Source organism: Hydra vulgaris, chromosome 02 (genome assembly GCF_038396675.1).
Source record: "Hydra vulgaris chromosome 02, alternate assembly HydraT2T_AEP".
NCBI classification, from domain to species: Eukaryota; Metazoa; Cnidaria; class Hydrozoa; order Anthoathecata; family Hydridae; genus Hydra; species Hydra vulgaris.
The window spans coordinates 3,098,643-3,170,731 of record NC_088921.1 but is presented as its reverse complement, the minus strand read 5'-3'; the positions used below and the strand labels follow the sequence as shown (position 1 = coordinate 3,170,731).

General features: G+C 28.2%; 2 protein-coding genes across 2 annotated transcripts in view; one reads left to right on the top strand and one right to left on the bottom strand.

Moving 5' to 3' along the window:
- Positions 1–14,552: 14,552 nt before the first annotated feature.
- LOC136076652 (uncharacterized) lies at positions 14,553–45,620 on the top strand. Its single transcript, XM_065789968.1, has 3 exons — positions 14,553–14,880; positions 33,447–33,508; positions 42,350–45,620. The coding sequence occupies exons 2-3, from the start codon at positions 33,469–33,471 to the stop codon at positions 45,559–45,561; spliced, it is 3,252 nt and encodes a 1,083-aa protein (XP_065646040.1). The 5' UTR covers positions 14,553–14,880; positions 33,447–33,468; the 3' UTR covers positions 45,562–45,620.
- Positions 45,621–62,030: 16,410 nt separating this feature from the next.
- LOC136071780 (homeodomain-interacting protein kinase 2-like) overlaps positions 62,031–72,089 on the bottom strand; it is a 36,117-nt gene continuing 26,058 nt past the window's right edge. Inside the window, exons 7-9 of the mRNA XM_065789967.1 lie at positions 69,842–70,040; positions 64,050–64,123; positions 62,031–63,895 (exon numbers count right to left, since the gene is read on the bottom strand). Coding sequence (XP_065646039.1) covers positions 62,791–63,895; positions 64,050–64,123; positions 69,842–70,040 — 1,378 coding nt within the window. The 3' untranslated portion in view covers positions 62,031–62,790. The remainder of the gene's footprint in view (positions 63,896–64,049; positions 64,124–69,841; positions 70,041–72,089) is intronic.

The window sequence follows — 72,089 nt, the reverse complement described above, 5'->3', positions numbered from 1 at the left end:
TGCATGTTATGAAACCTGTAGCAACAGCCATTTCAGAATAAAATCTCTAAAATCACGTGACAAAAATTCTAAATTTAAAACAAGGTAACTACAGGTATTGTTCTATTTCAGGCAATATTAACAATTTGAAATGTTAATTTTGTCTGGTTCGAAACGAGCTCTGGACATATTTTCGCGTCACGGTAAGGAAGGAGGCGTGAACTTCCTGGTTAAATGCACTTCCGCGGTGCTCTAAATAACAAAACCTAAATAACAAAAAAAAAATTTAAAAATGTCAAACTTATCCGATAAACTACTTAAAGGCAAGCGAATATAATTTCTCTAATAAAGAAATTGTTTTCGCTAATTATTCGCTTAGTTTAGGCTTGTTCAAAAAAATATAATCTTTTTAATGAAAATAAATACAGACCTGCCCAAAGTCAAACCCTCAGTTGATGCATGTTTTTAAACCTATATTAACAGCTATCACAGAATGACATCATTAAAATCACGTGACATAAATTTAAAAATTAACCAGGATAACCGCAATAACTATCTATTCTTAGACAAGACTTAAACTTTTAATATCCTTAAAGACTTGAACTTTTAATATCCTCACAAAATAACAAAAGGCGATGAGTATTTGGCTCAGATGGAAAAATTTAGAAGAAGACTAAGACTCAAAATGTTTTTTATCGTGAATAAAGAGATAAAAATCCCGATTGTTAACGATTCATATGGTCTAAATAATCAAAATGGTCACAATTGGAAACAAAATATGAAAAACTAATCGTATTCCTAAAAATCATAGACATAGAAACAAGAGAAATACTGAGCAAAAAGAAAACCCCACAAAACAATAACAAGTATAAACTAGGCAGAGAAGCCCTTAACACACTTGCAAATAAAAGTATGATCACTTTTAAACTAACAGATAAAGGAGGCAGCGGGTGCACTATGGACACCGAAGAGTATAAACTCAAAGTTACGAACATGCTTGAAGATCACACAACATACACACCAGTTCCGCATGACCCAACTGCACATAGTGTAAACGAAGTGAATGACTTAGTGGATTATATATATTATTTCCAACTTATATATAATATAATAACACATATTGCACAATAATAAATATAATAGCACGTAGTTGATGAGGAAACTGCTAACTTCTGAGACCACTATACCTTTACTGAAGTGTACTTTTTTACAGACTTCCTAAAATACATAAAGAAGGCGTACCACTCCGCCCTATTGTTTCAGGCTGTGGGGAACCCACAGACTATTTCTCTCAAAAACGAATATAGAGGGCTCTCGACAAAACTCTATAAAAAACCCACAAAAACTAACAGCTTTCTCCACTTCCAGTCTAACCATCCGGGACACAAGAAAGAGGAATCATTTACGGACAAGCACTCAGATTAAAGAGGCTTGTCAGCAGCAGTACCGATCTTGTGGGCAAACTAAAGAGCTTGGCCAAGAAACTATTTGTTAAAGGATAACCCTCTTAATACAATCAATTACAAAATAATCAAAGCACTTAAAAAAATACAAGTGGAATTAATGAGTAACATAAATTTATACTAATTGTCATGTCAAACGATACAACGGGAGTGGAGTTTATTGAAATGGTACTAAAACATTGGATAATTATCGAATATGATATAGAACTAAAAATGGTCTTCCAAAAATATCAAGAAAAGTGTTTAAAAACAAAAAATCTATGGAAGGCCAAATAATATCAACCAGATTTATATACGCTAACCCGCACACAATATGCGATGATGCAATCGGTGAACATATTTATAGAGCAAGCGAACGAACAAATATAGACGAACTCAGCTAATTTAAATATGCAAACGCACTTTTTGTTAAAATATTTTTAAGAACTTAATTTTAAAAAATTAATTTTTTTTTTTACTTGCACAATTATTTTGACATGTAATAATACATTAATAGTACAACCCAAAAGTGAACGGGTCCCATTGCGAGCAATAATAACCATACTAAATTGAAATCTATTAATTTTTTTTTTACACATTGAAACTAAATATAAAATAGTATTTCTAAAAACGAACGATCAAATTAAACTGATACGGTAATAATGCAGCTCTTGTTTGACACCACAATTGTAAAATACGATTTAATAATTGTAATTGTAACCATTATTATTTGTAATAAATTTAAAAACAACACCCACTCTAATGGTATAATTTTGGGGCTAAAAATGCATTTATGTAATAAATATCAAATAACTGGTATAATGAACCTTCATTACTTTTGTGTTTAAGCTTAAATGTAAAATCTACTCCTCGATGGCTCTATATCTTCTGCCCACATTTGCGTAAAGATCTCTCTAACTCTGATACGATAATGCATTAAATTACTTCCTTCTCTGAGGCTGAACGGGCTCAACTTGCACATCGGATAAAGAGGCTTTTTTTTTTTTTTTTTTCGTTTCGTGTATTTTCAATATAGACGTATTATATTGTTCGTGTTTATAAACAAAAAATAAAATATACACAAAACGTTAAAACATAACTTTTTTCAAATAATAAAAATGACTTTAATTTTTTGTATTCTAATACAAATATATTTGATACATGTTTAACAATATATATTAAGTGTTAATGGAAAAGTTTTTTCCATTTTTAAATCACCTTAAATCACTTTTTAAATCACCTTAAATCACTTTTTAAATCACCTTAAATCACCTTAAATCACCTTTAAAAAAGTATTTAAAGTCTATTGTATTAAATTCTAATTGAAGTTAAGATTATTTTAGAATCTGTTTTAAATTTTTCTAGTGAGTAGTATCCTTTACTGAACACTTTAATAAAATTTTTCCATAAAAAAGGTCCTCGGTATTGAATTCGATAAGAACTTATTTGTAAATTAACTCTCGGAATAATAAAGTTATTCTCTGAAAACTTTGTTGGATACTTATAAGATATACCACTAAAATAAAATAAATTTAAAAACAACACACACTCTAATGGTATAATTATGTAATAAATATTAAATAACTGGTATAATAAACCTACATTACTTTTATGTTTAAGCTTAAATGTAAAATCTACACCTAGGTGGCTTCTTCTGTCTACATTTGTGTAAAGATCTCTCTTACTCTGATACAATAATGCATTATATTTCTTCCTTCTCTGAGGCTGAACGGGCTCAACTTGCACATCGGATAAAGAGGCTTTGTCTGAACATCCTCATTACACATATATAGTATGACTACACACTCTGGGGGAGTAGATGCTTGGAGTCAACAACTTCTTTTTTATTATTATGACCACACATATATCTGTACTATTTATTTTTATTTTTTTAAACTTATTGTTATATTTTTTCTTTGCTTTGCTCTACTATCTTTAAATCACTTTACATATTGTATACATATAAAAAGACATTGACAACAATTTAACAACTCTAACGACTGACAACTTAGAGACAGCGCCTCTTAACATACAATGTAATATCTAACTTTAAAATAAAAAAGTTTTATTTTCAAGTTTTATTTTTATTTTTGCTGTAAGCTTATTTTTTATTAAAAAATAAATTAACAACAAAAATGAGCGAATAATTATAAAAATAGGAATCAGACAAAAAGGGATTAAAAACAGGGGGGGGGGGAGATTCGAAAAGATCCGAGAACAACGATGAGGTTAAAATTTACTTTTAACTTCTTTTACAAAAATCGCTTACATAAAAATCCCCACTAGAAAATTATGTTATAACATAAGATTTTTTTACTATTAAGAAAGTGGAAGCAGCGATGATTCCTTGCTGCAGCAAGAACATTCAAGAGGTTATAATATAAACTTTTTATTTTTACATTATCTTGTTTTGATTATCACACATTTTTTTTTCTCTTGAAAAGAGCAAAAGAATAACAGACGAAGTAAATAAAGCTATAAAAAAGGATATAGGTTCAGCTATAACATTAGATAAAATGTTGTTAGGGAAATGGCTTTTTTTTACGCTATTTATTACACACACACAATCGTAAACTAATACGCGCAAAGACATAATACTTTCTAAGTTACACAATAATAGCTAAAGACAAACTCACTCATTCTTTTTCATTCATTTTTGTTTTATTCATTCAAGTTTTCATTTCATTAATTAATAAAAGTTTCCATTTCATTCATTCAAATTCAGTTTAATTAAGACTTGAAGGACTAGACGTTTTATACCCAGCTACATCATTAACAGCTTATGAGTCTGATTCTGAAGTTAAACTTTCTGCTTCAAATGAGGAACTCAAAATTGTTTCTAATTCTTCTGATTCTCCATCTGAATCTTATTTTTTTTTCTCTTGAAAAGAGCAAAAGAATAACAGACGAAGTAAATAAAGCTATAAAAAAGGACATAGGTTCAGCATACTAGTTCGATGTGAGACGCTGTCGGTGACAATTCAAAAGAAAATGCTGTTGTATAAAAATGGAGGAACACGTGGTGACTCTTTACAAAGAGTGTATAATTTTTTAATAACTATTAAGCCAACGTAGTTAAAAATAATTAGAAAAAATTAGATACGCATATTATATCTCTAAAATCAACGAATTCTTTATAATTTAATAATTAAGTATGTATAAAACTAAAAGACTAAATAATTTCATTGTAATTTAATAAATATTTTTTCTAAACATATTTTAAATGTCTTTGTAATTTTATTAAAATTTTTCTTAAATATTATGTTAAAATCTTTTAAAAACAGGTATTTGAAAATCCCGGAATTAATTCCGGGATCCCTAGATTAGGTAAATGTAATTCCAAAACCCCGGGATTGAATTTATAGCTCGTGGTTACAAGACTAACAAGTTAGAAATGGCAAGGCAAGACTAACAAATTAGAAATGTCAAGTTTATCAGATATACTACTCAAAGACTTGCAAAAAATATGCAAATCTTATTTTAGTTGAGAAAAACAAAACCTATATATAAAAACGAATAGAAACCTACCCAAACCCTCAGTTGATGCGAGTTCTTAAACCTGTAGTAACAGCCATCACAGAATGACATCATCAAAACTACGTGACACTTATTTTAAAATTAAAACTAGGATAACCGCTGGAACTATCAATTATTTGACAATAACTACTTACTAGAAATGTCAAACTTATCGGAAAAACTACTCAAACCCAGCTAGCACACATACAATGATAAAACTTTACAACAATGTCGCGCGTTGCGTTGGTCCAATATAGTTGTTGACCTACTCCGCTAACGCTTTTTTAATATCATTTTGGTTACAAATGCGACGTCGCCAATAACCAAAAACAACGTGGCCCAAATTTGTATTTAAACTAGCTTTGCGTAATATTTTACGTTGATTGAACGTTGTGTTTTACGTGTGCACCACGTTATATTTTACGTTCGCACGACGTTGTATTTAACTTTTTTTGCAGCTAAAATTATTTATTTTATATTTTAATATAGATATAAACACATTAAATTTTATATATTTATACGCATATATAATTGTTAATATATACTTATTTATTATTTTTATTATTATTATTTTTTTTTGCCGACTAGAGAAACCTGCTGCTGAGACCAGGCTTATACAGGGCCCTAGAAGACGGTATTATTAGGAGCCGAAACACCGCGTATGGCCCATTAAAGACGAAGCCAAGCAGCGTCAACTTCATGGTTTATCTCCATTTAACGTACGGAGCGGACGGATTGCTTTGAGATTTCCGAACGTATAAGGACTCAACGAAAAGCGACAACGCCAAGAACCTCTATCGACTGTCACGTTTTCGATCTAATGCTGTTTCTGCTTTCCAACAACACCGTAACCAGTTGAGAGATGGTCCAGAGCCAAAACAGGAACAGATACTACACTAGATCTTAGAAAAGCGATATATATTTTATATTTATTATTTTATATTATTTGTATCATTATTTTATATTATTTATATTTATTATGTATACTTTATATTTAATATATATACTTAACTATACTTATTTCAACCATTTTGATGAATTAACATTACTTATGACGCTTGGACTTAAGATTAGGTGGCATCCATAAAATACGTACGCAGTAAAACTACTGATTTAGGACCCCCTCCTTCTCCCTCCATGTACAAACCTGTATGCTATCGAAGACCCTCTAACCCCTCCGCACAAGTACGCATTATTTTTTTTCAAAATAAAGCCCACCCTTCTTCCCTTTGCCCAATGCGTAAATATTTCAAAACATTGAAAACAAAAAAAAAACTTTAGTTTATTTGACATTTCTCTGTAATTTAAACTTAAAATGTTACGTAATGTACTTATTTAAATCTTAAAACGTTACAATATTTTTTAACATTTTAAGAGAAATGATAAAAAACAGTTTGCGTAGAGTAATTTTAAAAAAAGAATTCAAAAAAAGTTGGCTTTTATTTGACGTCTTTTTAGATCTTATCTCACTTCCAATCAAATTACGTTGCGAATAATAAACAATATTATTTGTCGCACGATTTCTTTTTTGTCTCATTATTTATAAAATATTTTTTGACTAAAAAATATTTTATAAATAAGTCAAAAAAAAAAGTACAATACTGATTTCTTACACACGTGAAATTCAATGTTATAATAATCATAAAAAGAAAAATCAAGTTTAGGAATGATAGTCAAACCGCGTACTGTCTTTAACACCCCTTGAACGTCACTGTCTTTAACACCGCAACCGTCACTGTCTTTAACACCCATTTTACACGTTCGTAAGCTTTTGGGTAACCCCCACTCCCTCATAACTTACGTACGTACATTGTGGATGGCCTTCAATGAACCCAATTAAAGATAAATTAATCATGTTTGTTTTGCTTGTGCCTTGATATTTCAGATTTTCAAAATCATCAAAACCAAAGTTCTTGATGATTTTAAAAACCTTTATTATGATTTGTTATTACAATTTTTAACTATTTTTATTCACAAAATAAATCAATGTATGGTAACTATCTTTATTTTATACAATATAAGATAAAAAAAACTTTATTAATAGTTTCATTATATCAGCATTATTTAAATTTCCAAATTTGACCAAGTGCTCTGTTTCTAATCAACAAACAATAGGAATCAGATCCCCTAAATATTATATAAATATAAATTTTATATAAACTTCTAAATTTTTTTTTCTGTAAGTATATCTGATAAATTACTTTTTAAGTTGTCATGTAAAAAATTATCTAACTTTGAATATTTATCAAAGCACTATTTTAACAAAGTATAGCATTTGGAATACTAGGATCATCATATTACTAGTATCATGTAAGTTAATACAACACGCCCAGTGTCCTGCTGCTTTGTAAGATCACATTTTCTGGGCTAAAACTAGGAGTAAGAAATGCATTATTACAACAAGAATACGATAAATTGCAAAAATTAAATAAAGACATACAGTAGGAAATATTAAAAATATTTTTTTTTTACTTAAAAATACAAAAATAGGTTTGTGTCTGTTAATTCAAATAAATACTGTCTAACTAAATTTTTAAAACAATTTATTAAAGTTATACTCTTCACATTTTTATTAAGAACGAGGTCCTCTATATGAAATTGAGTAATCAGATGTTTTAAGAGTTGACTTAGCTAAATAAAAATTATCGAGAGAGTACCTCGTTAAGTATTTATAAATAATTTTTAAAAATCGGTTATTAAAGGATTTTGGAAGCATTTCATTTTAATATTTAAACATGAATAATAAATTTTGGAACACCTTTAACTCATAGACATTAAGAGTAACCATGAGCGATACCGAGACGAGAAGTTAGTACTTCTCGTGAGACCGAGAACGAGACGAGAAATTTAACAATTTTTGAAAACGAATTTATTAAAGTCCAAGTAAAAAAAAAATAATGTAAACATGGTTTTGACAAATAGACACAAATGACATTTGTCAAATGTCAACAACTTTTTCAAATATTAATTCAGAATTTTTTTGCCAAACTTTTCGAACAAGGCAATGTTTTCTCTGATTAAGATTATTTGTTCTACTTTTTCTGGGTGTAAGTTGTGTCTGGATGATTGGACGACATTTCCATCTGAGCTAAAAACTCTCTCTGATTTAGTTGAACTTGCTGGAATAGCTAAAATTTGTCTAGCTAATGAAGAGAGTTCTGGCAATGTATTTGAATGCAATTTCCACCAATCAAGAATCGGAAAGTCTTTTTTGACATCAGGGAGATATTCATACTGGCACATTTCGCTCAAAATAGGATTCAGTTCAGATGTTGACTCTTATGTTTCAAGTCTGACGTTTAACTTGCGCTTCGGTTTTGAATTAGGGGACAAATCTGCTGAACAGACTCTGGCAACAGGTTGGCACTCAACATTATCCTTAACCTGTGAGGCTAACCATTCTTTTGTTGTTTGAAATTTTTTGAACAGCTTCAAGTAAAGTCCCCTTAAAGCAGGATTTAAGTAGTTTGCTGCAGCACTCAATAAACTTCCAGTGTGACAAAGAGGAAATCTTTTCTCAATGCAGCTTTTCAAGTTTTTTGCATACAAGACACCGTAGCCATTTTTTTCCATTCGTCTCAATAAATTGATCAATTTTGTCATGGATTAAATAAAGAGAATCGGCAACAGTGTTAATTTTTGGAATAGACTCAACCGACCACGTTTCTAGAGCTTCCTGAAGTGGTGCCAAAATTTCTACTGCTCTCTCGATTGAATTCCACTGTGATGCACTGATGGTCTTTGAAGAAAAAATATCTTCATTTGCACATAAGCTGATAATTGCACTCTTTAGATTTAGGACAAAAGCCATGCAATCGAGTTCACTATTCCATCTTGTGTCAACAGATTGGCGTAACTGTCTAAGGTTGATTCCTTGAGCACCTGATTCTGATTCAAGCAACTCAGCTGCAACTGTTGACTGGTGAGTAAAAGAAGCCAAATCTTTGCACGTTTGCTACGCATCATCCATTCCAGCAGTCATTCCAAATGAGTCTCGAACAGCACTTTGCAAAATATGATTGTTGCACAAGTATTGGTCAAGGCGCTTTGACAATTTGACTGCAAGTTTCATGTTTCTTGCCTGGTCGTTAACGCAGTACATTGGCAAATCAGCAGGCAAATTTAGTTCTTCTAAGAAAGAATCCAGCTTTCCTTCAATTAAGATACCTGTGTGTCTGCCTGGGAACTGTTGGACATGGGGTGTCCAGTGATGTAGTCTCCAATTTTCGTCAATAGCATGAAAAGTCCAAGAGATGTAGCTGTCCTGAGCTCTAGAAGTCCAAAGGTCAGAAGTAAATGCAGCACTTTTTAGATTTGGCGTAATTTCTGTTATTATGCTTTTCATTCGAGCTTGAACTTCTCTTGACCGAATTGAAAGCTTTCTTGAATATGTTGTTCTGTGATGAAGGCTCAGTTTAGGGTTTGCAAAGTCAAACAATTTCTTGAAACCTCTTCCTTCGACTGCTGAAAAGGATGCTAGATCAGTGCAAAAGATATCCAGCATTGCAGAGTCAAACTGTTTTTGAATGGAATTGTCTTTGTCATATTTGGACTTTGTTTCAAGCATTTCGACCATGCTTCGTTGTTTCTTCTTAGGAGGAGGAAGAAGAGAGTCGTCAGTTTTTTCAGAATACTCAACGTTATCTTGGCTGTGTTTTTTTTCGAGGTGACGATGAAGTCCGCTTGTGTTTCCATCTTTTGTTTTCAAAGACTTTTTGTACGCCTTGCATTCAGCACCGTCACTTGTTTTTTGAAAATAACTCCAGATTTTGTTTTTTCTTGGTGACATTTTTGATCGTTGAAATGAGGCAAGAATATTTCTTTTAAATATGAACAAAATGTGTCAAGTTGAATTCCACTGGTAAACGAATGAAATTAAGTCGAAAGTGCACCATTTTATACAAAAAAAAAATTTTTTCAAATCTAATTAAAAATATTTAAAATCAAATTAAAATTTTTTAATTAGATTTTTAAAAAAAATCTAATTAAAAAATCTAATTAAAAATCTAATTAAAATCACGGAGTCAAACTATTAATTAATTAAAAAAACAAATTATGAAGCATTTTGTAAATTATAATAATTTTTAATTTGGAAAATAATATAATACTTAAGTCTCGTTCTACTTCTCGCGAGAATTTTCTATTTCTCGTTTCTCACGAGAAGTCCCATTTTTCACGAGAAACGAGAACGAGATGAGATCTCGCTCATGGTTAATTAAGAGTTTTAATTTCCCGGAGTAACGGCTTGGAGTTGGCGTATTTATGCACATTACATATAGTTCTATTGCTTTGTTTTTGTTTAATATATATATTTTTCAATGCTGAATGGCAAGTACTTGCCAAAGCAATGTTACAATAGCGTATGTAGCTATTGATAAAAGAGTAATATAAATCTTTTGGACATTTCTTATTTAGTAGTTTTGTTTTATGCATAATGCCTATAATTTATGAAATTTTGTTTTCAACTTGCGTAATATGATTTTTCTAATTAAGGTCTTCATCAAATATTATTCCTAAGATTTTTAGTGCTGAAATCTTACTTTACTATATTGTTATTTATTATTAACGGAGGAAGTTGCAGAGGCAAGTCATCGGAGATTGGTGATGAAATAAAATGCACTTAGTTTTACTGATATTCAAAGAGAGTTTATTTGATTTAAACTAGCCATTAAGGTTTTCTAGCTCACGATTTACTGTAAGGAAAATTGTTTTTATATTATAATGGGTATAAAAAAAAGTTAGTTTCATCAAGGTTAGTTTCATTCAAAGAGAGTTTGATTGATTTAAACCAGCCATTAAGGTTTTCCAGCTCACGATTTACTGTAAAGAAAATTGTTTTTATATTAGAATGAATATAAAAAAAAGTTAGTTTCATCAACAAAAAGAACAAAATAAAGCATGTTTGAAGATAGGTAGATATCATTTACAGAAATAGTAAGGGTCCAAGAATTGAGCCTTGAGGAACTCTGCAACTTATCGTTTTTAACTTTGTATACGTTGAATCATAAGATACTCCTTGTTTTCTATTTTAAGGTAACTTTGCAGCCATTTTAAGTTGCTATTTATTACTCTATAAGTTTCTAGTTTGTACAAGAGAATTTTATGGTCAACAGTGTCAAAAGCTTTTGCCAAATCGATGAACAAGCCGAGAGTATAATTTTTTTTGGCAAACCCATCCAGAAATTGACTGGCTAAATCAGTTATGGTGTGTTAAATGCTCTTTTTGAAAACCAAACTGTTTGCTGAATAAGATATTGTGTTTTTTAAGATAAATATACAGCCTGTTATACATAATACGCTCAAACAACTTTGAAATACAAGAAAAGATAGATATAGGTCTGTTGTTTGATGTTATGGAATTGTCGCCATTTTGTATACAGGGACTACTTTTGCTATTTTTAATTGACAAGGAAAAATACTAGTTGTTATTGAAAGATTGAAGATAAACAAAAGAGGTAACTTAATAACATTAAAAACAGCTTTAACATTAATATCATCAATTACATACGCAACTCCGGGTAGTCAAGACAAAATAAAAAGAGACTAAACTAAGATATATTCTTGATTAATTCCTTTTGATGATATCCAATACAACAATCAATCTTACGCAATACCCCTCTATAAATGTTTTTTTGTTTATTAACTGTTTATTAACCAACAATCATGCTACACTCTCTCAATTTCTTCCTCTTCTGTATATATGTATATATAACTTATCTCATCGTCATCTAAATCTTTGTTTATTCTTTCCTGTCTATATATATTCTTTAAAATTGCTTTATGGTTCAGATATCCAAACGCTTCACTTTGTTAATACTGCAAATAATTATATGTGATAATTATATTAAACAATTATAACATAATATTATTGACACTCCTATATTAATTAAAAGTAACTCTCTCACTGAATCCTCTGCTTTACATTTTCTCAGATTATCATTCACTTCTGACCTCTATATATGATGCTATATAAACAATCCATTACAACGTTAGCACCTGCTGAAGTTTCTTCTCTTTATCATGTTCGCAGTTAATCTTCTACTAATTTCAATTTCTACCTCTACAAATCTTTTATTTGTCCCTGTTTGAAATATTGCTATCATTTTAAGGCCAATTTTTCTAATGACGCCCAAAATCCTAATGATGTCCTGAAACTCATAATAAATTTAATTGAACCTGCTTTACCTGCCAACCTTGACCCACTATCTCCATTTGGTAATATTGCATCCCTTTTTTTTATAGCAACTATGGTTGCTGCTTACATAAGCTATCATCTCTAATTCCATCAACTCTTGCTTGACTCCTCATTCAGCAAAGTAGCATTCTTTTACTGTATCTGTTTCTTCATGCTCTAACAAATTTTTATTTATTTAGTTTCTTTCTTCGCAAATCAATGCTTTGAAATTTTCTCCCATCTTAATGTTTTCCATTCTTGTACAAACGGCAACTTTTCAAGTCCTCTGTCAACCGTTTCATTGCGCTTAAACAATATTCTTTTTTTCTAGTAGCTTCCAAGCCTTTAAGTTGCAGAAAAAACCTGAAGCGAATAAGGAAGAGACCAACAATCTGTGTAGCAATCGTAACAAACAAAAATTTTAAAGACTTTGAAGCAGTGAATAGTTTGGGTGAAGAGTGTCTGTCATAACTAAGCTATAATGATTCTAATCCGTATTTGTTTCCTTTACTGAATTAGTAATAGATGCTAGAAAACAGTTAAGATGAGATACTAGTCAGCTTCATTTAAAACTCAAAAAATGGGATAGAAAAAGAAAACATAATTCAGAAATTGAAACACTGAGCGAGTTATTAGTAAAAAGGTATTAAATTTGCTGAAAATTCTGAAACATATTTGTTAGCAAGCTATTTACTATTTTATCAGCATAGATGATCATTTAGTATTTAACAAGTTACAAAGTTACATTGGTGAAGAGTCCATATTTTACAAGCATAGGTGAGCAATGTATGTTTCACTAGCATAGGTACGCAATACATATTTAATAAGTTGATTATTTTAGGATTTTTAGCATTATAACTTTTTTATCTTTTTTATCTTATCAATTTATTTTTAAACTTGGATTTTTTTAATGCATGTTATGCGTAATATTGATGTTATGATTATTTTTTTTTAACAAATAATGCAGCTTTAGCAGCTGTGGCGCAGTGGTAGCGCACTTGCCTCCGAAATAAAGGATCCGTAGTTCAAACCCCACCTTTGGGCAATTTTTGCGACATCGGTAAGGAACGAGGTGTGAACTTCCAATTAAATGTTTATCCGCGGTGGTCTGTAATAAGACTGTAAGGACTTCTTCGGGCAACTAAATAAAATTAAGGAAAAAACAAACAAAAAAAAAACAGATGTGATATGTAAATGTTTTAATAAATCAAAGTATTTTTAAATTTATATTTTTGTGTCAATATTTTTTGCTGCACTTTTTTTTATCAAGTATAAATTTTTTTTTGAGTTTATTAAAATTTTTCTTGTGTAGATTTTTTACAAACAATGTTATGATATTTTTGTAATTATGGTATTATTTCTAACCCAAATTAAATGGAATGACAAACTTGCGCTTAAAAAAACAACGGTTTAATCGTAAAATATAGCATACGAAAGCGTGTCTACACTTCTAAGTTTGAAACTCTTTGTTTGTATTGTATATGTTTTAATGTATTTTTTATTATTTATAGTGTGTCATGAAGAGCACTAAAGTGAATATAAATAAGTTGTTTCAAGACTAACTTATTGATATGAGTAGCGCGATTACAAGACCGGATATATAGATTTTCAATCAGAAATCTGAACATCTATTTGTACTCTTTACTAATAACGCATTTAAAAAAACTATACCTTTGTAATAATCTTTGTAACAAACATTTGTAACAATATTTGTAACAAACATAAAACGATAATTCAAGGAGCTTCTTTAATTAGGTATTTTAAGTATCCTCAAATAAGTTATTTTTCTGAGAGTGCAATTGAAGCCAGAAACAAGGGAAGCAAAACTGCACGAGTAAGTCATGCACGTCTAACTTTCTTGGCAGAAAATACAAGGGATACAGCATGTGCTTGTGTCATTTGAGATGTACCTCTATTGAGTGTTTTTTTGAATGTTATGCTATTGTTAAAAGTTTTGACTATTTTTGTTAGGCTATTTTTGTCTTTTTTATTTTAATTTTTTTTTGGTACAGAAATCTCAATATAGTTTATAATAACAATTCAAAGTATATTGTCGTTTATTTCTCTCCTCCGGCGTCTGCCTTGTCGAGATATTAATAATGAATACAGTGGTATTATTCAAATTAAAAAAAAATTCAATTATAACAATTCAAAGTATTGTTGTTTTTTGTTTTTAAAAAAAATTTAAAAAAATTTAATAAAATTTAACTAGTATTTAACTAATCTAGAAAGATCTGGTAACTGGTAACTATTCTAGAAAGATCAATGAACAAATCTGGTAACTAATCTAGAAAGATCAATGAACAAAAGATATGATGAACGAAAATGTTATACTCATTAGCTGCTCTGCCTTGAATTTAAATAAAAAAACGTCTTTTTTTGAAGCCACATCTAATTAAAAACATTTAATTTTTTTTTTGGTACATAAATCTCAATAAAGTTTATAATAACAATTCAAAGTATTGTTGTTTTTTGTTTTTAAAAAAAAAAATTTAAAAAATTTAATAAACTTTAACTAGTAATTAACTAATCTAGAAAGATCTGGTAACTAATCTAGAAAGATCTGGTAACTAATCTAGAAAGATCGATGAACAAAAGATATGATGAACAAGAATGTAATACTGATTAGCTGCTCTGTGTTGAATTTAAATAAAAAACGGCTTTTTTCGAAGCCACATGCAATTAAAAACATCTATTAGAGTGTTGAGAAACTTTGTTAGAAACTACAAAGTAAAGAATCAAACAATAGCAGATTTGTTTATAATATTAGTAAGTATATATTTAATGATATTGTTTATTGTTAAATCGTATTAATGATATAGTTTTTTAATTATAAAAACTAAAAAAAAAAAGGCAGGCTAGACAACTAGAGTAGGGAAAGTTGAGCAATTTTAAAAAAGTGAATATGCATGGAAAGAAACTTGTGTGAATAAAACTTTCACAAACATTAAGCTTGTGTTTGATTTATATAAGTTTTATTTTATACACTTCAATGACGTAAGTAAGAGAAGAGAAAAACTTAAATAATAAGAAAGTGTCATAAAATATAAAAATATTATATTATGCAACATCCCAGTGGGCACAGTACGTTTTTAAAACGTTCTTTGGACGTTTTTATTAGGTTTAAACCTTATAAAAACGTCTAAAAAACGTTTTAAAAACGTACCGTGCTCACTGGGATCTTTAACTTCAAAGCCCGATATAAAAATATTTTGTTACGCATTGTGTTAACATTCTAATTCCCTAACTTTCATCCATTAGTCGTTTTGTCGTGTTATGGATTGTTTTTAAGATTTATTAATTGCCCCTTTGCTCAACTTGCCCCGCTTTACCCTATATTCTATTTTTAAATCTTTAAACTTTTTTTTTTTAGAATAAAATAACAATATACAGAAACATAACAATAAATTTTTTTGCATGCATGTTAAATAAAGCGAATTCCTTTGCTTTATTGTTTATGTAATTTGTTTTGTTACATTTTGATTAAAATTAATACCGGTGAAACCAGAAAACCAAATCATCTGGATTTACTATTGGTTTTATTTACTATTATCTGATAAAAAAAACTTGAATTTACGTTCCCTAATGTCAATGTTATTTTAAGGATGTTTCTTGATGCTGCTTTTAAAAATTATGCCGGAGAAAGGTTTTTTTCATCTTTAATAAAAGCTTTAGATCTAATAGTAGACAGAAACACCTGTTCGTTCGAGCCGTTCTTTAGATTGAAAATGTTATTACTAAAACAAATCATCGTTGAAGATAAGACTGATTATTTTGCTACCTAATTCATCTACTCAATAATTTAATAATAAAACCTAAATGACAACAGTGAAAATCTAAGGGAAAACATATTTAGAGATGTCTATGTTTCAATTTACCCAACTAAATTGTGTTAAATATATGTAAAATATAAAAATCTGATTGTCCTTTGCTTATTCTTCGCATTAGTTTATTATAATCACATTTACTTGATAGTTTTTGGTCTAATGCAGTAACATTTACTAGGTAAGCTATATTTAAAAATTGTGTTCAAGTACGAATTTTTTTTCAGGGTAGCTCATGGTGATGGCGAGAGGGTGGGAGGTATGGGGAAGAGAGGCCACCATCTTTATTTTGTTGTGGAGCCAGAATAAGCTAAAGACGAGCCTGGCTCAGTATGTTGAATGCTTCTTTATTTATAAGGCTATTTTCTCATTTTGTTTTAGAGCGACGCGTGGTGTACCGGGTGAACCTTGGAAAGATTTAAAAAAATTGTTAAAAACATATTTACTGAAAAACTCCAGCTTTTATAAAGAATTATTATTATATCAATGAAAGAGTGCGCCGATCAGGTTCAATAAAAACAGGAAAAGAGCGAATAATTGTTTTAAAACTATTAAATTACAATGACAAACAAATTATACTCCTAGTCGAGGACAGAAAAACCGCTGAACAAGTGTTTACATCAACGTAGACTTTGCAAAGGAAATTATTTGAGTTCGAAAAAAATTATAGGAAGAAATAAGTTCAGAAAAGATGATAAGTATCCCGTTTTAATATTTGACAAAAACTTTTTGTTAAATATTAAATTTTTTTTTTCTGGAATTATTTTAATGCTATCTAATTTCAAACACAATTGCCAGTTATATTTCACTGGCAAAAATTTAAAAAAAGTGTTGACCTGTGGAGGTTATTCTTTAAAGTTTCTTTAAAAAGAAGCTAGAAGATTTTTTAAGTCGTTTTCTCTATAGTTTATTTTATTTACACTTTTTGACAAGTATATATACTGTTTTTAACTGCTTTTTTTTGGTTCTAGCACGTGAAAAAAGAATATTTAGCTTAATAAATAACAATACTTAATACTTGTTTTTATACTAATTTGTTTTTTATATCTGGACTTAACAATTAAAAAGAACATTATTATGTTTTTGATACTTTTCCTGACGCCATTATGGTATTCCGTTCAATCTACAAAGTTATTTACACTCATCTCAAAATAATTTGATTATAAGATCAGTGGTTATTTAGAATAAACTGATCTGGCTGCATCCTTTCTCAGGCCGATTTTCAATAAAAAATTTGGGGTTGTATTGATTGCTTAAAAGTAAAAATACAATATTTAGACTTTATAATTTATAAAAATGCAGTTTAAAGTACTTATTGACTCGTTAACTGCTTCAAGAATATTTTTTTTTAATTTGATAAATATTAAATTTTGTAAACTCGATGTTTGGTATTTTTAAAGTTTTCCTGATTACATCCTAACATTTTGCGTTTGTAAATCTTTTAAATTGCTATTAATATTATCATATAATACTGTTAAAACTGTGTATGCATATATGGTTATTCTGTATAACGTTCATTAGTTTTTGTTTCTTTTGTATATTTCTGAATACAATCTTATAACATACTTTCATTTCAGATATAGGATAATTCCATTATCCTATATTTGGCCATGATAAGTTTTAATTCTAACTATGCATTAAATGTATAGTTTTTAAAATTAATCACTTAAACACAGATATATATAAATTTATATATATATTTATATTTATATATATATAAATATAAATATATATATATATATATATATAGAGAGAGAGAGAGAGAGAGAGAGAGAGAGAGAGAAAGAGAGAGAGAGAGAAAGAGAGAGAGAGAGAAAGAGAATGACTAACTTAAATTACTTGATATATGTATATGATATAATCAGAGAAACAAAGACATTTATTTTTAGACAGTCATAACTATTTTATAATAAAATTTTCATGGTGTTTTTTGCACTTTTCTTTATGATGAAAAAAAAAAAATGAAACTAAAAAAATAGATAAATCAACGAAAATTGAAAAACAGAAGCACACGCAGAAAACACCCTCTATGGAATGATAAATCGAAGATATCAGCAATTAAGCTGTTAAAAATGGAGCAGCATGAAAAATTTTAACATTCTAAGATGTTTGTTACAAGTTTGACTTTCTGGTGTAACAGAAATGGGAGCCAAACCTGGACATCCAACTAGTTTAGATGAAGAAGAAGAAAAGAAGTTAATTGATTTTTCATATAATCGTGCAGCTTTAGGAATCAGATTTAGTCGATTGCAATTTCTAATATGTTGTTATATGCTGAAAATTTTGCTTTAAAACATAAAAAGCATTCAAGAATAGAACTCCCACAAAAAAATGGTAGCGTGGGATTTGCAAAAGGCACAAAGATTTTTCTGACATCAAACAGAAGGTACAGCAGCTATTAGTGTATTAGTGTATTAGTGTATTAGTGTATTACTATTACCATTAGTGTATGAATGTTTGTAAAGTGTCGAAATATTTTTCCATTCTTAAAAATGTTTTAATGAAAAACAACCTACTTCAGAAACCGTAAAACATTTGAAATGTGGATGAGACTGGGATGCAATTTGATTAACGTGAAAAATAGTTGCAAAAAAAGAGCGAAGTATCTACAATGTTGTCAATCAGATAACGGGGAAACAATCAGAGTAATAGCTTGTGTCAATGCAATTGGTAACTCTTTTCCACCACATTTTATATTTAAAGGAAAAGCTACTAAGTCTCTCTGGATTATTAATTTGAAAATGCCCCAGAAGAAAGTACATGGAGTGTTTCAGACAGTCGTTGGACAAAGCGAGGCATTGCATTTCTATGATTTACAAAGACATTTCTTTCTGGAAATTTTGGATTTTTATAAATGCGCTGGAATTTTTTTACTCTTACAACATTAAAAAGCTCCCCTTTTTTTAACTAAAGTTTATATTTTTGATTTTTACAGAAATTTTATTGTCTTTTACCCAATTGCCCCATTTTGGGCAATTGGGCAAACGAGCACTGAGATTCTGATATATTTTTTGGGTTTTTATAAATGATTATGAGCTTGTATACTCCGACAATATGAAAAAGCACTTGTTCTTTAATTAAAGTTAATTTTTATTATTTTACAGAGCCTTAATTGTTCCCGCCAATCGCCTCGATCGGGGAGTTAGTCCTGAATTTTTTACATATTTTTTTTACATTTATAAAATATAAATAAATTTGTTCACTCTGACAGTTTGAAAAATCTCTTTTTCTTTAACTATAATTAATTTTTATGGTTTTAACAGAGCTTTTTGTACTCTTGGCCCAATTCACCCCAAAATGGGAACACGTTATTGAGCCCAACATAAATTGTCATAACTTGGGAACCAGTTATCCAAATTCAAAAAACGAATTTATTCTGAAAACGTCTTTATTCTCCTTGTACTTTGGTATTAATTATAGCCAGAGATAAAAATAATAGTAAAATCGTGTGAAGTGTGTAGTAAATAAGTGATTTTCAATCATCACCTTCAATTTTTAAAAAACTAATTATTTTTCATCGGATGAAAACATAGAATCAGACATAAACTATAATGATTTATTTACTGATTACTTGTGTCATTTTCCAAGAAAATTAAAATAGTTTTTTTAAATATATATTTATATAAGAAAACTCATGACAAAAATTAAAATAATCGTGTTTTCGGAGGAAAAATAAAAGATTTAGAGGAGTTTTCAATTTGAACTGTTTCAACAACTTCAATATTAATAACTTCTATGACTCAATTTTTGAAGCAAGAGCTGTACCCTCAATCAATTGCCCTAATTTTCAGTAAACTCTGCAATTGCTAGATAAATTCATTACAACAGATATCTTTATTAATGATATTCAAAAAAGAATTCTTAGAAATCTATTTGGTTTTTAAAAAAATAACTCAACTGAGCATGCAATTACTCAATTTATGCGGAAAATCTCCAAATCTTTTGAAAATACTAAATTTACGTTACGTATTGTTATTATATATATATATATATATATATATATATATATATATATATATATATATATATATATATATATATATATATTTATTTTTTTATTCAACCATATTAATAAAGATTTACAAATGCTCATTGTAAATTAATAGAATTTGGTTAAGTGTCACATTGACTAGGTGTAACATATAGTTACAAACTAGTCAATGGCGTGACACCTAAAAAACATACAAAATATAAGTAAGAGTAAAAAAAAAGAGAAAAGATTGCTAAACAAACAGTAATCATATATGTAATAACTAGATTGTTAAACAAATAATAATGATATATGTAATAGTTAAAGTAATAATATAAAATAATAATAATAATAAAGTATCAATAATATGAAGAATATTTATAATAAAATATAAATTGTAAGTACATATCATAGAAAATAATTAAATATAATAATAACATAAAATGTAGCAATAATAACACAATAATAAATAAATATAATATAGACAAATAATAAATAAAGCAAAAATCAAAACTCTTATTCGTTAAAGAAGTTATATATCAAAGGCAACTTAGGTAAAGAGAAAAATTATAAAGAAATACACTCCAACAATATATTTTAAAATTGAATTCTGTTTAGCAGTAAATAATCCGTAACAAGGGGATATTTTTTTAAACTCTTATTAATGCAGGAATTCACTGGTTCCATTGGGAAATACGTTTTGTTTTATGGAAAAATTACCATATTTAATTGTGTTGAAAAATGAAAAGTATAGCTTACTATTTTCTGTATTCTTGTGATGATTGTGGACTTTATTTGTTTTAATAAAAAAATCTAAAAAAGAGTTCAGTAGTTTATTTTGGAGAAAGTCAAACACAAAAAGACAATTGTATAACTTTACTAGATCATAGAGTTTTAGGATTTTGAGTTCAAAAAATTTTTTTTGGGAAAACGTCATTATTCTACTAGATGTGCGTTGTAAACGAAAATAAATTTTTTTAAGATGATACAGTTAATTATACCTAGATAGTTCTTCATCAAGATATACTCCAACTTTATATATTTTGAGGGAAAAAGTTTTTTTTCATTAATTTTAAATTTAATAATATCAATAGTTTTTTGAAGGGAATGAAAAATAATGTATTCAATTTTATTGACATTCAATGAAATACGATTACTATTTAACCAGTTATGTAAGCGATGAAGATCTTGAATAACTTTTTTACAAAGAGTTGTAAGTGGTTTGTTGATATATAAAAGATTGGTATCATCAGCATAATGATGTACCTTAATATTTTTTTAATGAACAAGATAAATTTATATATATTATAAAAACAATAACTATCCAAGATCGGAACCTTGTTGAACGCCATATTTAATAACTTTGTGTGGATTCAAATCCATTAATTGAAACAAACTGAGTGCGATCCCTAATATATGAAGAAAAGCAATGATTAGCAATACCACGTTTTCCGTTGTAGTTTAATTTTTTATTAGAATATTGTGATCAACCGTATCAAAAGCTTTTTGAATATCTATGAATACACCACAAGAAAAGAAACCACTGTCAATTGCACCACGAATCATTTCAGTAATGATAATAACAGCATAAGAAGTGGAGTGATTTGAGCGAAACCCAAACTTTTGAATATGAAAACAAGCAGAACTATTCAAAAAGTTGTAAATACAAGAATACATAAGTTTTTCTAAAGGTTTGCTGACATTTGATAATAATAAAATTGGTTTGTAGTTATTAAATTCAAGTTTTAAAGCTTTTTTTTTGAATTCGGATTACAGAAGCAGTTTTTAAGATATCAGGGAATACACCAGTGATGAATGACAGATTACATAGTTCAGAAAGTACCGGAGAGATATCATTTGCAAGAGCTTGAAAAATAGATATTGGAATGCTGTTAGGTCCCAAAGCCTTGCTTTCATTAAGAGAATGAATAATAGATAACTTCTTTTTTGTCTGTAGGTTTTATGAATATTGATTTAAGATTAGGACTTTTAAGATATTTATTAAAGTCAGTATTGGACGAGTGAATCTTTTTCTGTAATTATTCCGGAACTGAAACAAAGAACGAGTTAAAAGACTCCGAAATTTTAATGGGTTCATATATCATGGAGTTGTTAGAAGATAAGCAGAAAGGATGTGAGTTAACTCTCGAACTAATCTTTAAAAGATTCCTAATACCATCCCATGATTCCTAATACCATCCCATGATTTTAAATTTTTGGCATTATAAGAGTAGAACTTATAGCAATAGTTTTTTTTTACTACGACGAGTGAGAGTAATAAGTAAGTTTCTTTACGTTTTATAAGATTTTTCTAGATCGAGTTTGTTATTAGGATTCTTTGTTTTAAGAAATTTGTTAAATATTTTATTTCGTATTTTAATTGAAGTCAAGATTCCTCGTGTTATCCAAGGTTTGAGACCCCTTGAAAAGCAGCGACTGCTGACTTTTTTTAATGATGCATGTTTATCCAAAAGAGAATTGAAACTTGTGAAAAACTCTTAGAATGACTTAGTAGTATTACCTTCGTCGGCATTGATTACATTAGTCCAGCTAATTTTTGAGAAATCACTAAATAATTTATTTATTTTTTAAATTCCGACGAAAAATGTAGCTTTTACGAGGATTAATTTTGGTTCTATAAAATGGATGTGTCAAAAATCGGGGTAAATGATCTGATACCGTAGAAGTAATATTACCTGCAAAAATATTTGCAGAAGTTGCATTTGAAAATGTGTTATCGATTAGTCTTGGAGTGATTCGTGATTCTTGTTTGCATGAAATAAAGGGATGATAGAAATAGAATTATCTGAGTTTGCCGATAAAAGATCGGCATTAAAATCGCTATTAAAAAAGTAGTTTTGTTTTTTTTCCATAAATAGATTTTCAAAAAGAAGAATTAAATATGATTTAACAAATTCTAAAATATCCATATTAGGATGGCGATAAATGTAGCCGATAATGATGTTTAATTTTTTAGGAAAGGTGATTTCCACAAACACAGATTCTTAAAGCTTTGGTTAAAGCATACTAAGATTGTTTCGAAGTTTGTAAATTAATGTATTAGATATATAAAGTAAAGCTCCTCCAAAATAAGATTTTGGAGTGTGCTCATAAACATAACGGGTAAGATTTAATGGGATAGTTGGTAGGATGTCATTTTTTAGTTTAGTTTCAGTTATGCCAATAATACTGAGTTCCGAATTGATTTATTTTTAGTTACTAGTATAATAGGGACCACCATATGAAACTGAGAATTGGATAAGTTTTGTTTTTTTTGAATGGTTTAATAATCTTTCCTGTTTCTCTTGTGTTATATTTATTAACGTTATTTGTAAAAAAGTTATATAAAGTGATATTGTACTTGACCTAATTTAAATTTTAGCATAAACAATATATTTTAATAAATGTTAATTTGATAAATATTAAACACATTCATTTCTTTAAATTCAGCGTGAGTAAATTTTTCTTTATGGTAAATTATTAGACTTAAAGCATGTTTCTGACGTCGATATAAAACTTTCAATTTGGTTATACGCGTACTCGCCCAAGCTCGCGTATTCGCTCATATGAGGAAGCTAAGTATAAAAGGAAATGTATAATTTTTAAATTACTATGTTTTTTGATATTTTAGTGTTTAAAGCATTTATGTGATCTTTCCAAGATAAGTTTTCATCAATTATAACTCCTAAAAATTTACTTTCATGAGTTCTTTAAAGAGGATAGAATATTTGGTGGTGTGTTATTTTGTTGACTTAAATAAAGTTAAGGGTTTTTTTTTTTTTCTGTTTTTAATGATAGGTTTATTGTTTTAAAGCATATATTTAATTTTTGGAGTCTATGCTAACATTTTCATTCAGATCCTTGATTTTTGTCGAAGAGTAAAATTAATATATATCGTCTGCAAACATAATAAATTCAAGTTTGCTTGAAACATTTGGAAGATCGTTTAAATAGATTAGGAAAAAGGATAGAACATTAGGGAATACCGCATGTTAATTTTAATTTAATGTGGTAATTATTATATCAAGTAACACACTGTTGTCTGTTATACAGGTAACTTTTGAAACACTGCGATGTTTATTTTTTAGTCCTTAATTTCCATTTTTTAGGTAGAATTTCATGATCTATTCTTAGGAACGCTTTTGACAAATCTACAAGTTAAAGATCTTGTTCTTATGTATCCATATGATCTTGGTGAAGACAAGTTTTTTCATGAATTCCGTCACATTTCGTCTGTTCGACGCCATCTACAAACAAATGATTTCTTCTAATTTGACTCTTGAATTTTATGACCGAACTCTTTCTCCCAATCCAACTAATCCGGTTAACCTAACTGATTAACCCATTGTTACACATTCAAACCACTCCAGCTTTTTTTACCATAGTCATATCTTAACTAAACTCTTCTGCTAGTTATGCTCTAGACAACATTTCTGTTTTGGTCTTTTAAAAGTGTTTTCCAGAAACTTCTTTAATTTTCTCTAAACTATTTAATATGCACTTGACTGAGTCTTGTTTTCCTGCCTGCTTGAAACTGGAATTTGTGATTCCAATTTTTAAAAATCCTGTATACGTTCTGACCCCTCAAACTATTTTCCGATCAGTTTTCTATTTTTTGATTAGCAAGGTCTTTGAGTCTTTGATCAAAAAATTTCGTTTAACCTTGAGTGAAATAACTTACTGTCAGACAATCAAAATGGTTTTCAATTTTTCACACTACAGCTGATTTGATAACTGTTGTCACTGAAAGATTTTATAGTGCATCAGATTGAGATAGAAAAGCTAGGACTATTGTTTTTGATATATCTAAAACTTTTAATTAAGTTTAGCATACTGGTCTTCTTATTAAACTTGCTTTGTATGGAGTATTTATATTCCTATCTCGATTAAAGAGGTTCTTAAATCTGATTTACTTTCTGTAACAGATTGAGGCTCGCAGTGGCTTGTAAATTTTAACTCCAACAAAATTTAGCTAATTACTGCAACCAACTATTGCAATACTGTAGACATTTCTACATTGAGGAATGCCTACCCTTTCACCAAGTCTTTACGTCTTCCTCAATTGTTGTTCACTGCTAACCTTATATGGAAATTATAAATACAATCAATTTCTAAATTAGCTAAGGTTTGCTAAATAGCTAAGTTTGCTAAATTTTTTAATGTTAGTTCTTTTTATCATACTCGCCATTATCATACTTTTTAAAACATTCTCTACTTCAACAAATCTCTTATTTGCCTCTGTATGGAACATCGTTTTCATGTTTGGGTCGATTTTTCTAAAAAAACTTTATATTGTCTGGACAATTTCCAAAAACGTATTTGACCTAAACATAGTTGGACCTGCTACATCTGCCAAGGTTTAGCTTCTTTATAATCATCGTAAAGTTGCATCTCTTTCTCTTTTCTACAAACACAATCATGGTCGCTTCTCAAAGGAGCTATCATCTCTAGTTTTATCAGCCAAAACTTATTCTCACTAAACTCGTTTTAGTAAAGTCTCTATTTTTACTGTGTCTATCACTTTTCAAGTCTTCTGTCGTTTTCTTGCTCTTAAACTTTTTTTTTTTTAAGAAATAGTGGCTGCTTGCATGTTTTGCTGGGAGTAAAACTGAATAAAAAAAATAATATGTTTTAAATTCTTTAACAAATGAATATTGATATAAACACTTGAAAACTTATTTTTGTAATCAAAAAACTTTCTACTCTGTGTCCTAATGGCTTTTGGATTTGACTTTACTTGCCAAAGGGTAATAGAAGTTAACTCTGAATTAAAACACCCTTTTGCAGGTATTACTTCATATGGGTACTGCCTTGTAGAAGACCGCCTTACAAAGACTTTAGAAGTGGGTAGAATATCTCTGTTGACCTGCCTCAAACACCTTCATGATCTATTAGGCTAGCGTAGATGTAATCTTGTGTTACATTCATTCTTGTCTAGGATAAATGTTGATTCTACTTATCAGTATTTACTAGTACTTTTTTGTTTGAGGTCGTGCAACGTTTCTAATTTCTGATGAAAATATGCAACTCTTCCCGTTATCCTATCTTCTAATAAGTTTATTGCTCTAAAACCTAGTTTTATCATTCTAAGGCTCTTGAAAAAAATTAAAGGTTCTTATCTTTTGCAAAACTCACCAGACCTACTTTCTTTTTGTGAGACTAATCTAACACAGCAAAAAGGGGTAATTAAACAGTTAATAATTACAAAAAGTAATCCTGCTAGCAATACATTGAATTGAAAATTTGCTTAAATGCATTAGATATTAAAGCTAGTTTTTAATTATAACGTGTAAAATCAACAAAAACACATTTATTTACTTCAAAGACGCTAACTACCAACACCATAATTGCTTACTGCAATAACACTCTAAAATTATTTAATGGAGCTTATTGAATTGTTTCACCAATAATTTAGTTTGTGGAAAAAATAATGCTTAAAACATTTTTATCATAAATGTTTTGAGTATTATTTTTTGTATTAGGCTATAAAAATTTCATTGTAACTATACTTGCATTTTTGTTTCTCATAATTGAGAATGGTAGTTTGACTTTTTTTTAGTATATATAAAAAGTAATTTTACATACATAAACAAAAAAAAAATTATAAATAAATTTCATATATATATATATATATATATATATATATATATATATATATATATATATATATATATATATATGTATATGTGCAAGATCAGAGGACCTGGCTAACCAATGAAGACTGCCCCCCAAAGAGATCACATGCCCAGGAAAGGCTTCGTTTAAGAAAACCATGGATGCTCTTGTGTTCCATGGTTTTCTTCGTTTAAGAAAACCATGGAACACAAGCGTGTTATCAGGCAATTCGAGAAGGGCCCTACACGCGACCTCATGAGCATCGAAGTCCCAAGGAATCACTTCCTGGGCAACAACAATCTTGTAGGGATGGAACTTCAATTCCTCATGAAGGATCTGTCTAACAGAACGAGCTGATAATCCAAGAGCTGGTGCGGGCAGATCGTTGGGGAGACCTCAAGATGGATTGCCGCACCGCTTTGATGTTCTGCGGAAATCTTGCAGCCCTTTGGAGACCAGGCTTCTTCTTCTTCACATCTCCAGATTCCATAAAGTTCTTCACCCACAAAACGATTGACTGTTGTTCTCGAACACGGCCACGAGGTGCAACATGGAAGTTCCAACGAAATGCACGCTGTGTTGCGATGATTGATTTACCACAGGAAAAATATGAATCAACCGCAAAAGCACGTTCCACGTTCGTCCATTCCATGACTACTACAAAGAAAATAGAAAATAAATTCATGCGGCTCATCATATAAACAAAACTTTACAGTTTGCGCTCTTGATTAAGCCCCTCCTTAAAGTTATTATAGCAAATTACACTTTAGGAAGGCTAATTCAAATAAGCTAGTTCCTCTGCCCCACCCTGTATATATATATTATATAATAATATATATATATATATATATATATATATATTATTTTATATATATATATATATATATATATATATATATATATATATATATATATATATATATATATATATATATATATATATACATATATATATATATATATATATATATATATATATATATATATATATATATATATATATATATATATATATATTATTATATATATATATATGTGAACTAAATGTTTAAAAAAAAAACTGTTTCTTGGATTTTAGCGCTCAAAGACTCTCAAGTTTTGAAACAAACTTTATATAACTATATGTATATATATATATATATATATATATATATATATATATATATATATATATATATATATATATATATATATATATATATATATATATTTAAACAACTTTAAAATGTATTTTACAGAATAGAGTGCTCAATGTTCTTAAAAGAACAGAGCAATTATATATCAGTAGAAAATCACTTAACAAAAATTGTATTTATGTAAAATCTTAGTAAGAGCTGTAATAGAAAAAAGATTCTTTACAGTCGTATAAGCTCGTAGATTCGTAAAGAAACTTGAAAATACATAATCTAGGCCATAGTCATAAATACAATCTGTCATTATGACTAATAAATACTCCATATTTAAACAATTGTCGTTCAAGCGATCATTGAACGTTTACTAAACATTTGCAAAACGTACTTTTGCCCACTGGCTTAGTTTGGTTAATGACCGAATTCGGTCACTAAACGAACATTAGTTTGGTTACTGACAGAATTTTAATTTGGTTTCTGAACCAAGCTAACATTCTTAACAAATTTAAACTTGATTTAGGTTTATTTTTTTTCAATTAAAGTTATTTGTAAAACAGTTTGGTACTTTTTATTTTATTTTATCTAAAGATTAAATTCTCAAATTTCAATGTTTTTTTTTAAGTAATTGTAAAGAGTGTACGCTTACGTTTTTATTTTGAAAGTAATATAAAAAAAACTACACCAATCTTAAGTTTTTATTTGTATTTTCTTAATGAAAATACAAATAAAAAATGCGTTATTTCGATAATACAATAGAAAAACAATTTCATGCTGTGACTACTTAAAAAGTATTTCGTTGTTACTAACGGAACGTTAGTTTAGTAACTAACCCAGCGTTAGTTTGGTTACTAACAAAACATTAGTTTGAATTCTCAACCAAACGAAAATTCCTATTAAACTTAAAATCAAATCAAAAATATTTTTTTATACATAAAATCATTCGTAAAACGTGTACTTTGGATTTTAATATATCTAAATAGTAAATTCTCAAGTTTCAATAGTATTCTTTTAGAGTAAATAAAAAATGTACCCTTGTGTATTTTGAGAAATTTGTGCATATAATGTGTAAAAATTCATGTTATTTCAAAACATCGTTGTTCATAAAATATTATGTAATGTAAATCTATCCCCAAAAATGCCTTTTACTAGATACTATTTAAGAGCTTCTGAAATAAAACTGAAACGCCGAAACACCCTTTTGCTGCAATCTATGTAAAAATGGAATACCCAAGTAAACTCAAGGTTTGTCACTTATAGAAAATACAATAAATTGAAAAGTTAGAATTTGCTAAATTTGCTTTTACTTACCGTCCGTTCTCCTCCTTTTGATTCTATTAACGTTCATTCTCTGAGTCTCTACCTCTACAAATTTTTTATTCTTCTCTTTATAAAATACTGGTGTATATTTTTTGAAATTCCTTCATTTGAAGCAATTTCAATAAACTACGTTTAACAAATCTTTAATGTCCATTATATTTTTAAAATCCAAAGAGTTAAGTTTTTTTTTTCGCTTTTTTTAGTTTTAATTGAGAGCAAAACCTATTTTCTGCTTTTTTTTGTATGTTTTTAAAATATTCCATTGTTGTTAAACATTTTTTATTACCATGTTTTCAGCTAAACCCAATATTTTTTTAATAAAAGGGATATGTTAAGGATTCCAAGCTTATATCCATTGTTCAGAGCTATAATCTATTATCCAGAGTTCTGGTATTTTGAAAATCTCTGGCTCCCCTAACAATAAATATTATTATTATTTTTTTTTAATATTGCATTTTTCCATCTCTATATTTTTTATTTTGTTTTATTTTTCAAATTTTGAATTTTAGTTTTAGTGCCCCAAGAAGACCTAACGGTCTTGCCACAGAACACGGAGGAGCATTTAACTAGAGCTCTTTGGATTTTAAAAATATAACGGACATTAAAGATTTGTTAAACGCAACATGTAGTTTATTGAAATTCCTTCTAATGAAGAAATTTCAAAAACTGTACACCAGTATTTTATAAAGAGAATAAAAAATTTGTTGAGGTAGAGACTGGAATTAGAGAATGAACGTTAATAGAATCAAAAGGTGGAGAACGGACGGTAAGTAAAAGCAAATTTAGCAAATTCTAACTTTTCAATTTATTGTATTAATGGTTTTTATGAGAGGTCAGTAGCAAATAATAATCTAAGAAGAGTTTTGTTTGAGTAACAATTCACAAGGCACTACAAGTCCCAATCTGGTACAGAAGTGAGATTAGATTCGAGAATGGCTGCTTATTCTAATGGGTTGAAAAAAGTAGACTTTTTGTAAAGACAGGATTATAAAATTAAGTTTTCAGGAAAGAGAGCCACTTTACATTTAAGATTTTTATAAAAAACATTTATGGCCTGTAAAAAACGCTATTTACCCCAAAATTTGCACACAAAAATTTATCGATGAAACTGAAATTAAAAATTATTTTGTTACAAAATTTTTAGGAGTGGTTCTCGACAAGAACATTACATGGAAACCACATTTTGATTATATTCAAAATGTGGTTCAAATGATATGCTCAAAAACATCTAAAGTTAATGGAGTGATTAATAATTCCAGATTATATCTAAACAAAAAAATTTTAACCTAAATTTATCACTCATTTATTCACAGCCATATAAATTATGCAAATATAGCATGGTGAAGCACTGAAAAAACTAAAGTACTAAATGCCTCTACTGTCGTTAAAAGCATGCGATTCGCTTGATTTATTTTGCAGATCGTTTTACTCTTTCCAAACCATTATTAATGGAGACGAAAATACTTAGTATTTACGAGCTCAATATTTATAACGTTTTATGCTTTATATACGTGTTTAAAAACAAGTTAACTTTACCAATCTTTGAAGATCTTTTTTCTCTAAACCCAGTTAATAAACATACACTTTGAAATAACTGTTTTTTTTTATGAAAAGTTTGCAGATCAAAGTTCAACAGATTTTGCATCATATTTTATGCACCACATCTCAGAAATAAAATTGTTAAATCTAATTTTGATATATCTAATACTTTTTTGACATTTTAATTGTAAATCTTTTATTGCATTTTTTTCATCCTTATTATAAATAGATGTCTGTATTAACGGTATTAACTTTCAGGGCTGTCTCGAGGAGGGGGCGTAGGGGGGTGTCTATCCCCCCCTACAATGTGGACACTGGAGGCGGCAAAATTGTCCGTCAACAAAAATGTCGGCCAACGAGGAGCTTTTTTTTTTTCAAATAAGTTAGTCGAAAATTTTTTTTTTGGCTTTAGTCGGCAAAAAACAGATACGTAACTTCCCCAACCCCACCCCCTAAAACCCATCCCTCTCTTCGGATGGCCCTGTTTACTGTATTTAATTTGTGTATGTATTTATATATTTAATTTATATGATATTTGCGCGTTTATAGGTTCTAACAATAAGATCCTATTTTTTAATTACATATAACATTTGGTATCCTCTTAAGATTTATATTTTTAATTCGAAAAATGATTTATTGCAATTTTTATTCTTGTTTGTGTTCTCATGTAAAAAAGTTTTAAACTGGTAAAGATTCTGATGATAAGACCATTTTGATCTTAGTTCAGAAGCCTTGTTTATTTGTTTTTGTAAATGATGACAAATGTAAACAAGCCAAAAGATAAAAAAAACTCATTTATTCTTAAAGCATCGTAAAGCTCAACTTTCTATGGTTAGGACTAAGAGATTGATAATTTATGAAATAAAAATTTACTAAATTTTGCTTACTAATCTTATGTTATAAAAAATTTACCTTGGTTAAAAAAATGGCGAAGACCGGTGCTGTGTTCAATATATTTGATGAACAATAGGTGTTAGATCCAAAAAATTGCCAACACCTGGAATTTACCTTACGTATATAAAACTTTATTAAAAATTTTCTCTAATTAATCATAAATACGAAACAAGACATTCAATAAAGAATTACTACATTCCATTTTGAATTGAATATGTATACGTATAAATCGATTTGTAAATTGTAGATATCGATTTGTAATCTTTTATATCGATTTGTAATCTTTTATATTTACGTTATACATTACGTCATTTTTGCATTTAATTTTTATTACGGTACGTATAAATAACGATTTTTAATTTTTAAACTTTAAACGATTTAATTTATTAACTTTACAACTTTTTTTTCAAACTTTTTAACTTTTAAGTTTCTTTATTTCTTTTTAAAGTTTTTAGATTCACTCTTTTGTATAATATTAAAACTTGTCAAATTATATATTTCTCTATTTCACGAAGGACCTTGATGATTATATCATAAATAATGTAACTTAAAGCTTCTAGCAATTTCTATGATTACTTCGACGTTAAACGATAAAATATTTACCATATCGTCACCGTCATCTGCCATAACCTAAGACACCGTTTTGTAATCAAGCAAACTTCTCACGCTGTTTCAACTTTGCTTGCCTTTTAAATGCCATCTCATCAGCTTTCTATGCCATTTCAACAGCGTTATCTGCTGTTTTAATATCAATTTGCGATGATGTTAAATACTATTTATTTCATAAACAGTTTCGCGGTATTAAACCTTTTTTAATTTAAGTTTTTTTTTACCTTAGTTTTCACAAATTTGGTCATGATATATATATATATATATATATATATATATATATATATATATATATATATATATATATATATATATATATATATATATATATATATATATATATATATATATTTATATGTAACGTTTTTGTAAAAGATGGTTTAAGTAGTGAGCGATAATAAAACTAAATTTGCACTTTTCTTGCTCTAACGATTGATTTTGTTATATGAAAAAAAAGTATTTATACTCTAAACATATATTTTATAACCATAAATATTTTCCTTAAATACTTACTCTATGAATAAAGATGTTTTTTATCAACAAAAAAAGAATAAAAACATCATAAAATTAACAAGTATTTCACTTACTAAAAAAACGTTTAAAATTTTATCAAAGAATTAAAGTAAAGTTATTTAAAGTGGAAAGCGTACTAACTAATAACAATAAAGTCCCTAGCCCAGTTTTATATTAAATCACAAACGCAGCAGCCAGTTAGGTTTTTTTTGTTCAAGACGTTTATTTAGTGTATTATTAAACCACAAAGGATTTTGCAGAAGTTTTTTCTCACTCTCTTATTCTTTATTTTTGACTTCACGTGATTCAAAGCATATATTGTAATTAGGTAGTTGGGTAATTAAAAAAAAAAAATATGTATAGACAATTTGTATTATATTCTTTTAGATTAAGTCAATAAGAAATTCAAAGCCCCAATATAGTAAACTTTTTTCACATGAGTAGGTGAAATGACTTACATAACTTTTTATTGAAGTGTCATATTTCATATGATGAGTTTTTCACCTTTAATAGTAAAAATGTTCATTATTATTTAATGAAAAATCAAACATACTTTGTATTTTCGACAAATAAAAACATCTAAATAAACAAAGGTTTGTTTTCAGGAATTAAATACTTCATATAGTTTCGTTTTTCAAAGTTGAAAACGTTTATTTCAAATAAATTCGAATGTTGAAAATTGTATGTATATATATATAGAAATTATATGTACATAATATGTATAATATATATTATATAAAGATATAAAGTTTTTTTTCACTCATTTTTGTTTGTGAAGATTAAAAACGGAGGATCTTTCATTTTGTTTAATACTATGTAATATTCAGATTTGATATATATATATTTAATTTTAATTATTTATAAGTTTTTGTTTTTTTATTCTAATTTTAAAATACTCATTAATTCTTTATAATAACCTTTTAGAATAACGACTGTACAAATTTAAATGGAACCAAATCAAGGAGATAAAATTAGCTTTTTTAAAGGTAATTTTTATATAAATGTCCATTTTTTAATTCTTTCTTTCAATGATACTTAGTGATAGTAGTAGTAGTAGTAGTAGTAGTAGTAGTAGTAGTAGTAGTAGTAGTAGTAGTAGTAGCAATAGTAGCAGTTAGTAGTAGTAGTAGTAGTAGTAGTAGTAGTAGTAGTAGTAGTAGTAGCAGTAGTAATAGTAATAGTAGAAGTAGTAGTAGTAGTAGTAGTAGTAGTAGTAGTAGTAGTAGTAGTAGTAGTAGTAGTAATAGTAGTAGTAGTACTAGTAGTTAAAGTAGCAGTAGTAGTAGTAGTAGTAGTAGTAGTAGTAGTAGTAGTAGTAGTAGTAGTAGTAGTAGTAGTAGTAGTAGTAGTAGTAGTAGTAGTAGTAGTAGTAGTAGTAGTAGTAGTAGTAGTAGTAGTAGTAGTAGTAGTAGTAGTAGTAGTAGTAGTAGTAGTAGTAGTAGTAGTAGTAGTAGTAGTAGTAGTAGTAGTAGTAGTAGTAGTAGTAGTAGTAGTAGTAGTAGTAGTAGTAGTAGTAGTAGTAGTAGTAAACAACCTGCAGAAGAATCTTCGGTATATTCGAGTAGATCTGACATTTATAAAACTTTACAAAACACTTACAAAAAGTTAGTAGTAATATTAATACAAAGATTTATGTGGATACATCAGTAAATGAAGCATTATTTTGGAGCTTTGAAATTCATTTTTAATCAAATTTAGATTTTAAAAAACTCTAAAAAGCGTACTACTGTCTACCTACTTTATTTTTGGGATCAATTTTATTTTACATGGAAGATATTAATTATATTAACTTTTATAGATATAAATTCTTAACATTATTAAAACCAAATGGATCTATATCCATTCGGTCTCTTAAATACGCTATTTACCCCAAAATTCAGCCAAATTTTTTATTGATGAAATTGAAATAAAAAGAGATATTGTAGCGAACCATTTAGAAGTGGTTTCTCGACAAGAACAATTAATGGAAACCACACATTGACAATATTTGCTCAAAAAAGTTTAATTGTAACGGAGTCTTATACAAATCCATATCATATCTTAATAAAAATCCTTAACTCAACTATATTTCTTATTTATTAGCAGTTATATAAACTATCAAAGTATATTTTTGGAAAACACTGAAAAAAGTAACAAAAACTTAACGTAAATTTACTTTTACCGCCGTCAGAAACATGCAAACCGCTTGATTAATTTTACAGATTGATTTACTCCAAACTATTATTTATGGAGATAGTATATAAACATAAGAAAAACAATAAAATGCTTTTATAAACATTTATTAAGTTTAAAAATAATAAATTTTTATTGTAAAAAACTTTATGGCTGTATTTACGTAATTTGAGGTTAAGAAGATAAAATAGCTGGGTTTAGTTCAAAAAATAAATCTGATCCAAGCCCCAGGTATGATTTACTTTTTAATCACAAACAAGCACAGATAAGCACAATTGCTTATCTGTGTTTGATCGTGGACATCCTTATCATTGTAAACAAGGAAATCGTCATTTAAACCTCAGAGAACTTGTATTGGCAGACCCAATAGTTGCAGAGCAGATTTCGTCAACTGTGGTTTCAGGCAAAGATGCATCACCAAGAGAAACATTTCGGATCAAAATTTAAATAAAATAATTTTAACTTATTATGTATTTTTTAGGGTTATCAGCTTCCCAGTAACTATTTTTTGGTCCTTTGAGTGTTCAAAATATGATTTCAATCCAAGAGAACATGGGGCTTTCAAATACCGGAATGAGGAAACTTGGATTTGCTCTCAACCAGATCAGCCTAGTAAGGCTAGTTGAAACCAACTTTCAGCAAAAGCCATTAAGAGACTACTTCACCATAAGAACTTGCTGCCAGCTCAGAAGATAGCCAGTTTGTGTGGAAAAATCTTACTTTTTCCACATCAATTGCTCTCTCAGCGCCTTGGTTATTGCTATCTAAGCTCGTTGTTTTTCCTTCTCTTTCATTTGTTTATGTTTTGAAAATCAAAGGTTTTAAATCCAGTTTTCTGAAGCTTCAAATAAAAAAAATTAGCCTGGGACTGTATAGTAAAAAGCCACAAAAGCTTTAAATTCTTGTTTCAAAAGTAATTGGGAAAGATACAAAAGAGATGCTTCTCATCCCAATTACTCTCATCAGTTCCAAAAATGTGTTGTTGAAATTAAATAAATTGCCAATTTATCTTACGATAAATTGCCAATTTATCTTACGATACTTGCCAAATTATCTTACTATCATTTGATAATTCGGGATTAGGATGCAAAAAAAAAGCAATAAGTTTTAAAATATTTGTTATTAATTAAAGCATTATTATGCATATTTAATTTAAACTGTTTTTAAAAATGGAGGTAAATTTCATATTTCAATCTTCAAATGAAAATGACATCATCGATGATAACTGCACTGATTTAAATTATTTTAGTCACAAAATGCTAGAAAGCCAATACTATTCAGTTTCTGATTCATCACAATATCTAAGAAAAACTAAAAACACTTTTTCAATTTAAAATATCAATATTCGAAGTTTAAATAAAAACTTTGAAAATTTAAAAATATTATTGGATACAATTAAACACGATTTTAAAATTATTTGTCTGACAGAAAACTTGGTGTAAATGCGTTGAAACAAATTATGAATTTGAACTAGTTAATTACACATCAATTCATCAAGCACGTGAAGTAAATGCAGGTGGGGGCGTTTGTATTTATATCCACAATTCAATAAATTTTGTCTTACGTAACGATCTCTGCATCAATGAAACAGGTAGTGAGTTTTTGTGCATTGAATTAGTAAATTCAATGCACAAAGACTCACTGTTTCAAAGCAGAAAGAAACACAATTATAAATACTACTTATAGACCGCCATCTGGTAACTTAAAAAAATTTAAAACTCATCTTAAAACATTTCTAAACAAAATTATAAATAAAAAAAAAAACATATTTATATGGTCGGAGATTTTAACATCAACCTGATTTACTATGCCTCAAATAATAATGCTAAGAATTTTAGAACACTCTTCTACAAAATAACCTTATCCCAACAATAAACAAATCTACAAGAATAACAAATAGGTCTTCTACTCTTCTTGATAACATCATAACTAACAACTTTCAAAACAACCCTCTTTCCACAGGTATAATACAGACCGATATTTCGGATCATTTTCCTACATTTTTAGCTTCAAATAACCTTTTAATAAACAATATTTCCACAAAATCCACCTTAATTTGGCAACAGATGAAAACTTCTTAAAAAAATTTAAAAACTGTTTACAAAATTGCGTAGATTGGGATCTAGTACTGCAATCAAATGATGCTAATAATGCACATGAATTGTTTCTTAATCAATTTTGCAAACAATATGAAATAGCGTTTCCAGAAATAAAAAAAAATGTTTAAATAATGAGTCGCTCCAAACTCCCTGGATGTCTAAAAGTTTACTAAAATCCTCATAAAAAAATTATAAAAATATATTTGAAAAAACCAAAAAATATGTGGAATGTAATTAAGGGTTTAATTGGAAAAAATAATTACAACAAAAGCACGCTGCCAAAAAATCTTTTAATTAATGGAAAGTTAGTTTATAAAAAATCAATTATAGCTGAAGAACTAAACAACTACTTCGCTAATATCGGCCCAAGTTTGGCCTCTAAAACTCTTAATAATTCCATTTCATTCGATACATACTTAAAAACTTATGATAAATTTACTGATGAAACTGATTTAAAACTGAGTGAGTTGAGAACTGCTTTTAGCAGTCTAAAAAGTAAAAAAAGTGAAGGTTTTGATAAAATTAGTGTCGGTATTGTAAAATCAGTATTTGACGTCATTGAACCTTCTTTATTTCACATTTTCAATCTCACATTAAAGTCAGGTATTGTTCCTGATAAGTTAAAAATTGCCCGTATTACACCAATTTTTAAATTTGGAGATAAGTCAAATATTTTAAATTACAGTCCTATATCAATATTACCATGTTTCTCAAAATTGCTAGAGAATAATGTATCACAGACTTTATAATCATCTAACTGAGAATGATATGTTGTATTGCAAACAATTTGGCTTAAAAAATAAACGTTCTACTGAACACGCAGTAGTTGAAATTTCCAATCAAATATCTAACGCCTTAGATAATGACTGTTTTACATTAGGAGTTTTCATTGATTTGTCCAAAGCTTTTGATACCGAAAATCACTATATTCTAATAATAAAACTCGAAAACTACGGAGTGAAAAATAAAAACTTACTTTGGTTCAAAGATTATCTGACAAACAGAAAGCAATTTTTATACTATGATCAAACAAATACTATTCCATACTCCATAACTTGCGGGGTTCCTCAGGGATCTATCTTAGGACCCCTTTTATTCCTGTTGTACATAAACGACTTATACTTATCAACAAATCTTTTAGACCTAATTTCGTTTGCATATGATCCTAATCTTTTTTTTTTCTCGCAGAGATGTTAAATTACTTTTTAAAATAGTTAACGAACAGCTATGAAAAGTTAGTAAGCGGTTTGAACGTAATAAACTTTCACTAAATGCGAATAAAACAAAATATATACTTTTTCATAAAGTAAGTAAATCTGAAAATATTCCTCTTAAATTACCAGATCTAAAAATTAATAACACTTTTATTAAAAGAGAATCATTCATAAATTTTTTAGGAGTAAAATTGGATGAAAATTTACAGTGGTATTTACATATAAATAGTATTGAAAAAAACATCTCAAAAAATATTGCAACGATGTTAAGGGCTAAACCTTTTCTAAATATATCATCCTGAAAAAATTATATTATGCCTTTATCTATAGTTATTTGTCTTATTGTAATATTGTGTGGGGTAGTACTAACCATACAAAGCTAAAGAAACTCTACAACAAACAAAAACATGCGTGCAGAATAGTATTTGGAGCCGATAGAAGTGTTCCTTGCGAACCACTTCTACGTGTGCTCAGTGTTTTAAATGTGTATAAACTTAATTTACACCAAGTTTTATTATTTATGTTTATAACAAAAAATGGATTATCTTCAAAAATATTTCAATCTTATTTTAATAAAATTAACCATAAATACTCAACAAAGTTTTCAGATAACAATTTTATTGCTCCACAATATAAATTAAAATTAACTTCCTATTCAATTAAATACCGCGGACCTTATCTGTGGAAAAAGTTTCCAGATATTGTTAACAATAAACAGACTACATTAGAGCAAATTAAGGACGAATCAAAACGATTATTTTTATTCATGGATATATCCAACTTTAAATGTTTATTTTAAACTAAAAACAATCATATAAAAAATAGTTTTAATTGTATCAGTGATTAATATAAATTAATACAAAATATTTAAAATAAAAAAAATATATATATAAAATACCACTGATGATGTTAATAATTTATCTAGTGATTATATTAATTATGAAATTTCATTTCTTGTTGTCTCTTATCCTCAAGTAATTTTATTTTTTTGACTTTTTTATTTTTTTTTAATATATTTGTTAAACATTTTAGCAATTGTTTTCAACACTTTTTAAAAAAATATATATATATATTTTTTATTTCTAATTATATTAGTTATTTTCGGTTTTCATTTCTATTTGTTATTTTATATATATTTTTACGTTACGGTAATGTAGAAATTATTGCTATTAATTTTTTTAAATGGGGCTCGGCGATAAGGCTGAATACGCCTTCTTCTCGCTCCAGCCAATAGTTTATATAAATGTATTTGCAATGTAAACATTTTTAAAGGGCAAAATAAATAATTTCAAAAAAAAAAAAAAAAAAAAAAAAGTGTCTAAAAATAGCAAATGATAAAACTTAAATAGACAAATTATAACAATCAAAATATAAACTTTGCTCTAACTAGCATAAATAAGTACCCACAAAAAAATGCAAGTAAACATTTTACAACTGATTTATTTTACAACTGATGAAACTTACAGTGTGATATTGCATGCCACGTGTCTAAAATTAATATCTAAATCTAGCTCTATGTAAACTTAGCTGCAACTAACCTAAATAATGATAACCATCAAAAGATATGTTAATATTTTTAATTTTACAACTGGTTTAAACTTATATCGTAAACTACAACATGTCACGTTTAAAATAGAAGAATATACAAGAATATATACAAGTCATATAGACTATATTATAGAAACAATTGTTCAACTAACCCCTTAGTTATCATATAAAGCAAATGGATAAACACAGTTTAAGTTACACTCCGTTATTTGTAATTTTGAAGGTTGTTAAACTTATTTTAAATTTTCTATATAAAGTTTATATAAAAAATTTGCTATATAAAGTTTATATAAAAAATTTTCTATATAAAAAATTTAAAATATAAAGTTTATATAAAAAATTTAAAATATAAAGTTTATATAAAAAATTTAAAATAAGTTTAACAACCTTCGAAATTACAAATAACGGAGTGTAATTTAAACTGTGATTATTTAATTGCTTTCTCTACTAAAATTTAGTAAAAAAAACCAAGTGGATAAATGCAAATTTAAATTACGCTTTATTTAAATAGCTTCACATATAGTCGAAATGTGAAGCTATTTAAAAAATGGCAAATTAAACTAACTTCAACAAACGTTTTATATACGACTTAAAATGTGGTTTGAAAAAACGCCTTTAAAAACTATATCATTTATAAATAAAGAACTATAATATATTGACAAATCTAAAACAAACAAACAAGGTTTAAAAATATAATCTACAGAAGCAGCACTTTATAATTTTTTATGGTAACCCTTTTTAATAAAAAGTTTAGTTGCTTTTTAACGGGTTTGAATATTTAATCTGATGAATTAACGAAATTTTGAAGAATCCGTTAATAGTTAATTTTACCCCGTTGGTTTTGTGATTTTTGGTTACGAATTACTTCGTTAATTTAACAGAAAAAAGCAATCCGTTGTTCCAAATTGTTTTTAGAGTGTAAAACTAGTGATAAAATTAACAAGAGTATTTTTTTATCAAAGTTTTCAAATTACTTGGTACCCCGGCCCCAAGCAATTTACTCGAGCTACAGTGATTATGTGGTTTAAATAAATGAGCTTCTTCAAATTCAACAAAAAGTAAAGCGCAAAGAATTTGCTGGGGAGCTAATTGAATTGATAAACATGTTACGGAATGAACAGAGACAGAATGAGGAGAGGAGGCAACATTTTGAGGATTAGTTTTATATCACATTTTTGATTCTGTGATTGGTGGACTCACTGCTCGTAGCCATTCAAGAAGTTTTTGCTAAATTCTTTTTTTTGTGTGGGAATAATAAAAACTGTTTGAACCAGAAATCAAGAGTGCCTGCTCCCATTTTTTTGCAGAAATATTCATATGAGGAGACTGAAAATGAACTGACTTAAGAATTGCTTCATATTAAACAAATTCATTCGGCAAACTTTGGAGAGAAACCTCTTGTCTCATTCGGCTTTTTAAACGAAATTTCTGAAATAAGGCTGGGGGAACTTTTCGAAAAATGTAGTGATTGCACTGCGTTTCTTTAATTCAATAAATTAAAGCTCTTCAAGAACTTTTTGCGCAACAACGAACCAATGATCTTGCTATTTTAAGTAATAGGTTTCAATTAGTTCAAAATATTGACTTCATGATGTGATTAAAGAGTTTGTTAAAAATAAGCAAGAAAAATAACAATGTAAGACACAAAAGTTGGGCTACTTAATTATGGTTATATACCAGCAGTATAATCAAAAAATTTGAGCAGGCTTTTTTTTTTTTTTTGGAAAGAATGGGACCAAATTGAAGGATACTCGGGGCCCCTAAACCCTGTGCACGGCCCTGGGTTGAAATCAGGTTAATAAATCAACATCTGAGGTTTGACGTGAAAAATACGTAGAACTTTAAAAAAAATGGCTTTAAAATATTGACCTAATTTTAATATTGAAAAAACGGAAAATGCTTGTTGGGTATGTGATCACTTATGACTATAAGAAATAGGTTCATCAAAAAAAAATTTTCAAGATATGTTGGATATATAATTCAACTTTGATTTGCAAAGTTCTTTATTTAGAGTCTCAAAGTAGAAACTAATAGATATCATTCTAATGCATCAGCTATCTGTACTTCATTTTCCAAATGATTATAAACAATGATCAGAAAGTAAATCGAGAAACCTTTTTTGAGTATTCTAGCTGCAGTTTTATAGAAATATTGACTATAGCTTTTAGGTTATTTATCATAACCTGCGCAAGCAATCTCTCAACCTGATAATTAAATCTAGCACTACTTTGGTTAGTTTTCCTTAATTTAATTCAAAAATATTTATTACATTTATTAATTAACTAATTTGTACAAAATTTTAGAATTCGAAAATGAAATAAACAAGCAAACATAAAATAGAAATTGAAATTTTATGAAAGTCCAAACATTTGCATTACGGTTTGGTAGAGCACAATCTTTAAAAAATGTGTTTTTTTTTTATGAATTTTAAACTCCAAAACTCAGTTAAAATTTAAATTTAGTAAAATTTGAATTAAAAAAAAAACATCGTTCTTTTGGTTGAATTCTCTAGAGTAATTACTTGATGTTTTTCAAATTGTTAAGTTTACTTAGTATAATAAGTTTTGTTCACAAAAACGTTCTCTTAATATATAAAAATATCGTAACATGAGATTCAAATTCATAGTATAATTTTATAATTTGTTTATATTAAAACTTTTTAAAACTGGACTTAATACGCTAATAAATAACGCGTCACGTTTGAAAAAATTGGAAAAAATTAAAATAAATGATATTAAACTTATTTTAATTGAGAGAATAAGTTTTTATAAACTAACCATGCGTTCATTTTTAGAAGTTCAACCGTTTTCAGAAAATTTATTTTCACGCGAAAAACTACTTCGTGAAATTCGACATTTTTTACATGGAGCAAACAAGTCAACTTTAATATTATATGGAATGTCCGGTGTTGGGAAGACACAAATTGCAAGAAAGTATTGCGAAATTTATTATAACTTCTACAAAAACTTTGTTTGGATAGACGCAGCATTTGGAAAGTTACAAACCTCAATGAGAAACCAATGCCAAATATTAGGATTCGAAATTCATGACTCGAGAGGTGATTATTTGAATATAGAAGTAATTGTTGAAAAAATTCACAACCATTATAAAAATGAAAAAACATTGTATATTTTTGACAATGTCGACGATGAAAGTGTTAAAAACCTGAATATGTATATTTCAAGAAAACCGGATTCATTTACGTTGATAACCTCCCAATGGAGAGCGTGGTCAAACAACGTAAACAAAATGCTAGTTGATGTTTTTACTTCAGAAGAAGCATTCGCTTATGTAAAAAATAATATTAAAGAAAACGCCGATGAAAATATAAGAAACCTAACTAAAGAACTTGGTTATCATCCGTTCGCTATTACTCAGGCAATAAAATATATAAATATTCATAGAATTTCGATAGAAAAATACGTAGATCGATATAGATCGAAACCAGAAATATTAGACAATAACTTTCCAACCGAAGAAGAACCAAAGTCTGCAATAAAAGCAATTAACTTAGTTTTAATAAAATTAGAAAAAAGTAAACCTTTTCCATTTAAAATATTAAACTGTTTATCTCATTGCGACTATCAAAACATAAGTAAACAGTTTATAATCCAAATTTCAAAACAAATGGAAATAAACGAAGAATATGTAATAGATGAAGCCGTTGGGTTACTATTGAGTTATTCTTTACTAAACTTTGATGATAAAAAATATTCAATGCACGAACTGACACAGCTGACGTGTAGATGTTTTCAAAATAGAAATTCAACTACAAATACGTATCTCGGTTTAATTGAAAATTTATTTATATTTGAATTGAATGAAGTAAAAGATCACGTGGATTACGGAAACTATTTTGTTTTCCATTTTATCTGTATGTTTCGCACTAACGGAATAAAAATTTCAAAAACATTCCATAATATGACGGCATCTATTAAAAAATTATTAGTATCAAAAGGTTTATTTGAAGAAGCAATCGAAATATTAAAAAGTATTCAAAGTTTTAATACAGAAACTTATGGTGAAAATAATAAATTTACGCTTGATACAAAACATAATATCGCATTCTGTTTGGACGCTATGGGAAAATATAACGAAGCTTTAGAAATTTATTATTCTGTTGATAAAATACAAACTGAAATTTTAGGTATCAACCATCCAGATACAATGTCAACAAAAAATAATATCGCAGGCTGTTTGAACGCTATGGGAAAATATAACGAAGCTTTAGAAATTTTTTATTCTGTTGATAAAATACAAACTGAAATTTTAGGTATCAACCATCCAGATACAATGTCAACAAAAAATAATATCGCAAACTGTTTGAACGCTATGGGAAAATATAACGAAGCTTTAGAAATTTATTATTCTGTTGATAAAATACAAACTGAAATTTTAGGTATCAACCATCCAGTTACAATGTTAACAAAAAATAATATCGCAAGCTGTTTGGGCGATATGGGAAAATATAACGAAGCTTTAGAAATTTATTATTCTGTTGATAAAATACGAACTGAAATTTTAGGTATCAACCATCCAGATACAATGTCAACAAAAAATAATATCGCAAACTGTTTGTACGCTATGGGAAAATATAACGAAGCTTTAGAAATTTTTTATTCTGTTGATAAAATACGAACTGAAATTTTAGGTATCAACCATCCAGTTACAATGTTAACAAAAAATAATATCGCAAGCTGTTTGGGCGATATGGGAAAATATAACGAAGCTTTAGAAATTTATTATTCTGTTGATAAAATACAAACTGAAATTTTAGGTATCAACCATCCAGATACAATGTCAACAAAAAATAATATCGCAAGCTGTTTGAAAGCTATGGGAAAATATAACGAAGCTTTAGAAATTTATTATTCTGTTGATAAAATACGAACTGAAATTTTAGGTATCAACCATCCAGATACAATGTCAACAAAAAATAATATCGCAAACTGTTTGTACGCTATGGGAAAATATAACGAAGCTTTAGAAATTTTTTATTCTGTTGATAAAATACAAACTGAAATTTTAGGTATCAACCATCCAGATACAATGTCAACAAAAAATAATATCGCAAGCTGTTTGGGCGATATGGGAAAATATAACGAAGCTTTAGAAATTAATTATTCTGTTGATAAAATACAAACTGAAATTTTAGGTATCAACCATCCAGATACAATGTCAACAAAAAATAATATCGCAAGCTGTTTGAAAGCTATGGGAAAATATAACGAAGCTTTAGAAATTTATTATTCTGTTGATAAAATACGAACTGAAATTTTAGGTATCAACCATCCAGATACAATGTCAACAAAAAATAATATCGCAAACTGTTTGTACGCTATGGGAAAATATAACGAAGCTTTAGAAATTTTTTATTCTGTTGATAAAATACAAACTGAAATTTTAGGTATCAACCATCCAGATACAATGTCAACAAAAAATAATATCGCAAGCTGTTTGGGCGATATGGGAAAATATAACGAAGCTTTAGAAATTTATTATTCTGTTGATAAAATACAAACTGAAATTTTAGGTATCAACCATCCAGTTACAATGTCAACAAAAAATAATATCGCAATCTGTTTGTACGCTATGGGAAAATATAACGAAGCTTTAGAAATTTATTATTCTGTTGATAAAATACAAACTGAAATTTTAGGTATCAACCATCCAGTTACAATGTCAACAAAAAATAATATCGCAAACTGTTTGAACGCTATGGGAAAATATAACGAAGCTTTAGAAATTTATTATTCTGTTGATAAAATACGAACTGAAATTTTAGGTATCAACCATCCAGATACAATGTCAACAAAAAATAATATCGCAAACTGTTTGAACGCTATGGGAAAATATAACGAAGCTTTAGAAGTTTATTATTCTGTTGATAAAATACGAACTGAAATTTTAGGTGTCAACCATCCAAATACCATGAGAACAAAAAATAATATTGCAATCTGTTTGAAAAATAACGAAAAACAGCAAACAAGTTGTTTAATTATTTGATTATTATTTTAGTTTTAATATATGTAAAGAATTATACTTAACTTATAATTGACAAACATTTTTCTATAAAAGTTGTAGAACTCCGTTCTTAATTCTTATAAAAATTTTCTTAATTTTTGTTATTATTCGTCTAACGCATTTTTTTAAAATAAAACGAAAGCTCATTTACTTTATCATTTATTTACATGTTATAAATTGTATTTATTATTGATTATAAATTTAAAAATTAAACTAATTTAAGGTTTTTACTAATTTTAGTTATTTACTTAAATAATTAAAGTATTTAAATTAGTTTAGTTAATTTATAAAAGTATGAAGTGTTTTAAAAGCAAATATTTTGTTATTGCGATATATATATGTATATATATATATATATATATATATATATATATATATATATATATATATATATATATATATATATATATATATTTGTTAAAAGTATATTTAATAGGTGAACCAAAGAGTTTGATTTCCATAGGAATTATAGTATGGAATGTTTAAAACAGTATATGATACATTTGTAAACTCTCACGATAATAATTTTCTTTAGGTAAGTGATGATGATTTAATTCTTCTATTCTTATTAGTTTAAATTAGATAGATGTTAAATAAAATTTATCATCGTTTAAAAAATTAATAACAATAAAAATATTGTGATCTTAATAGATTGGTTACACGAATAAGATAGTCCCTACAAAGCGGGAAGAGTCTTTATTAAACATGCCGTGTTTTGAGATTTCGTTTAAAAAATATCATTATTTTATGGACAAAATTTGCTGACATTTATATTTATTCTGAATAAGTGTTGCAGTATGTTAATTTCGTATATGTATATATATATATATATATATATATATATATATATATATATATATATATATATATATATATATATATATATATATATAAATATATATATATATGGGTAATTCCATTTTTAACTTAGGGTAAAATAAGGCAATATGAGCACCTTTGTAATATGAGCATACTTAAAGATTTTCTTATATGTAAGCGGTGAAATTAAAGCTGCTTTGTATCTTTTGAGTCAACTTTATGTGGTGATAACAGGAATCAGTACACTTAGCGAAAATGCAGTAATTAGCGGCCTGTGGCATCCCGAAGAGAAAGGATAATTAGGAAATTAATGTCTATAAACAATAAAATAGCTTTAGACATCAAAACTTCTCCACTTTATCCTGTTACATTAGCTAACATATGTAACATGAATTGGGTAGTTATAATTTTCACATTAAATGCTATAGGGGAGACCGGGGCACGTTGGCCCACGGGGTAAGTTGACCCATTCGAGTTTATTCAAAGGCTAGACGCTTTAACTAGCTGGGAATCTAAGTAAAGGTTGTTAGTAATTCAATCCTTTTTTCAAAAAAAAATCATATTTATCGGACTATATTTGAGTGTGTAATGCCGTTTTAATAATTTTTCATACATCAAAGTAAATTTTGAAAAACTTGTTCAACGTGTTTATACTCGCTGACGTTTGACAGTACAGCATTATTCAAATGCCATATTTAAAGGTTATAGTGTAAGGATTATTTTAGTATATAATGTTCCACAAAATTAGTTGACAGTTTAAGGCGAAATTTGTTCATACTCTAAACATGTCAATGGGGCAGATTTGCCCGATGCAACCAGGGCGGGTTGGCCAACTTGCCCCGTAGATTTTTAATTCGGTAAGTAATTCGGGTAAATTTGTGACGGAAAAACTATTTTTGTTATAAAAGTATTAAAACTTGTAAAACATATTAGATCAGAAATTAGCCTCATAAACAAATTGGCATTTGTTTTTATACGTTTTTTTGGGTTTTATACGTCGATTATAAGAAAATATCACTGGAATACATAAGATTTAAATTTAAATAAATTATCTTATTATAAAATGTAATTTTATCTTAGATTTACATATGCCTAAACTTAAATATTGTATATATTTATATACTTTTATTATATATATATTATTTAACATATAATATAACTTATATATCTAAATTTAATTGATATTTAAACTTTTACATACTAGTTATACTTACATATATAAATTTAATACTTTATACATAATACACTTAACTTTTCATGCTTAACACTTAAATTTGAAGTTTTGCTTGAAGAATACCTAACGAAAGCAAGTGATATTTACTTTGGTCTTTCTCCTTAAGAAGTTCGACGGTTTGCTTATACATATGCTTTTGCTTGTAGCAGGAAAATTCCTCACTCATGGATAGAACTTCAATCTGCTGGTAGTGATTGGTTCTCCGAATTCTTAAAAAGGCATCCAAAGCTTTCTATTCGCTCTCCTCAAGCAATAAGTTTAGCTCGGTGCACAAGTTTTAATAAGCATAATGTAAATTTATTTTTTGACAACTTAAGCAATGTTTTGAATATGTTAAAATTAAGTGCTTCAGACATTTGGAACATTGATGAGACTGGAATCACAACAGTGCAGCGGCCTGATTGTGTTGTTGCACGTAGAGGCTTTCGCCAGATAGGTCGTGTAACATCAGCAGAAAGAGGAGCATTAGTGACTATGGCTTTGGCGGTTAGTGCGATTGGCAATAGCATACCTCCATATTTTATCTTTCCCAGAGTTAATTTTAAATTTCACTTTATTCGTGATGGACCAATAGGATGTGATGGATCAGCACATTCTTCAGGATGGATGACAGAGACAAATTTTCTTAAATATATCAAACATTTTTCTATCCATGCACGTTGTTCCAATGATCGCCCTTGTCTGGTATTGATTGACAACCACAGCTCTCATCTTGATGCAGCAGTACTTAATTTTTGTAAAGAAAATGGTATCACACTTTTATCTTTTCCAGCACACTGTAGTCATAAATTACAACCATTAGATAGAAGTGTTTATGGTCCTTTTAAAAAGTTTGTGAAATCAGCATGTGATGCATGGATTACTGTAAACAAACGACCTATGACTATCTATGACATACCTGGTATAGTAAAAACAGCACTTCCTAATGCTATAACTCCAAGGAACATAATTAGTGGTTTCCAAACAACAGGTATTTATCCATTTAACAGAGATATTTTTCCAGAAAGTGATTTTTTGCCATCATATTTAAAAGATAGACCAGACCTTAGCACTAAAATGTCATCTGTGGATTTTAGCATCACTAAACAAACACCTAGAAACAAAGTTTCAGCTGGGGATTGTAAACAAACACCTAGCAACGAAGTTTCATCTGTGGATTGTAAACAAAAATTCAAAAAATTTAATTCAAGTGAATCAAAATCTAAGAAAGGAAATTTTCCAGATTTAGACAGCACATCAGGTGATACTCAAAACTCTTCACTTATACCATCTCCTGAAGAAGTGAGGCCTTTTGAAAAAGCTCAGCCTAGAAAAAACAATTTAAATAAGCTCAGAAATCGGAAACGAATTTCTGCTATATTAACTGATACGCCAGTTAAAAAAAGCACAGAAAGCAGCAAAAGAAAAAAAACAGAAGGGCTCAAAAAATAAAAAACTATTTTCTATCAAAGAAGCCGGTCCCAGTAACTCTAAAACGAGGAGGGTTTTTGCCAGTCAACCTGTAAAAGAAAAACGCAACAAGAAAAATAAAGATGGTAATGAGGAAGATGTCTTGTGTCTTAGTTTCTTCAAACCGTTCTCAAACAGCCTTCCAGGTGCTGTGTGGATACAGTGTTCAAAATATCATCCAAAAGTTCAGATTTCGTTGTGGGTTTTCAAATTTTTCAAATTCGAATAAATTTTTGCATTTTAGTATTGTGAAGGGCTATTAGTAAATATTAGTAAACTTTTAGATTTATGTTAACATTTTCTTATAAAGTTGTAAATTTTTAAGAAATGGAATCAAAATGAGAACTAAAAACGGAGCGTTATGCAGAATACCAAGCTAATTATGTTTCTCGGAATGCTGATAAAAAAAAAGAAATGTCCAGAGTTAGATCTAAGAGATATCGAGAAAAATTGAATACCGATCCTAATAAAAAAGCAGCTTATGCTGCTAAAGCAAAATTAAGAGTTTTAAAAAGTCGCGCTTTAAAAAGAAAATTTTTAAATCAATATCAAAGACCAAGCTCATCTTTTAAAAACGTTCAACAAAGAGGAAAAGCATTGAAACTAGTTTTAAAAGCACTACCAACTTCAAAGGAGAAACAATCTGAAATTCTTTCTATTCTTTCAAATAGCTCTGCTTGTAAAGATAATTCGGGTCTGCCTCCAGCATGTTCAAAGCTGTATGGTCTTTCTGAAAGCGATGTTTTAGCATTTGTAAACTTTTATAATGAAGATGAAGTTTCCCAAATATCACCAAACAAAAAAGATGTCACTCGAATTCAATTATCTGACGGAAAAGCAAACAATATTCAGATACGTCATTTATATTATACGCTAAAAGAAGCTTTCGAGTTATTCAAGGAAAAGCATCTGCACATAAAAATTGGACTCAGCAAATTTTGCGACCTTCGTCCACGCAATGTAAAATCAGTTACGAAATTTCCGCATAATGTTTGTGTTTGTAGTTTGCATGAAAATATACGATTTGCCTTAAATGCATTAACAAAATCAATTCAAGCGCCTTCAATCAAAGTTGGATTTGAAATGATAAATAACTTTGTTTGTGAACCGTACACATACGATTGCGCCTATGACAAATGCGTTGCATGCAAAGGTATGAAACAGTTCGATAAACACTTGCAAACTGTTAATACATTTGGTTTCGAAGTATCCTGGGACGAGTGGAGAAAGCCTGAAACTAAAACATATGCAAACATTGAAAAAATTTCAAAAAAGTCTACTGTAACAGAACTCATCCAACACATATCAGCGATGCGTGATAAGTTCGTTAAACACGCATTTGTAAAGAAAAACCAATCAACAATTTTTAATAAACTGAAGAAGGTTTCGATGAGTGTTAATTCTGAAATTGCGGTAATTCAAGTTGACTGGGCTGAAAACGCTAGGTGCACAGTGGTCCGTCTGGGCTGTTTTGCGGACAAATTTATATAACTATTTGAAGGCAGGTCAAAATTGCCTCAGATTTATATTATAAAGTTGCGGCCTATGTGTTAACATCAGGGTAGCAATCGTGCAAAAAATGGGGTGCTGATCCGCCCAGGGCGTCACTTTTTTATGGGTGTTAAAAAAAAAAAAAAAAAATTCTTCTTTCTAGTTTTTAAATTTCCTAACAGCACTACCTCCTTCCTTTACTTGCTTGTATTTTTCATAAAGGAGCGGCGAAAACCATTTTCCAACCCCTGCGATTACTGTGTATGCAGCCTAAATTTTTACGCCGAATCAAACTTTTTAATTATGTAATTTTGTAAACCATAAATAATGATTTGTATTTACAAAATAAAAATATTGTATAGTATTTTATTTATGTTGCGTAGTTATAACTACAATTATTCATGCAAGCTATAGCTTGCATTAAACACAGGAATTAGGTAATGACATTCATCACTGAATTAAAACTTCCTATTTACGAATTCTAGCAATAGTTTATATTGAATTAAAACCCTCAAAAATTAACATTAAAAGCCATATATAACAATTAACAATAAAAACTGTTTAACCACATAATCGTCGCCAAATGGGTTAAAGTTTTTTAAAATAAAATTATTCAATTCAGAATAAGAACAAACATTAAACACTGAACACGATAAAAACAATTTAGTAAAAGTATATTACTTTGTTTCTGGTAATTTCTCCGTTCAATATGGTTCTCTATACAGAACAAGAAGTTTTCAAAATAATATTAGATAACAATGTTAATTCAGCACAAGCATTAATTACAGTGTTTAAAATGTTAGAGAATATTAACGACATTGACGAACATTCAGAGTTAGTTTTAACAAATACATTTAGGCAGTTCAGCAACCTAAAAAAATCAATGTTTATTGAAAAACGTATCAAGATTGACAAAGAAGCTATAGTAAAGCTGGGAAAAGTGCAGGTAATTAAAACCTTCAAATATATATGTAAATTAAACAAAAAATGACATAATTATTATAGAATATTTTTTAATTAGTGCAGGTATTACTGCATTTATAAACAAAACTTAATTTTGACAAAAATCATTATTAATACTTTTGTGATTATAAATCATAAAGTTTGGTATTACTAATAATAATAATTAGAATTTTTAGTGTTACATATATAGTATTACTACAATTTTATATATATATATATATATATATATATATATATATATATATATATATATATATATATATATTACATATATTTCATATATAGGTTTTGCTGTCATTTAATGAAGATATGATAAACCAAGAAGATGACTACAATTCAGAAGAAGATACGCAAAGAAATAGAAAAAAATGGGATAGTATTTCTCGAAAGTCAAAAATTCGAAGAACAGAAGAACTCTGGAAAAATGTAAACAAACTTGCTGAAATCGAGAATATTGATCTGAAAGAGGTTTGTGATTTCCTATTATCTAGATGTTCATCCTCTAGCTGTGTCAAAACTTCTCAAATAACAACTGTGACAGCTGTTGCAATCTGCTGTGATTCACTGCTGGGTTGATCAGCATACAGAAAACTGAGGAAAATGCTAAGAGCTAACAGTATCGATGTTTACCCAAGCTGGAAAAAGGTTCAAGACTTCAAAAATTCTATTACTCCTCTGAAAACCGTTCCCCTACCTGAACCATATATTGGAGTTTACTCTAACTTTACAGAATCTGTCAAAATCACAGTAGCCCAAATTCTTAAGCTTGAAAATGTCCATAAAACAAATGAACTAACAAATTTAGTTCTTGAAATTAAATTTGGATATGATGGCAGTGGAGGACATAAAATGTATAATCAGCTACACAATGTAAATACCAATAATATAATCATGGCAATGTTTTGCCCTCTGAAACTTTTAAACTCTAATGCAGATGGAAACAACTTAATATGGGAACAAATATCTCCAAACTCAGATTTTTCACAGAGGCCTCTTATGCTTCAAATGGGAAAAGAATCACGTGAGAATGCACAATCTTTAACCGTTTTTAATGCGGATATAAAAACAATGAAGGAGGAAGGTTTCATTATTATCTTCAACGGACAATATTTGAATATTAAAGTAAACATTGTTGCAGACAGTTTTGACAGAAAAGCATCAAATATATTTCAGGGCCTTGGAGGTGCTTACTGTGATCTTTGTGATTTATCTAAGGAACAATGTGAAGATATATGTACAATTGAACAGGGATTCGTTATAAATAGAGACATCGAAACCATGGAGCAGATATTTTTGGATTTAGTTCAAGAAAACGGCTCTTTAACTAAAAAGTCAAAGGATTATGATGTTTGATTAATATTAGCACTTACAACTTTTTCTCTTATAATTTCTCTTATAATAGTACTTACAACTTTTTCTCTTATAATTTCATAACTGCTTACACTGCCTGTAATGATGTAAGATATTGCCCTAAAAAAGCAATTACCATCGTTATGGTATTATGGTATTGTGTAGTTGTTTTGGACATGAAAGTAGACTAAAATCTGCAGTTAATATATTTTTGGTAATACCAATTCCAAATTTTTCAGAAATAAAAGTTCTCATTTCAATAGTTGCATATATTCCAATCATATCAATAGAAATATGCATATATATTTCATTGAATGTGATTTCTTGTTCACCATTAGTTATTTTTTCATTATATAAACATAACTTTGTCAAGTTGTACTTTGTTTTTAAAATTTGACCCTTTATATTTTTCAAGTTACAGTTATTTGTGCTTGGTCCAGCCCAAGGCTTTACAAGTTTCCCGCCTTTTCTATCATCGCGTCAACTATTTCTTAGCAACACTTTTTTATTTATGCTAGTTTCATAATTTTGAGCAATTCTCCTGTCATAATCAAGTTTTTGCCTTTTTAGAAATTTTTCTATATTTTGATAAACTTCATCAAAAAGTTTTTTCTTCATTTTATTCATTGCACGAAAGGTTTCTGAAATATTTTTGTTGGAGGAATCATCATTGCTAAGAGCATTATTATCATTAAAATCAATTAAATTGCAATCTAAATCAATAGGGAGAACTGTTTCCCTTTGGTAAAGCAATGAAAATGGTCAAAACCCAGTAGACTTGTGTTTTCTAACTCTCAATGAAAACAAAATACTATCAATAATGTATGGCCATTCCAGAGCATCCTCATCCAGCACCATTACTAATGTACGTTTAATTGTTTGATTCTGTCGCTCTACTAATCCATTTGCTTGAGGATGATATGCACTTGTGATTCTTTGAATTGTTTTGTTTTTGAGTACAGTTCTTCAGAAATTTATTTACAAACTCAAGACCCTGGTCATTTATTTTAATTTTAAAACAACCATGTCGGCATATCGGCTAAAAAAGCCACAGTTCTAGCAGTTTTATCAGTAAGTGCTACTGCTTCAACCTATTTACTGAAGTAGTCGACAAATACAACAAGATATTTGTAACCAATAACGTCTGGCAGTTGTGTTAAATCAATTCCTACTTGCTTCATTTTACCTTTTGGAATTAGAATATTTTGTAGCAATGGTTTTGACTGAAGTTTCCTGTTTTTAGACTTTTGACATTGGTCAAATTCGGAAACATAAGTTATAATTTCTTTTGTCATTGCATACCAAAAAAATCTACTTTGAATGTGATGGGTAGTGTTATTAATACCTGTATGACCATATAAAGCTTTAGACTCAACAGAGACATCATTTCCTTAATGAACAAGCTTTATTATGCTTTGTTGTTCATCTCTGCTCCAAATAACTTTTCTCTAAAAAAAGCTATAAGCCATAAATATAATGAGAATAAAAACTACAAAGTTTTTCAGTGTTTATCTAGTTGTAAATTTTCGTGTTTATCTGGTAACTAGGTTCTAGTTGTAACAGGATAAAAATGACAAAATTATTTAAAACATTTTGAAATAATATAACACCTTTGCAGCTTTATTTAAATGATATAACTCATTATTATAAACTATAAATGGCTTTGTTAGTCTTCTAAAATTGTATCCAAAAGAAGTTTTAAATAAAGACTTTATTACCTTTATTTAAAACTTCTTTTGGGTACGTTTTATATTTTAAATAAATAAATCTGTCGTGCATGTCTTGTTTATTTGTAATTTCGCTAAATATAACTTGAGAGTAAAAATCTCATACACGTTTTTTACTCCGCGGTTAAAATTTCATACCAGATTTTTACTAGGGAGTAAAAAAAAGTAGGAGTAAAAATCTCATACTACACCGGAGTTACACATCTAGTCATTTATTATACGTCATTGGCTAAAGATCGTAAACCATGTCAGACACCATAAGTAGGGCGAATTTTAAAACGGCGCACCCCAAACTCGGGAAACAACGGAAGTTTTCGTTGCGAAAATTATTGACAAATATACTATATATATGAGTATTTTGAGTATAATATGAGTATTAAATGAGTATTTTACAGAATGAATAAACCGCGACGACATAACCGACGCGCACAACAGTTGGAATGGGCCAACGTATTGCCGATTATATGCCAACACAACACCAACCTAAACATTTTGTTAGGCCAACATCGCCCCTACAAACTTACACCAACGGTGCACCAATCTAATGTCAACGTAGTTTAAAATGCATTATGCCTATATGTTGCCAACTGTAGCAGTTTGTTTAAGCCAACGTTGCGTCAACAATTTAAAACCAAGAGTAGACCGACGTTTTGCCAACAACGCTGAAAATATACGCTGCCAACGTACGGACGATGGATAGCCGATCATATGCCTATACAATGTCAACCTACGGCCAACCAAAGCACTTCGGTGGGCCAACAATCACAAATACGTTGGGCTAACGTTGGGCTTTCTAAGTTGTGCTGCTCGAGATATACATATATTTATATATTTCAGATGGAGAAAAACTAGATATAATGTTGAAGAAGCTTTCCATTGTATATTATCTTTTTGCTCTGATTCTGAGCTATCTGATTTGGAGAATGATGACAACGAAAAACCTGATTTTTCACTCGAAAGGATGAATGACGATAAAGTAGCAAATATTGATAGTGATTGAGATAATAAGGTTGAAAGTGATAAGAAAGTGAAACTGATAATTGTATGCAGCTGAAACATATCTTTCGATGGAGAAAAAAAGAACTTCATCTATCAAATTTTGAGTTTTCTGGGGCTGTTTTTAGTCAAACACCCAAATTTTTTGATGAAATGACTCCATTAACTTTTTTTCATGTTATTCTGGAATAATTCTGTAAGTAATGCACTTGTAGAACAAACAAACCTTTATAGTGTTCAGAAAAATGTAAAACTTATGAACACAAGTTAAGATAAAATAGAAAAGTTTCTTGGTATGCACCTGATGATATCAGTTATACTATTACTAGCTTGCCACATGTATCGGGTAATAGAAACAAGATATGCCCCTAATAGTCTATGCTATGTCAAGAAATCGATATAAACAACTACGCCACTTTTTCCATGCCAATGACAATACAAAGAAAGATGATGTTGCTTGTAATAACAATAAACTGTTTTAGGAGCAACCAGTTCTGATGATGTGAGGAAAAATTGGATTTCTATTAAACATGGAAAGGAAAAACAGAGTAAACAGGAACAAACAATTCCTGCTAAAACCAAATTTAGTGTTATACGTCAGTACATTGCAAACGAGTCAGTAAAAACGCAGTACGAAAATTTTGTTGGCGCATCTGGTATCATGTATGATTTTTTTTTGTATTCTGAAGCCAATTGAAATATGAAATAAAGTTTGGAATATGTTGTAAGAAAGCTTTGCAAAATACTTCCAAAAAAGATAAACCAAAAACTATTTTTTGACAAATGGTTTACATTTTTGGATCTGTGCTTCAAGCTAAAAGCTGATGGAATTTTAATCACAGCAACAATTAGATCTAACATCGTTAAAAAAATGTCCACTCTCAACAAAGAAAGAACTAAAAGAAAGGGCATGGGAGCAGTTGCTATTTCACAGTTACCAATTCAGGATTGGTTTTGGTAAGATGGTTTGACACCAACTTGAAAAAATGTGTTCAACTTGTTTCTACATTCTCAACTCTTGTTTCATTATCAAGTGTTAAAAAATGGAATCGAAAAAATAAATCACATGTTAATGTTTCCTGTCCTGAAGTTATAAAGGAGTATAACAAGTTTATGGGAGGAGTTGACTTGCTAATATGCTGACTTGTTGGTATCTCTTTATCTCACCCCAATAAAAACAGAGATTCAAAAAGCAGGTGTCGATTCTGCAAGACTGGATATATCGCAGTCTAGTCGGGCATGTAGTACAAAACGCAAAGTAGCTCTTTGCCTGACTCAGAACAAAAATTGTTTCCATGGGTTTCACAAAATAACTCCTTCAGGTATTTAGAGTGGTACAACTTCATCACGTATTAATTAGGAATGAAATAATGTATTTAACCAGCAATAACTTTGCTATTTTTGTGTTTATCTACTACGTTAATGCAATATGTTTTAATCTGGTTAAAATAAATTTAATAATTTTTACTTACTTTTTTTTATAAATTATTTAGGTACTGCCTAACCATGGTCAAACCTATTGTGTTATAAAATTAGAAAAAAAATAAATTTATATTTCTATTATTTTAACCCTAAACTGTTGTGAAAGTATTATTACATATTTTTTTCAAGTGAATTTTATAATTCGGCCCATAAAGGGATCCCATATTGTTTTATATCAGTAGGGTTATGAAACTACTAATTTAAAAATCTGTTATTAGAAATTAAAAAAATGGATTTATATCACACCCAAATTAAGACTAGGAAAGAATTCAAAAATGGAGGGTAAGCTTAGGCAACATTACTAATAACTTGAGCAATTTGACATTACTAATAACTTGAACATTTTGAGCAAAAAAACAATCGACTTAGAAAGTAGATATAGACGAAGTAACCTCCGAATAGATGGAGTAGAAGAAAAAACCGAATGAAACCTGGACTGATTGTGAAGATACAGTAAAAGATATTTTTAAAAACCAACTTAAAATAAACAGCGAAGTAGTTGTAGAAAGAGCACATAGAGTAGGAAAAACAAGAGATAGCAAAATACCCAGAACAATAGTTCTGAAACTCTTAAACTATCAGGACGAGAACAGAATTCTAAACGCCGTTAAAAACTTGAAAGGTACTGGTGTGTTTATCAACGAAGATTTCGCGAAGGAAACGATCGCGAAGGAAACGATCGAGAGTCGCAAAAAATTATGAGAAGAGCTCAAACGATTGCGCGGTGAAGGTAAGTATGCTATTATTAAATATGATAGAATTTTATGCAGAGAATTTAGAAACCCTATCCCTTACACTAAATTTTAAAAAGAAACTTTTCTAAAATGAATAATCTGATAAATTAAAAAGAATAATAAAAAATGGCTGGAATAAGTGATTTTGAATTTATAAGGTTTAACTTTACTGAACTGAATTCTGATGAAAATATAAACCCTATTATAAAAAATTGCTCGGATTGCTTAAATCACTAACCATGCAAATTAGAAGAGTTTCTTTTTAAAAATGTTTATGACAAAAGTTTAAATAAAATTAGAATTCTACACGTAGATATTTGAAGTCTTAATAACATCTTTGAAAAACTTCTTAACTTGTTAGATGAAACAAAAAATCCTTTTAATATAGTTTGTTTAACTGAAACGTGGATTTCGAATGACTTAGTAATTCTAATTTTAATATTCCACATTTTAAATTAATTTCGCTCAAAAGACAAGTAAATAAACGGCGGCGGAGGAGTCCTCAATTATGTGAATGAAAATATTTTTTATTACCTTAGGAATGATTTAAGTGCTTCTGATGGCGATAAAGAAATTTTAACTATAGAAATAATAAACAAGGAATCACAAAACATCTTATTAGGCTGTTGTTATCGACCACCTGACGGCGTGAGCGAGAACTTGAGCATTTTTTTTGAACAAAGTATTTTTAGAAAAGGTATTAAAGAAAAAAAAAGAGCTTCATTATTGGGGACCTAAATATGAATTGTCTTCTGTATAATGAAGATAACAAAATTAAAAACTTTTATGACTCCTTTTTTGAAACGGGTGCAATTCCCTTAATAAATAGCCCGACCAGAGTTACAAAAAACTCGGCATCTTTGATTGATAATATCATTACAACAGATATATTCAACAATGATATTCATACGGGTATCCTAAAATCTGATATTACTGACCATTTTCCAATATTTTTTACACTTAACTCAAAATATGAAAATAAAAATAAATAAATCAAAATTAAAACACGCATTTTTAACCATACAAATATAAACCAGTTTAAAAAAAACTAGCAAATAAAATTCCTTTTACCAAAGCAAAATTTAACGATTTTCTAGTACAGATGGATAATTGCTATGGTTCCAACGAATTATATTCAAAACTATCTTTTCAAGAATTTGAAAGAGCATTCAAATCACTTAAAAAAAACAAAGCAAGCGGAGCAGATGACATAAACGGTAATATAGTTATAGAATGTTTTGAACAATTAAAAGATATTCTTTTTAAAGTATATGGAGCGTCTATCCATCAAGGAGTATTTCCTAACCGATTAAAAATTGCAAAAGTTACCCCTATTTTAAAAGAGGGAGATCAAAAAAATATCAGCAATTATCGTCCTATTTCCGTCCTCTGGACATTTTCAAAAATACTAGAACGCATTATGTACAATAGACTATACAATTATTTTCTTTCTAATAATTTGTTATACGTCAACCAATTTGGTTTTAAAATAAACAATTCTACGAAACATGCAATTATCCAATTTGTACGTGAAATTTCAAATTCTTTTGAAAAATCTAAATATACTTTAGGTGTTTTCATCGACCTATCGAAAGCATTCGATACTGTCGATCATCAAATTTTGATACAAAAACTGAAATACTATGGAGTAAATTACAAAGTCATAAAATGGTTCAGAAGTTATTTATCAAACAGTTTGTTTTTAGTAATAATAATTATTCTAATGAGTTTCTAAATAGTTTGTTTTTAGTAATAATAATTAAACAGTTTGTTTTTAGTAAACAGTTTGTTTTTAGTAATAATAATTATTCTAATGAGTTTCTAAATATTCCATGTGGCGTTCCCCAAGGCTCCATTTTGGAACCACTGTTGTTCTTGATTTATATAAACGACCAAAGTAAAGCCTCAAATTTAATGAGTATCATGTTTACTGATGATACCAACTTATTTCTTTCCAATAATGATATTTACAAACTCTTCTCTAGCGTGAACGAGCAACTTTAAAATATATCCAAGTGGTTCAAATGCAATAAACTAACTCTAAACAGTAACAAAACAATATGGATTCTGTTCCATCCTGTCTCAAAAAAAGCTTATTTACCCCCAAACTTTCCTAAAATTATTATTGATGATACTGAGATAAAAAGACACTATGTCACAAAGTTTTTGGGTGTTTTTCTTGATAAAAACATCACATGAAAAGCACATATTGACTATATTAGCACAAAAATTTCCAAAAGTATTGAAATTTTATATAAATCCAGAACGTATTTAAGTAAAAAAAGTTTAACCCAACTCTACTACTCATTTATACATAATTATTTAAGTTATGCAAATATTGTATGGGGAAGCACAGAAAAAGTAAGTTACAATGTCTTTACCGCTGTCAGAAGCATGCGATCCGTTTAATTAATTTTGCGGATCGATACACTCATTCCAAACCTTTTTTTATTGAAATGAAAATTCTCAGTATATATAAACTTAATGTGTTTAATGTCTTATGCTTTATGTATTTGTGGAAAAATGACTTGTCCTTATTTGTCTTTAAAGATCTCTTTTGTGAAAAACCAATAAATAAATATACACTAAGAAATAATTTTCTCATATATGAACCTTTTTGTTGAATCAAGTTTAATAAGTTTTGTATTGCTTATCGCGCATCGTATCTTTGGAATAAGATTGTTTTGTCAAGTTTTGATAGATTTCACACTTGTACCACTTTCAAATATAAACTGAAAAATTTTATTTTATCTATTGATGACGTAGTCAAGTACTTCTAATTGATACTTTGTAATCTTTGTTTAGAACTTTTATTTTATTGTAAAATACGCTTTATGAAACGCTTTAACTTTTGTTTTTATCTTAAATATAAATTATATAGATTCTATATATAGTGACGTCAGATTTATTTACACTGTTAATTGAAATATTTTTTATTCATTTTTGTTTTGCTGTAAAATGTCTAAAGCCGTAAAAGGTTCTGATGATAAGATCATTATGATCTTCTTTCAGATGCCTTGTTTGTTTGTTTGTAAAATACGACAAATGTAAACGAGCAAAAAAAAAAAAAAAAAAAAATTACATAAACTGCCTATTAAGAAAAGAATCCAGAAACGGTGGGCTAACCTAATGCAACATTATTAATATTATTCTACATAAACTTTCAATCAAAATAAGAAAAAAATCTAAAAATGAAGGGCTATCCTTGGGAAAAACGACAGTATGCAGGTGAGTGCCAAGTCTTATGGCTTACCTTCTCGTAGTTAGTTACTTTGTTAAGTAATTTAGTCTTAAATGTCATTTTGATAAATTTTTGTAAAAAGCAAGGATATCTTTGAAATGTTATCAAGCAATGATGGACATTGGCAACACAATTCTCAACGTTTAAGAAAAAAGCTACAACATGCAGGTCTTTAAAATAAAATAATCAACACAATCTAGACACTAAAACTTATAGTATTTTTACAGACTCAGTGTCTTTTTATCGAAACTAGAATACGACTTTCTATGCTGCTTGACACCTTGCAACATCTACACCCTTACCTCAGGATCTGTTGTAATGGTTGTTGCAAAATCAAAATGTTGAGATAAACTTGATACGACGCTCCGCTGCATAGTTGACAACTTTTACTGTGCAAATCAATTGTTCTTCAACTTTAAATTTATGGTCCGAGTGCCATTGCTAAACTGGTTCGAAAATCCAGTCAGTGCTCACTTTTAAAATGAGAATTTAAAATTCGCTGCTTTTTTAAATCAAAACGTCGCGTTGCTTATCATTTCTACCAGTTCAAAAAATCGTGACACGTAGCAGGACTCGATAAAAGTGAACTAAAAGAAAAACGTTAGTATCTCGCGAATGCAAAATGCATTTTTAAAATAGGTTTTCTATTTGCAACGTCTTTGGCATGCAGAGTTAACATAAATATACATTAGCAGGAGACTTTTTCCGGAAAATAAGCGGTCATTTCTTTATTTCTGTATAGTTTTGAAATTGTACATTAAAAAAATTCATTCTTTCATTTATATTAAACAATGATTGTTTGAAAGTGTTATACCTTACTTATTAATTTATACACAACTTTGAAAAAGTCAAGACTATGAACCTTTAAATCGTTGATTAAATAATAGACAAGTTGAAATCTGCAACTTAACGTATGACATGCGTTTCTTTAAAAAAAAAAAAAAAAAAAAAAAAAAGAATAACTGTTTTTTACTTTCATTTCCACATTTATTTTAAAAGTTTTTACAAATGCTACGAACATTTACAAATACTAACACAAACGTACATGGTGACCACAAATACAATAATTTAAGAAATTCGCAGTTTATATACAACAAAATCTACGCACATGCTTATAGAACCCCATAGAATCCTTTACCAACTTAAAAAAATTTAGAGATTACGCAATTTAAGAAATATCGCTGGTCTATATTTACATAAAAATCGTGATTTGGAACCAGTCGTCGCAATGTGAATTCGTATAAACTATTTTCACTTGAACCTGGTAATTATTCAAAAAATTTAAATATTTTCCCTAAATTATTCCAAAATAAGCAAAAAATTATTCATAATAAACATTCTGAATTTGAAAATTTGAAAATTGAAAGAAACATCTTTCAATTGACTTTAAAAAACATTCATCATGTAGAGTTTTGAAATGACATTTCTTTCAATTGTTCTTTTCATTTCATTCATATAATTAAAAGATATCATTTTAAAGCTATTTAAATAAAATTATAAATCATAAAGTTCGAGTTTAAAACGCATTTATATTTAAAAATAATTTTTAAGTCTTTCCTCGAAAGTTTTGAAGATTTTTTTGAATTAACTAAATATGAAGAAATATTTCGCATTTATGTAAGAACATTAAAAACAAGCTTTTCATACATAATTAAATGGTATAAAAGAAGACATATAGGAATTAGCAATATCGCTTAATATATAAAATAATAAGTATTTTTAAAGTCACCGACCGAAATACGAATAAGTAGGACAAGATAATTCTGATTGAGACACGGTTTGAAAAGCAGGGCGGTGTAAAGACGTCCCATAAGATTGTGAACACGGAGAAGGAATACGACTCATACAACAGTGATTACAAGAGACATGTTGGTTAGACAAGGTGTTTCCGATGTGCATTCCAACGTATTCAGAACGGCCACTACATAAATCAGCGTGAAAAGCACTTGAAACAGAATGATTTGATGGCACGTTCATTGTTTGTTGCCGCAAAGCGCTTGATACAGGAGATATATAACACGAAGGATACATATGTTTTGTTGAGGATGTTAAAGATGGAACTATTGCAACAGGACTAAAAGAGTTTAGGGAAGGAACCAAAGACGGTAAAGATGTTACAAACTCTTGATGAGAATCAAAACCTTGACTAACAGGCTCTTGTTTACAGACAACTTGTTCTGCTGTTGGATGGAGATATCGCAAATCCATAAATGCACTTCCTAATAAATGAGTATTTCTTTCAGTAAATGTACTTTGCGGACTTCTTAAATTATGCAATACCGGTAGTTCTCTTAAATTTCGAGATTGTACAGGACTCGGAGTTTCTGCCACACATTTTCTAGAGTTATATGGAACAAACTGCCAAGCCTTTCCAACATCATAGTGATTAAATCTTCCTTCGTTTCTTTTACTAAGATGCATATCACAACTAAACGACATGTCTTCTTCGCTTTCACTAGTGCTTGATATTGTGATCACGCTTAAAGGAGACGAAGGACTATCTTTAATAAAAATAGGCGAAGTTCTTTGACTACAACGCGGATGCTCATTAGGGGAAATACAAAATGACGTCATGTAATGTTCAGGGGTATTATTAGCACTTAGATGAAATTGCCAAATAGGAAACGGAACAGGATTCCACATGCTCCATGATGGAGCAACAGAACTTGTATTAACTTGCTTTGGATGTGTATCAACAGCACGAATCCAAGAGTTATTGTGGACTGGACTACCTACTTGATCGTCTGACATATAGCCTCCATCTTCTAGGGAGTTTTGCCACGATGTTGGAGGCATAGGAATTGTTGAAGCAGGGGGTGCTTGCTGCATCCTAAGAATATCAAATTTTGTGTTTTTTATATACTTCGTATATAAAAAGTGTATAAAAAAACATATTGAGAACTAATTTGCAAAGATAATTGCAATTTCTAAAATAAAAATAATATAGCATTACTTAAGCGTTAAAATTAAATAACAAAAAGTACTTTATGAACGGTTCTCTCATTGAATAATAAAACGGAAGCCTTTGTAATGAAGAAACAGATGCTAGATACTGTGACTAAATTATAAAAAAAAAAGTATATATATATATATATATATATATATATGTATATATATATATATGTATATATATATATGTATATATATATATGTATATATATATACATATATATATATATATATATATATATATATATATATATATATATATATATATATATACATATATATAATAAAATAAAAAAAACATATATATATACATATACATATATACATATCATCCCCATTGCTGAAAACACCGATTAAGTCGAAAAATTTTTTTTTCAAAAAAAATATTTTTATGAACAAAAAATATTATTTAAATTTTCGACTTAAGCGAGGTTGTAAGCTAAGGGATGATATATATATATATATATATATATATATATATATATATATTTATATATATATATATATATATATATACATGTATATACATACCTATACATATATAAATATATAAATACATATAAATACATATATATATATATACAGTTTTTTACTTATAAAAATGCGTTTATTAATAAAACTATATTTTGATCAATAATGAATTTATTCCTTGCAATTATTTAAAAGAAAACTTTAAAAAACACTTAAAGTAATTCAAGGTTTGAATTAAGCGATTGCAAAATGAAAAACCCGGAAAAATAACTGGCCTTCAAAATTTTAGTTCATGCAAAACTATCTAATTTGTTTTATAAGGGGCGAATCAACTTAAATTTGTGAGCAAAAAAGTTATAAAAAATAAAATAAACTTACGACTACAAAAGTAATAACACTCTAATAACTAACTGCATTATAAAAGCAATAGTGTTATTACTTTTATAATGCACTTATAAGTTTTATAATTCATTCTTTGTTCAAACAACATAAGTAATCTTAAATTTTAATTGAAGTAGAAAAGCATCTAGAAAAATAGAGTGGATATTCAAATAATATTTAAAACTTATTAAGGAACTAAAACAACTTTATAAAAATGTACTGTATAAATGTTATTATGAAAAACGTTACTAATGGTCCATATAAACGAACGTTAATTTTAAAATCTTTTAAAACTAATAAAATCTTTTTATTGATTGATTTTTAATAATATTTATATATCCACTTTATTATTTCTAGATCTACTTTGGTTAAAGTTTGGAATTAATAATGTTGTTTGAACAAAGAATGAAGTTTAAAAGTGCTTTATAAAAGTAATAACACTTTTTAACACTATTATAATATATTACTACTAAAGTTTTAATTACTTTTATAATGCAGTTAGTGACACATATAGTGAGTTAGTGACTAGAGTGTTATTACTTTTGTACTCGTAAGTTTATTGTTTTGTTTTGTTTTTTATAGCTTTATCGCTGACAAACTTATTATAATTTGCTCCTTGAAAACTTAATTTTAGTTTTCAAGGAGCAAATTTTAATTTTAGTTTAAACAAAGCAGTGTACTTGCTTTGTTTAAACTAAAATAAAAAATAAAAATCATTAGTTTCACACATAAATATACAAAAAAAAAACTTTTACACTGGACTACAGATTATCATAGCGGACAACTCAAATGAGAATTTTTTTTTCAAAAAACCAGAAGATACACCGCTATAGTTATATATTATATAACTTAAATATAATTATGAACGCGTGTTTAGATAACATCTTTGAAGTCACACTGAAATAGCCTACTGCTGGTGGCTTCAATACATGCATCTTATAGCCTGCTGCTGTAAAGGAGTGCAGCTATATCAACAGAATGTTTGGCATGGATTAGGGTTAGGGTTTCTTTATTTTTATTATTCTTTATTTTTTACTTCTTTTTCTGAAAATTCTATATAAATTAATAAAACAAAAATGGGGTAAGGATTTGTTAAATAAACACTTCATAGTATGTGTGTGTATGTGTGCATACATACATATATATATATATATATATATATATATATATATATATATATATATATATATATATATATATATATATATATATATATATATATATATATATATATATATATATATATATATATATATAGTGGAAAATAACAATCAGTCAATGATCAACGACCGCCTCAAATGAATAAAATTGCTATTTTGACCTCCCAGAATGAACTCTTGCCGATCATGGTTGGCCGGTTGAAAAAAATTATCATTTTGAAAAATGTTCGACAAATAATCAGGATATTATTTGGAAAAACTATACATTAATACTAAAATTTAATAAAACCATATAAAGTTTGAAAAAACTTTTAAAACAGTTTTATTTGTATACAATATGCTTTTTTGACAAGTGTGTGACCTAATCTATATCTATTAACTTTGCTTCACTTATTAATATTAGGTCCATTTTTTTTTTCTTAAATGATAGACATTTTTATTATATTATTAAAAAATATTTAACACATTACTTTAATAAAAATATAATAATATATAACAATTACTGTATTTAACTAAGAACATTCTTTCAACTGTACTCTGTACTTAGTCATCTTTTTTTATCTTTAATTCTTTTTATTTATTTTTTCATTTTTTTAACATGTGTTTATAGTAAAAAAATCTTGTTTTATACAAGAGCAGATCCATAGGAAGGAGGAGAGAGGAGGGAAGGGGGGAAGGGCAATAGGGACATTAGTATAGCCATCGCCCAAAACATATCTCTCTTCTAACTATACTTCGTCTTTTTTATTCAATGTTTTTATTTATTTTTCTTGTAGCTTTTCGGCCATTTGTGTAGCAATTGCAATAAATAAATTGTTTTTAAATAAATTTAAAGTTATCATTTGCAAGTTGCCATTTTTTTCTATTATTTTATTGTAATTGAATTTTTAAACTTTAACTCTTCAAAATATGGCAACAAAAAGAGACAACTCATTTTTAACACTATCAAGATTGGAGTTAAAACCACTTATTGAAGAGAAAAATCTATTCAATAGAATTTCTATTAACTTAAAAATACTTTTTTAGTTATCATACTTTGCATTTCATAAAACAATTTTTTTTTTAGTATTAAATGATCAGTTAGCATTTTTTTTTATTAAAAAAAATTCAATAATTAAAACAAAAAAACTCAAGGATAAATTTTTTGGACGTTATCAAATTTAAGAGCGCAAGAATTTGTTAAAACTATTAACATTAGCATGTAAATAAAACATTTGTTATTTGCAAGTTTTCATTTAAAAATGCAATAATTTTATTTAAAATTATTTTTTTAAAAGGAACACAAGTTTGTTAGTTTGAAAGTATTAAGTTTTTTTTGTTTTTATATAGTTCAATTATAAAGTACTAAAACTAAGATTAAAAATTTAATAAAAAATAAAAATAAAAATTTTGATCGTCCAAAAAAAAACAATTGACTTATTTTCCACGCTGTATTTATATAATACTTGGACTTTAGGAGGGTCGCCAGTAGGGCGACTTAAAGTAACTCGTTGGTTAATTTTGGTCACCCGCCAACTTTTTGAGTTGCCCACTGACTTTTTGAGTTGTCCGTCTCAATTTTTATAGGAATTTTTGCATTAAGATTTCTCCCATACAGTCATTTTTCATTATAGGGCTAAGTGTAGACTAGAAATAATTTGCGTAAATAAAAGTAATATTGTAAACTATTGATAAAACACAATTTTCTACTTTCAGATAAAATTTAACAGATAAAAATTAGTAAAAGCACATGTCTATATATATATATATGCGGAGGAGGGGGGGGGGGGGGATGCCATTAGGTTTTTCATTTGAATTGACCGCTTATTTTATTAAAACAATATGCCTTTTTTTTTTACAACAACAAAGTTGTAATTAAAATTAATTTTAAACTTAGCTAAAAAATAATTTTAAACCATGCTAGAAATTATATGAACTAATTTAACAAAAATTATTAATTGAATCTAAACTCGGTATTTGAAAAAAATTATATTTCCTTATAACTTATTTCTCGAAACAACCTTATACTTAACATAATTTTTTATTTGTTTTTCACAATTTATTTATTTTAATTTTTACGCATTTAATTTAGCATTCTTAAAAAAGATTAGTAACTACTTATTGATAGATTTTAACAGAGACCAATAAGATATTTAAGATAAGATATTTGTAAATATAATTTATGCTCTTAAATATATTATGTCAAAAGAATAGGCTTTATACAATATTTAATTAATTAGAAACAAAAAATCTATTTGTGAAAAGAATTCAGTTGAACTGAAGCACTTCTCCCTTTTTATAAGAAAAAAAAAGATTTTAATTTCGTTTCACTTAAAATATTCTATGATAATCTATAATGGAGGGACTTATATTTTGCGTAATCAATTAGTTAGCAAACAATTAGAAAAAAACTTAAATAAAATTTGCAAAGCTATCTTACATTCATTTGAAACTAAATTTTAAATTCAACAATAATACTATTTTACATTCCTTCAAAACTAAATATAAATTTTTAAAATAATATTTTAAAGTCAGTAATATTAAAAAAAATTTTATAAAACAATTTGTTTCTTCAAAAAATGATAAATTCCAAGGTTAAATTCTTTTCTTTTACAACCTAATAAACGATGTTTAAAAATTGGTTAAAAGTTAATTTAAGTATTCCAAAAAAAAGTTTTTGTCAAACTGAACGCTTTCAACATTTACGAAAAAAGCAAGCTGCATAGCCCCTCTTAACAAGGCCTGACAAAGTATTTTTTATTTTTGGCAAATTTAGTTCTATAACTTTACCTCTAAATCCTTAAACAAAATTTGTAAAAAAATAGCCAATTTAAACAATAAAATTTTTAAGTTTTTATTTAGGAAGTATTTTATTAAATACATTTAAATGCTCATACAATTTTCTTATGTTTTGATTAATAAAAGAAAATGGAGAACCTTAAAAATACATCTTTATTATTATTTTAGACCATAAAAAATTTTAAAAAATTTTTAAAAAAATTTTTAATCCAAAACCCTCATTTGTGACTTCTCACATATTTTACTTATTTGTAAGTCGACGTAGTAGCACTCTGTGCATGTTCTACCTATTTGTAACTCTATGTAGCAACACTCCTTGCATGTCCTACCTATTTGAAAATTGATGCACTCCTCGGAAGATCTCTCTCTATATTTTTGCAAGGGCTTTGCCATCTTTGTTAAAATACTTCCATTAAAAATATATTTTATAGTTATATACTCTAGTATCATTATAATGCTGATATCTAAAATAATTTTTTAGCGAAAGAAGATAAAAACCCAATAAAACTTAACTGTTTTGCAGATCACTATAAATAATTTTTTTTTACTCTTTTAATAAATGATAGTGTGAAAAAAGGTTATTAGAGGTTTTAGCAAAAAAATAACCAAGGTAAAAAAAAGCTGAATTTGCAAGCACATACATAATTGACAATATACATTGATGAATAACATGTACTGTTTTAAAAAAGAAACTTATTGTTTAACAATTTTCTAGCACTGATTTATATTATGAACTGACAACTTATTAAACAATCACATCATATCTATATATATATAAAAAAAAAATAGATGCATTTAAATTTTGTCTATTACTTTGTTTATTTTACTATAACAAAACAATTGTTTGATCAATTGTCAAACATCTATATTAAAGACTTATAAGAAGAGTTTTAGTTTTCAATTATTTTGTGAGTACAGCGTGCATTAGCATGTTAAACACGCTATGATATAGAACATGCACAACATGTAAAACACACTCTGCAACATAGTAATTTCTTTCAAATTAAAAAAAAATTTAAAAAAATATTGTTACAAACCTCATATTGAGATAAATTTTGATTGGAAGAAGTAAGAGGCATGCGTTGCTGATAGTAAGTATGTAAATGACAAGCATTAACATCGCACATGTGCAATGAAGAAGCAGTAGGTATTGTTACCAATGAGGCATTTCTTTGGGCTATTGCTTGAGTTTTTAAATAGGCAACAGCATCCATTACTTTTACAGATGATTGAACACTGAAAAAAAAAGGACGTGTCAGGGTTAGGTAGGTTTACCATACTGACCATAACCAATTAAAAATACAAAGTAATCAATTTATTATTCTTTGAATTAAAACGTTTTATTAGAGACTTTAAAAGCCAAGAAATATAGCCACAGGTTTTTTCCTGTTGAAATGTTTTAAAGATCATTAAAATAGTTTAAATCTTCAAGATCAAGAATAGTCAAATCAATAGTGTCAAACATGCTTAAATCTGCTTAGACCCTTTTAGTTTTGTCAAAACTCAAATAGGTACTACAAAAATACAAAACCTTATCTTATCATTATCTGGCTCATCTGATCAATGCATTTATTGTTAACATCTCTGGCTTTTCTGACCAATACATTTGTTAATGACATCAAAATAAGTAACAGTTTTTGATTTATTTAACATTTTAATTATTTTATTTTCAATTTTGTTGAAAAAAAAATCTCTTTTTTGAAAACCTTAAAACCTATTAACTAATTATCTAATTTATATTTACCCAGGTCACTGATTCCCTGATAGTGTAACGCTGACATAACGCTTACATATTAATCATGCAAAAGATATTTGATTTTAAAGCGCGTTAATTACTTTAAAAACCATCTTAAGTCAAAACAAATTTATTTTATTTAAACTTTATTAAATTTTAGCGTTACAATATTGTGTGGTGTAGTGGTTAATAAATTTCTTCATGGTGCCTGCGCTCCGGGTTTAATTCCAACTGGAGTCTATTTTCGTTTTTTTTTTTAAATAATTTTTTATTAATTAACTAATTAATGCCAATATATTAATAATAATAAATATTAATATAATAAGACACGGTGGTTACTAAATAGTTAAGTAATTCAGTTAATAACATAAATGTGCATAACATGTCTTGCTTTTAAAGAAAAACTCAATTTATCAATTTTATCAAAAATTAAATATCTTTAGAGTTAATTTGTCCATTAAGTCACTGTTAATTTGGACAAATTATATAGAATTATAGTAGCGCAAAAAAAGTATGTATACTCCACTAACTCTATTAAAAAAGTTAACATTGTATTGACGTTAAATAAAATCATACGCTTTAATAGATTTATATTTCAAAGATATGTAACAAACTTTAGGTAATAATACAATCATTTTATTTTTCCATACGATTTTATGAATGTATGGCAAAATGAATATAAATTTTTATTTTACTTTATAGTCGTGTGGGAGTTTGTAAAAAACATTAAAAAAAAAAACTAAAAAATTTCGAAAAAGAGATTTTTTTCCTTGACTTATGGAAAAAAATTTGAAAATCCCTTACTTTTCCTTGATTTTCCTGACTAGAAAAAATTTCCCTGATTTTTCCCTGATTTTCAGTTGGCTGGCCACCCTGTTAACGTTATCGTTAATGCTCTTACTCTCAAGTCCTTAATACAAGGGGAGAAGGAGGGGAGAGATAATTAAAAGAGGGAGTGGAATTTTAGTTTAGATCTAATAAACAATATGGTTTGTGTGTGGGTGTGTGGGTGTGTGTGTGTGAGTGTGTGTGTGTGTGTGTGTGTGTGTGTGTGTGTGTGTGTGTGTGTGTGTGTGTGTGTGTGTGTGTGTGTGTGTGTGTGTGTAATAAAAGGGGAAGTGGGAAATTTTTTATGATACAATATAATTATTTTTATAAAAAAGTTTAGTTTATAAATCCGAACTAATACTTTTTACAAAATACACTTTATTTCAAAAAAAACTATTTTATTCTAGCGTGTCTTGCGGTCAAATGCATATTTTTAAACAGCTGTTTTAGCATAATTTCAATAGGATTTAATATGCTAAATCAAGATTTACCAGGTCGGCAATTATTAAAGCCTGTTTACGCTGAAAGTTTTTGTTTTTATTGATGACTGAAAGAATTATTTTTTAATTCAAAGGTCGATTTTCACTGTTTTTTTTTTAGTTTTAAGATATGTTTTTCCTGACAACAATTAAAAATTAATAAAGGGGGGGGGGGATCTTAATAAGCTTGGGGTGGGTGGGAAAAATTTCTGCAAAATAATAAATGCCCCCCTCCTTTTTTTA

Excerpts from the sequence above, each read along its gene's own strand:
- LOC136076652 (XM_065789968.1), top strand. The coding sequence starts at position 33,469 with ATGGAACCAAATCAAGGAGATAAAATTAGCTTTTTTAAAG. Across the intron at positions 33,509-42,349 it reads TAAAATTAGCTTTTTTAAAG|AAGTTCAACCGTTTTCAGAA; the intron begins GTAATTTTTATA and ends GTTCATTTTTAG.